A 65,072-nucleotide genomic window follows, 5' to 3' on the forward strand; every position below is an offset into this window, starting at 1 on the left:
CCTTGAATATATAGCAGCTGTGTTGGTGAAGCGTCATGGCGGTCACTTCACGCGGGCACAACTCGATCCGCAATCTCAATGCCACCGTAAGTTTTAATTCCACTTCATCTTTTGACAGGCTAAGTTAAACCCCATATTATTAATGATAGGTTATGGTGTCTTAGGAATGTGTAGGACTACTATATATGCAGGTTTATGCAGAACTATAAAAGTCAGACAGCCCTGCAACATCGATAACTTTACTCTCGCGTATCTTTGAGTAGCAACACATGCACGACGTAGGCGACCGCAGCGGCTAGGTCAATCGCTGTGCTTATTTCTGGTGAAAGTGTCGCACTTTGTACAGATGCAAAAAAAATTATTTGATAAAAATAATATGATATCCTCCAGTCTCTAGTGGGCTGGACACCAGATTATTGTCATATTACTTCCGTAGTAGTAAAAGATTAAAGCAGACACGGCTGGAAATTATATTATTAAATTAATGAATGGGGCAAACAATCTTCAGAAAACAGTCATTAATAAATATCACAATTAAATCAGTTGAATCAAATCCCTTGCTGCATGCACTTGTACGGCTAATTCAGACTTTAAATTTGAATTTATAAATTCCCACGTAATGAATTGTATGATGCATAAACAAACGAGTGGACTAAAGCCATGAACGAGGGCGTTTCCAGTCAACGCACGTTCCATAAAATAGCGTGGACTTTAAAACCCCGCGTATGTATGCGCACAGTCGCACTGGCATTGTGTCTGAACTCGTGAGCTTTGCAATTAATTGAAAGTGTTTCAGCAAGTGAATGACATGTCGTACTTTCCCTCACGGCTGCTGCCCTGCCAATAACACTTTTCGAGGAGTGAAATGCTTTCAAGGGGAACCGAACTCACGTACCTGGAGTCTTCAGAATCGTTTAAAAAATATTTTATATAGTAAAGAAGATTTATGACACCGGACTCGTCCTTCTATGAGATTTAGGATCATAGTAAAAGGTTTATCAAAATTAATGTAGGGTTAAAACTTCGACGTTATTCCGGACTCAAGATGATCAAAGAGCACTGCGTAATCGTTATAAATTAAATGAATGGAAATAACTTGAGGCTAATCATGAAGTTCACGAAAGCTACTTTTAGACACGTAAATAACTCTAAGAACCATGATTGTTAGTATGAAAGTAGCGCCCAGACAAGGAATTCAGTATCCCAAATATGACTCCTATGATTCAGACCCCACACACTTGACAGCAAAAAACACCGCTGTGCATTAGGTCACTCTGCATATGTCTACTGCATACGAACCTATGAGTATTGTCAGGTAGGCTGGAACAGTAAACTCCCAGTAAGGTGGCTCGCCTCTCTAAATGCTTAAGCCTGGGCTCGAGAGTATACAATGAGACTCTTGCGCAAACGAACGAAGGGTGCAAGGAGGTTGGTTGCTTCGCCGCCGTGCTATGCTTCTCCTCGCCCCTTAGCCCTCTCCCTCTTTAGAAAGTACTCGCATCGCAGTTCAGGTTTTTGGCGCTATTTTTTGCCCTTTATGCCCGACATCCATTCACTGGAGAATATGAGCACTAGGCACCTGGATGCGCAAAACGCTTTGTACACTTTTACTATGTTATTATGGGTCACACATTTGCTTAATCACAATGAATTGAACACAATGTTCACGCACAATGAATTAAACACAATGCTCACGCAAAATGAATTAAAATTACTTTAAAGTAAGGTCAAGCACTCGTAAAATGCTTAATATTTACTCATTAGGCAACAAGTATTCTGTTTAGAAAAGCTTTTAAGTGCTCCAAGTGAGTGATAACAGGTCAACTAACCTACGAGACATTATTCGTCAAGAATTGGCAGAATGTCTAGAGGCGACCGGAGAAGAAATTGCAATCGATTAACTAGCGTAAGTTGCAAACCATCACTACTAATTAGTTTCTCTAAAAAAATTTTCTTGCAGTAACTATTCATTTATTTGCAATTTTATCTAAGCAGATCTTTACATAGTTTGAATAGATATAGAGCGTCGGATCAGGAAGTAACCGGACCTCATAGATGACCTCATCGACATCGGGCAGACTTGATTGGTCCACAAAACAGAATACTATCTCTTAATGCAAACTTTTTTTAGATTTGACAGCACTGTTTGAAACTGGAATGAAGTTTCAATTTTTTTAATTCAGTAAGGGTTGTTAGATCTAAAATGTTTCTTTCGAAATTTAGGTACGGTAATCTATAAATGTCATTAGGTCAAGATTTTCTTCTCATTGACGTATCTTTCTTAACATAACATAACATAGTGATGTCGGCTCTGAAGTGTAGGCCTGATGTGGCCTGTCGCCGATTCTTTTCCATTTCGTGCCTTGTTCATAGATCTAAACTCGTGTCATTTGACCGGATCTTTTCATGACTGGCGATAGTTTAAAGAAGCTACTAGACTTCCACCGGGTTCGATAAGGAGCTAGGCATTTCAAATCTGAACATATATTTTTCCATAGCTTTAATCTCGGTGACCACACAACGTTTCCAAACTCTAGACTCGGGCGTACGACGGCAACAAACAACTGCTTCATCGTTTCTGCATCTAGGAACTCGTATGAGCGTCTGATTAGTCCAAGAAGTTTGTTGGACGTGTTAGCTTGCGTTTCAACATGCTTAGAAAATTTGTGAATATCATATCTTAGAAACTTCTCTCAAGTTTCTAAGAAATGCACCGACAAATACTCCAAACCTACCAGTATTTTAGGATACCAATAAAAAATACAACAGCAGCTACTCTCTCTTCAAACCCTTGTCCAGATTTCCCTGGGCATACAATCTAAAGTGAAAATCTTCGTCCCGTTAACTCCTTCCGGCTGTGCAACTTCTTTGAAAAAATGAGACAAATTTCAAGATTAAATAAAACAGATGGAAAACCTATGTAGAAAAAATTTTCCAAAATATCTGCGACCAATGTTGGTTTAACGAAATTATCACGTAATCAACGTTGTTTTACACTGATTCAACGTAATTTGCTTGAAGGATTCATATAACAGTTATGTTTTCTATCGACCCTAGTGCTTTCTGCCGCAGACGCGGCACTCGTGCTGGAGCTCTAACAAGTAGACGAGTGCGCTAGACTCGTCGATTACCAAACCTCTCATTGAATAGAACAATGTCGTTTAATTTAGCAACGAAAATTTTCAATTAAAATGTGATAACTTCGAAATAACGTCTCAATAGAACAAATTTAGGTAGAAATACACAATGAGGTTACAAACATTCATATTGAGTCGGATGGAAATATAAATACTTACCACTCTCCAAATAAAATTGCGTAAATTGAAAATTACAAATTTACATAAAAACATGACAATAAATTGGTTTGATTGCATCGCTGGAATGAAAGAATCTCTAATGAAAATTTCCCACGCTATCCAACACTACACCTATATGATTTTTAACTAATATAGCTTGACACAATACAATGTTCTTGGCACCATTAGATAAATAAACACGATAAAATCATTTTCGTTGTCTTCGGAATTATAAAACTTTCAACTGTCATCAACGCTTTTGTCAAATACCCTAGCAACTAGAAGCACTCATAGCAAACAAAGGCTTCAATTAACTTCCAAAATGGATGGAACGAAAGAAGGAACCTGTACTTGAAAAGGTCACTTCCTGCTCCAAACTCGAGGAAGGAAAAAAACAGCGCCCTCTTGGCCGCCTTTTGCGCTGAAAGTCTTTTGAAAATGAAAGGAGGTTCCAGACTATTGGCCGGCTCGGTCATAACCTCTATTATTAACAGTACGGCGCACAGCTGAACCCAGCCAGACACGATGTCGCAACACTCATTCAAATCGACCACGAGCGCTTCTTTGCTATCTCATTGATTTTGCTATAAACATTACCCAACGGTAGCAATCTATCCCGAATATCTTCCCGAACTGCCCCTATAATTTTGTGCGAAATTGTTTGCTTTCAACGTAGCATATAGCGTTATTGGGAGCTAAGTACTTAATGTAAACAGAAGTTCAAGTAAAGTGAACGCATAACTGCTTAACCATGTTCAATCGCGATAAATTTAACACGTCTAATACAAATTAATATCATCCAAGAAATACAGATGATTTTTATGTTACCACATCGTCGTATAAAAATGACATGTGCAAGTTTTAGAACATAAGACCGTGAACTCGAGAAGCCAATCTATTTCAGGACTCTGGGCCTTATTAGGAGAAACTCTTCTATTGTATTCTGGTCTGATGTGAGGACGTACAGTTGTACACGTTTCTGAGGTAAAGAACGCGGGGAACCTCCCTTCCTTCACTCAATAAGGGGAAGTGACGCTTTTTCTCCAGATAGAAGCCACTGCAATCCCAGATATCGGTTCGAGCTCGCATTCCATAAATAAGCTGCAAATATTACGAGAAAGCAGTTGGTGTTCAGTATCCCGTTTACGCAGTCTGATGTAACGGTGATGCTGAAATTTTCCTTGTGAGCTGGGTTATTCTATCTTGGAAATTCATCGCGACTTAGTGGCATTCATCAATGGGTTTGAATCTTGCCTTCTATGAAATATAGCATTATATTCCCCGTTCTCTTACCAGACTGATTATTACCCGACTATAATAATCAGTCTGATTATTATCCGACTATAATAATCAGTCTGGGAGACGTCAATCAGGACTGAACGAGACGTCAATCAGGCGTCTCGTTCTATTAATTTTAATTAGAGTATACGATTAGATCATCTGTAATTAAGACGGTATATTTACTATAGGTGGTAGATATTGATGGAAAAATACTTTATCGTGAGTCAGCGTCTTGACATCACGTGAGCAAGACCGCACTGTAGGTGGAGGTAGAAGGCTATCAAAGGGCTGGGCACTTCAATAAAATCTCCCATTAGCTACTCGAACGTAACGATGCAACACTCGTTAAAGCAACTCCGACATAACGGTCGTAAAAGCATGTACCTTTTCTGTACCTCTCTGATGACTCTCGTGTATAATCACCTCGTATCAAGATAAATTAGTATAGAGAATATCTTACTTATTACTCAAGCAATTAGTCTACGAATCCCTGTCCTCAGGTTGAACTAATATTATTAGTCAGGTGGCGCTTACTGGCTTAATTTCCAATATCGCCTGTTGTCAATATTAGTAAAGTTATTTAAAAGGTGCCACTTTGGTTTCCAAATATGAAATATTACAGTACATTTATCCAATTATATTCACTAATGTCTTACTATCGAAACCAAACTCAAATTAATAAATTAGTTTACAGATATTGAAAAGACGTACAAAGTTCTACCACCGAGTCACCACTTAAACCGCGTTAGCAGCATATCATGGCGATAGATCAATACGTTTTCATGATCTCGTACTCACCTAATCTTTAGTATCTGCTGGCATTCGATGATAAATGTACTCCCCATCGAAACAAATTTGCATTTGCTGCTGTAGAAGTTCCATGAGTGACAGCACACATGCGTAATAAGAGCAAACGCTGAGAGGCGATGTAGAAGACTATCACATCTTGGAACGGTCACTTAATAATGGCAAGCCTATGTTTTTTTTGTTGAACTTTCGTCTGGCAAGCGGCGTCGTCCTCTAAAATAAATGACGAAATCCCAGGTGAGTACAAATACAGTAATACTAAAATATCTCTGGTCCGTTGTTTTCATCGTTGGTACGCCAATGGTTCAGGATGAAGAGCTAACGACGAATTTAATTGCGAAAACCGAATCACAGCAAATTATTTCGAAGTGACTGAAAAATTGAAAACTTTTGGTCAACCTAAAGTAGAAGGTTGCTTCAAAATCGTGTTAATTTTTCAGCCTTCCATATCGCTGATAATCGATTTAGAGAATGTTTTCTAAATCGTGGTACTAACTTTCAACGCGAAATAAAAATCAAATAAATATTTTTCTACCAGCAATACATCAATAAATTATCTATAGAAATTTATTAATTTCCCAAGTTTGCTGAATTTCGCAAGTTTGGACCAAAATTTTCTGAAACTTCCATTCACACTGATTCAGGTACTACGGCCATTCCACCATTCAATTATAGATAGTTTAATTTTGTTTTTACTAAGCGAAATAATTAGGGAATTTTTTTCTTTATTGGTCCAAATAAGTAAGCCAAGGGAACCGAAATTTGCAGAACAAAACTCCAGAGTTCCTGAACGCGGAACACACCTCTTATTCAAAACAGTTATTTTGCGCTTATCAAAAACTTGGCCTATAGGTTCCTCATTGTAGGAAATGGGACTTATTTATGCAAATACAGACCGACGTAGAGCAATGCAAGCGCCTTCAAAAAACACTCAACCTCTTCATCCTCGTCCAAATTTTTTTAAACGCCATTCAATCGACTGACTTGCAAAACTTCCCGCTTATCATCGAGCAGTTCCCTTCCGACCGCAGAATATCTTACGTGGTGCAGGCGCCAATATGGCAGTCACAATATCCTGATTATCATGGCCCTGAAACTTCCATGTCGTGCGGAAACTTGCGCAAATCTTCTGTGTTGACATCAGTAAAGAAATGAAATTTTTTTGGCAAACAGCTTTGAAAACTTGTGAAAGACACACATGCCAGAAGTTACTCCGTCTTCCCGAGTACAAAAAATGAACATGGCTGAGGAAGCAATTTCTTTTGTCAGTTAAAATGACTGCGGAAAAGCAAAGTGCGCGCAGCGCAGTTACCAAAAAGAAGATATGCAAACAAGTCATCCTTACTCTGAGGGGATGGTGGAGTAAATACACGCCTGATATGCATAACAATGTTCCAAGGCTGACAAACTTGCTTATTTAGACAAAACTGTTGGGTTTTCTGCTTCTTTCGTTTGCTGAAATGCGGCGAGGGAAACGTTATTAAGTTTTGTTCCATCTCATTTTATTTTATTTATTTATTTTGTATGCAATTGGGTTGAAGACATGTAAGGACAAAAGCACCGACCAGCTTGATCTCTATCAAGAATAGCATTTTATTTATTCCTAATAATATCCAAGTTTCGCGAACGTATGAGCGATATTTCAGAAATATTTTTTTCATTTTTTGTAAAATTAAGAACCCGAGTACCTGCAGTGTTCATTTACTATAGAAAGACCCATCAAATAATCATGAATCGGAGTGGGTTTAATATTTTTTCGTAAAACATTCTATCCCCAAAAAAAATTTTGCTAGTGATTTTCCGCTCAGGAATGTACAGGTATTTAGTGAAAATTGTAATTTTATGATGCGTTCAAATCGGTACAAATCAGAATGCAGAATTTAAATGTACCTAAAAATTTCATCCGTTCTAGAATTGAGCCTAGGTCATAAAGGAACAAGCATGAAAATAAATTTGAACCTTACAAGGAAAATAGTGTCACTTACTACGGTTTCGTTTCATCGATACTGTGAGCCGCTTTTTTCAATACAAGGAAAAAACTCCCGCCTCATTTTTTTAGTTTAGGCAAGCCATAACATGACCAACGGTCACGTCACATAATTCACACATATTAGTGTTGCATTATTATCTAATAATCTCGACCATACAACAGCAACTTTCCACCTCAATGGAAAGTTAAACGGCCAAAGTATCCAGGAGTACGTGACTATAGAGAAGTGAGCAGAGGAAAGCTCAAAATGTCTTCCGTACAAGGAAGTCGTCGAGTGGTCAGCGTTTCCGGCTCAATTATTAAGAGGACGTCTTGATGTCTCGCGGGGTGATCATGCTTGCTGGCGACAGACGGGCGCAAGGACGCTGCACTCGCAAAGCGCTGCAAACATTTGGACATTTAACATTTCCGCGTGCAGTTCCCTCTTGTGCATTTGCTTCAAGGCGTCATGTACGCTACTTCCAACAAAAATGATAGCCAGGGAACTTCCGAGTCGGTGCATTTGTTTTCAGAACTATGTATATTTAGAACTTAAAATAACTATATGTCACTTTGACGGTCTATCATTTCATCAACGGTAATGGCACACTGCACCGAAGAATGATGCGAAAATCAAACGGGTTGTGGAATTAAATAATTGTAATTGAATCAAGATATCGCGTTTTAAACAATTTAATTTCACTAGTTAAGGTTGAGCCAAGTAGTTATTATCATAAGGGGGCCGAAGAACTTTGAAAAATGGGTTAAAACGTCCAAAAATATGTGAAATTAAATGAACTATCGTACGAGTATTCAAATGATGTCGTATCGTATTCAAATGAACTATCGTACGAGTAGAAAAATTACCGCTTCTGACGAGTTTTGTCGATGCTCTTGATGATAACGGCTTAAGAACCTCCAGCACTGTTCCTCTCCCTCGACAAAACCATGAACACGGACCTAACTCCGACGAGTTATCCCTGCACGTGAACAGCCCTGTTCTTAAAACAGTGACGTTCAATACCTCAAAGCATAAAACCTGGACAGTAATCGAGAATTGTATATAGGAAAGAGTATATCAGGTCTCTTGAAAACTTAATTGCCGTTCTAAAATTTTTGACCGCTCGATCATTATAATTACAAAAAATTTCACTTTTAGTTCAATGTAATGGCTAATAAATAAAAAATGACTACATGACAACCAATATATATTGACCTTTTAGTGAACTGGATAATCTGTTGTCTATCTCCCTTAGGGGGAACTTCTGACGTCTGTGCTTGAGTGATGAACGATTCTGATTTGAGAGATATTCCTTCATGTTAGTGGTGTTTATTCATGACTTTCGGTGCGAGATAGCGAAATTGTTGAAGCGGTAGTATACTATTTGGCAATCTAACTAACTCATAAAGAATTAAATCTTTCAGAAAAAATTCTTATTCGTCTTGGTTGAGCTGAATTCAAAGCATTGCGGTGTATGATAAAGAATCTTGGGGACTCTTTGAATCGTTCTCCCTAAACTATTTAAATACGATTCAAGGTCGCAAGTGAGTTCAAGTATACCGAGAAACTATAGACGTTGGTAAAAGTATCAGCATTTCTAATTAATAAATTTCCTGCTCTCTTTACAGATATCCATCATCTATTGCCACGCCAGTCATCGTTCCATCACGTACGACCACGAATTCAGGATTTATCAGTCCCACGACTGTCTTGAGACTACGGTTTTCCAACATAGTAGAATAACAGCTTTTTTAATCCGTCCTAACTTTGGAGAGAAATTCGAAACAAACCCAAGACTACTGAACAATGCGGTTAAAGGAACTCATTGTATCAGAAAACGATTGCATGCCAAACTAAACTATTCTCAATTCTAAGCAAACTTCTTGGTTATCGGTTATAGTCATAAACAAAACTAAATATAATAAATATTTTTATGTATTGAAGCATTAATTATAGTGACATTAATTATAGTGAAGAATTGACACCTAACATGCCAGCTATTTTGTTTAATAAGAACGCTATGTGGCATTAAAACAGAATTGCCGACATGAAGCATGTGAGCTCAGCAGGTGTAGTTTGGTAGCGCCTGCAAGTTTCAAATTTCGTACCTGTTGTTGAATCATATGCTCAGAAAGTTTGTTGTTTTTTTTGCAAGTCAGCATTATACTTATACGAAATCAACTTTTTCATATACTTATACTTTCTCTTGTGCCGTGTAAATCATTAGTCTGACAACCAACCTGCATATAAATTAACCAATTGTCCACATGCATTGTAGCATTCATCGCTCATATATCTACCTAGGACTCACAGTACAAAAATAGCGTCCATAAGGACACTGTTCCTGTGGTTTATGAAAAGATGAATTTGGTCCCTAAGATATGTTGACTCTGAACCGTTCTGCAAAACTATTTTTGACATATTCCACAATCGTTGAATGAATCGTCCATTCATTGCCACAAATTCAGTGTTGTAAATGAGTTCGGGTACAACGGGAAAGCAAACAAGTCTACTAACAGTATTTCTAATAATTAAAATCAGTTTCCTATACTCATTATTATGAACTATTATCAGCCGTCACTTTCCACGCTGAAGCGCCACGTGCTTCGATGATAGGTACAACCCTACCGTCCCATTGACAGTAACGGGTTATCAAAACTAATGAATGTTAGAAACTCGATAGTTATCAATACCTTCTTCCTACATTATTAAACCATTTTGAACATAAATCCCTGACTACTGAACACCACAATGAAACTTATTGTATTAAAATGCGATTGCATGGCGAACTAAACTATGCTCACCTTAAGGCGTACAAACTTACAGTCGTCAGTATCAATACTAAATGGAACATACACGTAAATTTAATTGTTTTCTGAAGCATTAATTCTAGTGAATAAGAGGAGAAATTGGCACATGACCTCTTGTACGAGTGTCGTCGCTTGTGTAGCATTTCTTCTATCCCTCGATTGTCACTTAGTCTTACCGGCACGGCGGCACCTTTAAACTATCCTCGTTTCGAAGCATAACTTGCGGGATAGACATCAAGCGGCAAACATTTGGCATTTGTCAGATCTACTTGCCGCAAGTACTGTCCCCGTGTACAGGCACCGTTAATTAGACTCTTTTTGAGTTGCTAACGTTGACTCTTTTCTTGCTGGGTGGTTTTTCTCGCTTCGCTGGGGTGGTTTTTCTCGATTTTCGGTGTCGGTGCAAAGTAGTACCTAGCAGCTGAAGCGCCAGTAAACTATTCTACTTCCCTGTCGGTCACACTTAGTATCCACAGAATCTTTCACGGAGAGGCAAGCCCATAGAATTTACTTCATCGTTGCCGCTTTGAAAAATGTTGAATATAAAGCAATAAATTATCGGGCCTGTAGTAGTAGTAGTAGTAAAAGATTTACTAGCGCTTCAGATAGCAATCTATTTCGCGCCGGAGGTGAGGTCTTCAGCTACGTCAAAGATGTTTGGTCTCTTCCGTCTTCAAGGCTTATAGCCTGATCCATTTTAGGCGCAGGGGCTGGGCGAACTCTTACGCTCGGATATAGCCTCGGTTATCCAGGGCCCAGCGGGTTATGCGCTTGACTAGCGTTGCAAGACGGGCGCCACTCCATCCGCGCGGCGTTTAAACAGCCCCCCGCCTGCCCAGGAGTCCCTCGGCTAACCCTCGCCGTTAGTTACTATTAAAGCTGGCGGGTCGGGTCTAAGTCCCCGCCAGGGTTCGCCAATCCAAGGAAGGGTCATCGCGTGTCCATTTGAGAGCCAGGCCGTTTCCGAAAAGGGCGTTTTGCCATCTCTGTTAGTCTGGACTCTCCACCCGAGCCACCCGGCCATGATTGCATCTGAGGCCGTACAGCCTCGGGTCTCATCGAGACACGCAAGCCCCCCCCCACGACAAGGACGAGATGGCACGGGGGGGTATCGGGCCTGTATTGTCGTTGGCAAAAAATTATGTGATTATATCAAAACCAAGGTAACGCAAATGCAGATTGGGAATTTATAATTTATTTTTTACCTCACAACAAATTTCATAATTTGAAACAAAATATTTGATTTACAGCGCCATTAGTCAAGACTCAAACAACAAAGACTAAAAATAAAGGGTTAATAAAATAGAGGAAATGATGTCGTTTACTACGGTTTCGTTTGGGTCAACCTGTTGAACTGCCATCGAAGTTCTGATCCAGAGAAGATTTATTTAACGCATTTCACAAAAATATAACGAGCAGACGATGTGATTCGACCCAAGATTATAGGAACAGAATCAGTGCCAGTCAGTCAGAATATATTTGCTCTGTATTAGAAGACTTGAGTGTTACTGCAAGATGTATATTCTTTACTAACCTCTCGAATAATAGCTCTGGTTATGGAAGTCTCGCAAGCCTTCTAGTGGTAAGTGCTCGAGTTAACACTCTACCACCTGACATGAGTTACCGGAGCAATATTGTCACAAGCCTACTTGCCAAAAAGGATACGTTTTTAGTGATCGCAACATTACTTGCACTGATGGTCGCCGCCACGTACGACAACTTTAAAATGATCTCTGTCGCGTACAAACGTCTTCAGGTTGCTTCACTCAATAGTTCACGTATAATTTATTTGAAAGTAATGTTCCCGAAGAGTGACATACGTGATACGGCGGTAGAGGGTGAAGGCTGACACAATCTCCAAACAAGAAATAGGGTAAGGTAAAAAAATGTTTCACTTTCAGTGCTAATATCCGCAGATCTACATTGCAATAACCGAAGAAATTTTAACCGTAATATCATAAGGAAAGGAACTCTGAATTGGCCTCCTGTTTATTTCCACTAAGTAACTCTGACCTGCAGATTGAAACTCTATAGCTTAGATTTCTCAGAGTTTGTAAGTCCTACCGCCAATGCCGAAAACCTCGCCAACAGCACTAAAGTTGCCAAGATTCAACAGAAACGATCTATTTCTTACACAAAACTGAACCACCTCTTTCTAGGGCAACCTAAATAGTATTTTACTATTTAGGTTGCGTATTTATTTATTAATATTATTTTATTATCGCGTATACTATTTATTAATAGTATTTTACTATTGATGTGGTGATAAAACCCAACGAATAATTTTTCTGACCAGTATTACACGGTTTTTCGTGACGAACAGCGCGTTACGTGCATCGTGCAGTTTCTGCAGAGTGGCGACGGTGTGGCATTGACGGTAGAGCAGAACTTTGGGTTGGGAGTGGGGGAATTCTTTAACATTCCTGGCTATTTCTCAAGCACGAGGGTTTTGGTTCATATAGAAATGAATTCAGTAATCTGAAGTTGATAAGTCAAAATTTGTTTTGTACTAACATTCCCATTTTGATACAGGAAAACTCTATTGCAAACCAAGTACTTACAAACGCAAACCCATGCACTTAACGGTTTATTTCACCAAAAAATCCAAATACTCTCATTTATATGAATAATTCTCCTCATAACCGATAAAAAAATTTTAAAATTCAATAAAAGTGTAAAAATAAAATGTTGAGATGCAAAAAAAATATAACATGATCAGGAAAATGTACCACATACGGTACATCAGGAAATTTCAAATTAATTATGAAACGTTTCCAAATAATTGATTAGAATATCCTATGCATTAAATAATAATTATTGCTAGGGAAACCATAACATAGAATGCCTCAAAAAAACATTTTCCAGACAAATACAACAATTTCTCTGGAAAAGAAACTAGGTTTGATACTGAGACACTTTACTGGGCATAATAAAAATCTGTAAACATTTTACATTCAAATAGTACGAGTTAGGTAAAACAGCTTCAAGCTCTATGAATGAAAATAAAGAAAGGACTATAATTTTTTAAGCCTTGCAAGAATATTGATGACTTGACTGAGTGAGTGGGAGCACTTCTCGACACTGATTGGGTCAGTGATTTCGGCAAGCTCAGCGCTGAGTGTAGTCATCTTATGTGTGAGAGCTTCTATAGCCCCTTGCACCTCAGGCTGGATGTCAACACCACACATAACCCTGAAAACAAATTTTATAAATCATTTATGTAGACAAATCCATGTGAGCTTATCAATACATATCACCCATTAACATGTATATATATATATATATATATACAGAAGCTGCAAAAAATCACATGGGTATAATAGCAAGCTTATACTATGTAAGTATATATACATGACATGATTGCTAGCAAAATGTGTTAAAGTAATTATGATCTCAACACAAAAGCATATATTAGAAAAAGAATATAATTATCTCTATTTACCTATTTATTGGAACTTAAATATCTCCAGTAAACATAAATACCTATATGAATATAAAATTGAATAAACACGTTTCTTCAGATGCCCAGCCCTCAGTAGGTACTATGAATCAAGACTTGTAAGCTTTCAACCTAACAGGCAGCATTTGTCACTAAACCACAATGTTTTATTTCAAAACTTATTAAAAAAAACAGAGAAGCAACAAACATAAATTTTCTCGAATTTTCAGCACTATAAATTTGGATCATACCATTAAATTCATAAAAGGTATGAATACAGGAGCCATAGGAAATTTACCAAATGAAATCAATACGGTTACAGACTAGTGATATAAACAGAAACTTTTGCTGAAGTTAATGGTCAATAACAAAACATGGCAAAATGATATGCTAAAATATGCAGATATTATTGCTGTATATTTTACATAGCTATATATATATCTACAAAAAAATACAACAAAAATAATAATAATCATTTCCAATTATCATACGTTTGCAACCACTGTAGTCTGGATTTTGCATTACAAAATTCTATAAATAACTGGCAGGCAAACATAGGTCTTTGATTACTTAAGCTAAAGACATTCATAATCAAGTTTTTATATAATTTAGCATAACAGGTGAAGAAAGCTTGAATTGCACTTACAGTCTGTTGGAAGAAATCTTTGGGCATGGATCAACATGTAACTGCTGCTCCACTTTTATCTCATCACAATTATCATCTGAAAATATAAAACACATGGTAGAACCTTCCGTGTTGAATAACTTTAGGGATTGTTTTTTGAGGAGAGGAAAAATAAGAAACATCCCAATTCATTTTATAGGCAGATAAAGAAGCACACTTTGAAGAAACTCTTCAAGATAATCATTGGAGGGCAGGAGTACTACACACAAAAAGTTACATGTATAACATTTCTTCACCCATGCAAAGGAAATAGCTGAAGGTGTCTATAACCTTTCATAGACTTGGGCAATGACAATGAAGGAAATAATATGACAACGCCAGATGCTATAATCTAACATTGATTCTTTATGCAGAAAAATAAAGTTAACATATGCAATAATTTTGAAATGAAGATTAATATAACAATAATCTAGGAAAAAAATTGCATGTACCTAATGAATGTTTATAATAAGATTAGCAAGAATTTGATGCCTCAACTTCAAGTCTCAATTCAGCACATATTAAAACATTGAACATTAAACAAACATTGAACATCACATGCAGAGTAAATTGCTTGAATTACATTTGCAGAAAATGAGCTGTATATCAGCAATTTACCTTCAGTCCCTGGACTAGTATATAACGTAATGCTTTCCAAGTTATTTGGAGAAGCCTTCTGCAGGTTCAGCTTGTGTTTCTGTCCTTTACTGTGCTTGAAGATGTCATCCTTCTTACAGCGCAGCCGCTTGTTGCACACCAGGCACTGAACAAAGTTGCTGCCATCACTTGCTGGTTCCACCCAAGCTGAAATCAGAAGTTGCACTTAATGACACTCATATAGTGGCATAAAAAACTCAATAAAATGCCTAATTCAGTATGCTTTCCAATGATAGCATAATCAATACTAGGTATTTTTTAAAATAATAAGTTCTCACTTACATTGGCTTAGTTCATAATACCAGCAATCACAAATTTCTTCATTTACTTGGAAAAATGCTAGATGTTTTGCTAGATGAGAAATGCTTATATAATGTCAAATCTATAGGCTTTTAACTCAAGTGAACTTGAAGTGTATTATGTGTCAACATTTTAGGCACACTAACATCAAAATCTCTAAGTATATTAACCTATCGTAATTCAAAAATTATGCTGCATTCTATAAAAATGTATTCAGTCACAAAAATAATAGAAGAATAGTGTCAAAACAACGATTACCCTGATGCACATGGCACGGTGATTGAGCTGTATGCATACACATAGGGTTCTGTATGCATACACAGAACCCTAAGGATTAGCACCTGTTGGAACTTAATTGAATTTCTTAATAAAAACAATTCCATAAAAATATGGTAATCATATAATAAAAACCGGAAATTATTTATTCCAGAGCTAATATTTTCAATGCTATAATAAATTATAACAATGGTTTTCTTTCCTTCTAATGTTTCAGAATCAATTACAGCCAAGTTAGCCAACTACTAATATGACAAATTGAGAAATAAAGATCAAAGTTGATATTAATCCCCTTCCCATACCTAATGTTTTAACCTTATAAACACTTTAAAAAAATAAAATACTTTAAAAAAAACTTTTTTAAAAAAACACGTTTTTCTTGTGGACTGAAAAGTAAAAAATTAATTATGGCTTGCCCCAAAAAACGTGTGTCGGGCAGATTTATGATTAAAACGAAAAGAACACAACAAACGAATTTTGGAAATTTGATGGTGCATGTACAGCCCAACCCACGTTTTTTGGGGCGAGCCATAATTTATTTTTTACTTTTCAGTCCACAAGAAAAACGTGTTTTTTTTTAAAGTTTTTTTTTAAAGTATTTTATTTTCTACTTTTTAGTCCACAAGAAAAACGATTAAGATTTGATTAAGTATAACTTGACGTACATATTGATACGCAGCGTTAGCGCCTGCTCGTCTATAACGTGGGCGCCCGCACGCCATAGTGTATATATACTATATATATACTTTACTCAATTAAGCTAATTTAGGTCTCTAATTGCTAGTTTTTATGATTGTATCTGAAATTGTTAGTCGAAAATAGCCTGCATGCCAAATTTCAGATCTCTAGAGCAATCAGAAGTGAGCTAATTTTCGTTGTCAATGTTAACAACAAACAAACAAACAAACAAACGTGAAGCTAAGCTAAGAAAAACATGTTAATGAAGCTATTAATTTTTCATGTATATACATAACAAAAATTCTACATTATCAGCAAATGGATTTGCTTGTTAAGTTGTTGCAGTCTTTCTTAGACATCTTCACAATTAGTGCATATTTTAGTCAATAAACATTATATATACATAGAACCTCTGACTTCAGAAATAAGTTCAAAGTTCCAATGGCAGGGAGGCTCAGTGGTTACAGTTCAGGGCACCATGATTGGCGCAGAGAGGCACAGATTTGATCCCAACTCTATGCTACTGGTCAGAATTGGCAAGGAGGCCAGGTGGTTAAGCACAGCAGAATTGTAGCAGCCAGTTGCAAATTCGAAACTGCAAAATACTGTGAATGTTTTGCAATGTTAAGAATCAGCAATCGGCCTATTGCCTACAAAATAATGAAACCACTATTATTATGACACCGCTGTGGTGGTGCAGTGGTAAGATTATTACAATAGTTTTAATTGGCTTGAGAAAAATTAACAGCATGAAAATTAATTCATAGTTAAACATTTTTTTACCTGGAAAATTAATAACCTAGTGGTTAAGGAAATCAGATACAGCTTGAAAATTTGATAATATTGCACAAATAATATAAATAATAGCGGTTTCAGCGTTATTAGGCCGTAGGCCTGTTGGCTGTTGCCGATTCTTAACATCGCAGAACATTCACAGCTCATTGCGGTCTCGAACTCGCAACTCACTGCTACAATTCTGCTATGCTTAACCACCCGGCCTCCTCGCCGATTCTGACCAGAAACTGGCGCACAGAGCTGGGATCAAACCCGCGTCTCTCTGAGCCAATTTTGATACTCTGAACTGTAACCACTGGGCCACCCTGCCCAGTGGTTACATATTTGCCCACAAGATTTTGGGCAAATTTTGCCAAATATTTAAAATTGGCTTTGGCCACACTAATTTGTTCAATGATAAATAAGATATTAATGCATTTATTAATCATAGTTTTTGAAAGTTTTCAGTTAGAATGGAATAGAATAGAAGCGTCGGCACTGAAGAAATAGGCCCATTGCCTATTTCTATAAAAGTGTTCAATTGTCAACACTCAACACTACAATAGTTTTAAAATGAAATTTTTTTGAAAACTCTGCCCATTTCCATTAGCAGATGATTAGCTAGCCTAGGTATTCCAGTTTCCAGATTGAGATAGGCAAATAGGTAGATGAATCTTGTTTCTAAATTCTAATTGTTTACAAAAATGTACCTACAATCAACTGAATCAAGCAGTGATAACCTAAAGTGATAAAAAAAATATGTCAATTTTGTCTAGGTTCACAAGATTTCAATAGAAACTCAGAATTTTCCAATTTTATAATTATAGAAATGTTTTTCTTTATCCATAATAAATTCATGCTGTATTTTTGTCATTATTACTATTGTATCAATATTCGAATTATTCTACAAAATAATTTGTCAGAGTTAATAATTAAATATCAACTTACGAAAAAGTTTTCTCCAGGATTCTTTAAAGCGCTGTGTCCACGTATAAGTTTTACTTCTCTGCTTGAAATATTGCGTGCTAATTTTTTCGGTTCTTATCGTGTTCATTCTGCTAAATTATGGTACGAAGATAATTGAAGTCCAACAGAAAACTTAAGATAATCGTTTTAAAATCATCAAAATGATATCGTAGCCATCATAAAAATGACTTTATTGACTGCTCATTTGACATAGTTGGTAAAATTTCCTAGGGGCTGAAAATGTTCAACATTAAATGTTAATTCATGTCCGACTTGTATCAGTGGAAAAATCCGCATTTAAAAACCGGAATCGTTTATCAATATAAATGCCTACATATTTTTTCTACTAGTGCAAAAAAAATAATCAAAATATGAAACTGACATCGATTTAAAAAGAAAAAGTGTAATTGCAAAGTCACCACTTCTAATTGGTTTACACAAGCTGAAATAAGCCACCGTCAATACTACAGCCGTATTCTTACAACTTCTGCCATGCACTAAAAAAATGCAATAGTATTATGTACATTCGGGTGTGCGCTTCATTTATCTGTTCTTTTATACGTTTTATTAAAAAAAAAGGGTTCAGCATAATGCAAAGTATAGCATGAATTCTAAAAAAACTAAAATTGCTATCCCGCGAACTTTCGAATGCCGCAATATCGACTTATAGAAATGTCGGCATTGAATAGGCTCATGGCCTGTTGCAGATTCTTGAACTTTTCTTGACTTGATTCACAAGGGATCTGTCCTTTGGAACCCGATGTTTCCATAACTGACGAATGATTGAGATAGCTGCTGGACTTACTGCCTGGTCCGTAATTTGCTAGGCATTTCAAGACTGAACATATGCTCCTGCATAGCATTGTCTAGTCTGTTTTTGAAGGCGTTCATACTCGGAGCGTCAACATTTTTTTGAATGATTTCTAAGATGCCTGGTCCGTAATTTGCTAGGCATTTCAAGACTGAACATATGCTCCTGCATAGCATTGTCTAGTCTGTTTTTGAAGGCGTTCATACTCGGAGCGTCAACTATGCTATCAGGGAGGCTGTTCCACATGTCGGTGACTCGAAGCGAGAAGAAATGTTGTCGCATGGATGTGTTACAACCCAGTTTTTTTTGTCTATAGCCGCGGCCACTGGTGTTGGTTCTTGTTTCAAATTCTAGTAATCATTCTGGGACCTTGTATAAGCCACTAGTATACTTCAACGAGTTCCCCACGCAGACGTCGATAACTGAGGCTTGGAAGCTTCATAATCTTTCCTCATAGGACTTGTATTTCAAGACCGAAACTATCATTGTTGCGCGTCTTTGGAACACCTAAATTTTTTGCCCTTTTCAAGTTTCGGTGACCACGTTTCCTAACTCTAGGTTCGGGCGCACGTCTACAACAGACAACTGCTTCATCGCTTCTGCATCTAGGAACTCGCAAGAGCGTCTGATCAGGCCAAGTCGTTTATTGGTTTCATTAACTTGACCTTCAATATGCTTAGAAAATTTCGTCTCTGTCGATATTAACTCCCAATTTTATGCAAATATTTTTCACGTGAAATGATCATAACGATTGATTGCCTCTCCTTTTACCAGAATACGTCATGAACTCAGAGCTTGGCCGTAGTTTATCCAACGCGTACCATAAATAGAAACTTCAAAATTAGCCAAATTAGAACCCTATCACATTACCATTCAAATGAAGCCAATGGCATAATTGCAAGTAGCATTTGTAAGTTCCACCATCTAAGAGCAGTTTCCCAATGTACAAGAACTTTTTTCGTTTCCGGCTACTAAAGATACTAGCCGGCTACTAAAGATACTAGTCGTTAATGCTCAAGTCTTACATCAAGGTATTGAATTCTTGAAAAAAAAAATCAAACGCTTGGACAATTTTCAAAACACGGCAAAAAAATACACCAATTTATTCTAAACCTTTGCAGGATTCAGACACCACGAACAAAGTGTTGGTGCACGCCGCGTTCGGGCCGCCGAAAGGTCGGCAAGGAGGTTGATTGTCCAGCCCGCCTAACTTGCCCATGCCTGCAATAACAAGATAGTTAAGATCATCAAGAAAAAGATAATGAGCAAGATAAATTACAAGTCAACAGATCAGCGTCGACGAATCATCAATAGATATCAGTCCGCCCGTCGAAATTATCATCAGGCAAATTTTTATCTGCAGGAGTTCGAAAGAAACCAATTCCGCAAAAAAAAAAAACTCTTGGCACATACATATATAGCGAATTTTCCTCGCCTAAATATCATTGCAGTTATGTCTGGAGGGCACAGAAAGCGTCTTGGATGCATAAAAACGAGTAAGTGCATATCAAACCAAACTTATATGTCAAACTTAAACAATTTACCTTAATATTTCAGATCACAATGTGGCCCGCAGTATCATTCCTCGAGCGATCTGCCAAAAAAAATATCCCTGTAAACTCGTTACAGCAGAAACATAAAATTCAGGGAATGAAGTGCGATCAGTCATGGCTATTAGAATATCAGCACGGCAGTCAGCCGGTGGTGCATAAGGTTGTCATCATATGAAGCTCATGAGAATATTCGCGTTATACTATCAATATCACGATTCAAAACCTTCGATATTGCTGGAGATGATGCACCTTTATTTTACTAATGATACTTTATAATTTTGGCAATTACTCAACAGAAGACAATAAACTGGTGTAGATGCGAGCAAAACCGAAAAACGATAACGGTAGAATTAATTTTCACCTGACTTTAGAACTCGGCGCTGATTCCAGAACCTCACCTGTATCCTCAGACGAGAAAAACTTGGTTGCAGGCAGGCATGTACATGGCGAGTTCTGAAATGAAATAACCACATAAGAACAGGAGAAATGCTGTCTACTACCTAAACATTGCAGTTAGGTTCAGTAAAACTATCAACTATTTGAGAGTGTTTCTTCAGCATGGCTGTCAGCCGGTGATGCATGAAAAGGTCATCATTTTAACATTAAAGAAGTCTGGTACTTCTTGTGCAGACAATTTCAGTTGAAATGTCTAGATTGCACCAGGGCATCAACCCGATTATTGTAAGTGTGAATATGTCGGGTCGAAATGGCGGAATTGCCGATTCTATGGAATCGGTAGCCAGTTTGCTCAATCTGTAAAATTAGCATTTCTATACTATAACTCTAACTTCCGATTTTCTCAATCAGCAACGAAAAGCTGATTCGGCAAACTGGTTGCCGATTCCATAGAATCGGCAATTCCGCAATTTCGACACGACATGTATATCTCCAAGCAGGGAAAACAGGTCTTGATAATGTAACGCATAGTTCATTTAACATACTCAAACATCCAACCATTGCTTAGCTCACCTCCGTTACGAGAAGCGGCAACTGTAGCCCAGGGGAGGGTACTCCTCGTTCAATTCCTGTTGATTTAACCAAGAAACCGTGAGAACAGAACTCTAGTTCAATTTCAGAGATACTATTAAAGAGCATCAGGAAGTTGAAAATATAGAATCATTACTGTCATTGTATAGCATGTGTTTTTGTTCATCATCGAAATGTTCGCCAAACATTCAAGTAAAACATAGTAATCCATTACCTGAATGATGTTCCGGTAATGATGACGATTCGACGCACGACACGCGGACTGAGATTTGGATTTTTTTGGTTCCATCCAGACTCCAGTTTGTTGCTTCACGAAAACTCGTGATCTTTCCACGCCATCGCATGAAGCGTCGACCATTACGCGCAGATGCGCCTGCATAATACGAGATTATAACGTCGTTCACAACAAAATATAGCAACAAATTTCAACCCTTCATCAGTTAAATAATAAAGCAAAATCATTATGTGTCATACGAAGCGCGGGTTAAAAATCATCAGTAAAAATGTTTCACTGCAAAAACACTGATCCAAGTCTAATGCGAAAATAAACTCACCAAATTAGTAGGCCGCCAGTAACCGTCAGATGATACCTGTTGTGTACAGAAATGGCAAAAATTAAACGCTTACCTCGGCCATTCTAGATTATATCTACAGGTGATAAGCATATCAGATTTTAGGAGGATTTCATTAGGTTCATGGTATAGCATGTGTAAATAAATTCATCAGATTTTGTCCCTTAGTCCTCAAGGTCATAAATGTACTTTGAAATATGAACATGGCATTTCATCAACAAGATGTAATATTCACTGTGAAGATTACTTTCGCCCAAATCGAGATTTCTCTCTCTAAAAAGAGATCTATAGCAAGATTTGTTAACGGATCAAACAACTAAGCTCAAGTAACAAAGCAAGTAACAGACTCGGCAAAAACAGACCTCACGTAAGCAGGAGCGCCATCTCAACCACACAATTCGAGTGCACCCACGCCCCCAGTGACTCCCGATGGACACGAGCAATGTGGCCTGGAATACAAAGGTAGTGAGTTAGGACAAAATGTTCGCAATGGCACGAATATTTACAGCTAATATACAGCTTTCAGAAGTTGATTTCTCTTCAGGGCACTCTGAGTGGTGCAAGGCAACTAAAATAAATCATCACACAGCATCTATGATTGATCATCAACTGCGCATCAAGAGAAAATAACGACACTCACCATAAAGAGAGTGGAGCTTCATGATGCAGCGAATACAGGAGCTCTTGGTGTGTTCCTGAAATGAAACATAAGAATTCGTGCAGCTTTCACTCACAAAAAACTACACCTATCAGATAATTCTTGGGATATAATCAACCTTTATCATACCAAACGCTAGTTTAGTTATCATAATAAACACACAAAAAGCAACAGCGCAATCACACATTTTATGAAGTTATTTTTAAACTTGAGCTAAGATATTGAGAATCAAGACCGTAATTTTTATGCTATGTAAATACATAGCCATCGATTACGTGAATGCACAACACGATTGCGTAAATGTGATCAAATAATGCGAACTAAAGTTAGTTGGCACGACTTGCGTAATCTAAGAATAGATGTAGAAGATACACGCTCGATACATACCTATAGTAATGACAGGTCTTCAGAATATAAATACAGCAACAAGCAGCCAGCGCTGAAACAAAACAAACAAGTTAAGAACATGCCCTCGGTGCTTCACGATGAAAAAACTCGTGTACTTGTCAGTGAAACAATTTTTTATCAGAGATATCAAACGAAACACGTGGTCATCATCAAATAATCTAAATACTTCCAACTAATATGACATTTAAAAGCAATCAAATAGCCCTTAGAGGCCAATAAATCAGTGTAAAGAATTCAAGATCAACAAGTAACTAGTCTGGACCATATGGTTCACCGATCACCAGGAGCAAGGGGATACCAAAGCAATTAATTCACACCTGCTCGAAGTAGAAGCAGCATCCCAGCCACAACATTCGAGCGCATTGGCGACGAGGATAGGACTACCGAGAGACAAGGAAATGACCTGAAAAAAAAACGTAGAACCTGCATATAAAATCACAAGCAGAGAATAAAAGGATAAGCAATAGAAGGCTATCAGGATTACTCCTCTGAACACTAAGTGATGCATAACATATAAATGATAGGATTAAAATTTACTGCTCATTGAGAAAAAACAACAAAAGAAACTTACTCTCAAGAAAGGAGAACTTCCAGTCCTGATGCAGCTGATTCATCTGAGCACTTTTCTTCCTGAAATAATAAATTTTGATGAGAAAATTTTTCTCGTGACTTGTACTGTTATGAAAGGAAGATAAATCAGATCATATTTTGGGGTATAATCAACCTTTATCATACGAAGCGCAGGTATAGTTTACTCATCATACTAAGCAAAACACATTGAGCACAACTGAACATCTCAGTTTATAAAGCTGTTAACCTAAGCTATATATACACATTATATTGCAGCTCAAGGATGTAATTCTCACACTTAGTGTAATAATCTTGGATTGTGTAAATGCACGATTCGATTGCATTAATGTCATTTACTAATTAGAGCAGAAATTATTACAGACGACATGAGTTATCAAAGAAGAACGGCTCTAAATGGTCAGTAACATACCTTGATTTTGTGATAGCAGGTCCGCATTGCTCGTTCAGACCCAAGCAGTTAAAACTGAAAATGAAACAAGAATTTTCAGGCTATGCGCATAAAGTCTCACGAGAAACCAGACTTCTTTACTTTTCAGTGAACCGAGTTGTTATCAGAGATATCAGTCGAAACACGAAAAATCGTCATTATCCAACATATTGCTCCATATAAGTTCTCATGAAACAATCAAATATACCTTAGACTATTTGTGATATTCAATCATGATCTTCAAGATATTCAACAAATGAAACTAATCGCAGCATTTATTACTACAGTAAGGTGGATATCAAAGTTATTTATTCATACCTCCACGTACAGGAAGCGGCATTCCAGTCACGCAAGTCGAGCGCATCGTACGACGCCCATGGTATTTGCAATGGCAAACATAAAAGTGGCCTGAAATACGGAGGCATAAATTTAGTACAAAATCAAAGCAGCAGAAAGATTAATAGAAATGTTAAGGCAATCAGAAGTTGACTTCTCTTCAGGGCACTCTGAGTGGTGCATAGCAACTATGAATGTCATCATTTTTAATAATTATTTCTAGGTCAAGATTTAGAAAGAAAATTGAGAAACATTCCCACCAACAATCAACAAAAAATTACTCACATGTCCGGTGAATTACACACGTAGCTCAGGTAATGTGCTTCAGGGGGGAATTATCATTACTACCTTGCCAGGATTTTGCAGAGCCCCGCGCCCTGTCACCTTGCTGCAACATTCGGAGTAAATATTAGACATTGAGCATAAAGACTGTTGATCTTAGTGATTACGTTTAATGATCAGTAATGTTCTATTTTATCAGAGATATCAGTCGAAACACGTTATTCATCATATAGTGGAAGCATAGCAAGGAAAGTCAGATCACAACACTCACCTTGAAAATTATTAAGGGCCGTCAGCTCCTCAGGAGATACGATTAGAAAACTCCGATACGAACGAGCTGAAAAGAAAATGTAAATTGAACTTAATGTCATCAAATGATTCTATATTCCGACATGTGTGAATATTACTTATTCACCTTCATAAGTTTCAAAAATCCAAACAATATCACTTTCTGTTTAAAATTTCATGAGGAATTAACCAAATGCATAAAGTGCAGCTGATGCGCTATGAACTCCGAATTTTCATTGGTTTTTAGCCTCTCCAAGTAACAAAATAACTCTAAAGAACAAGAATCTCACACGTAACTTTTTCCAATGTCTGTATAATTATTAGATTTTCACTTCGCATCACTCACCTCGTGGTAGGAGCAACTCGATGCAAACTCAAAAAAATTCTAGATACCTGGGTCATGTAAAAAGTTTTCTTACAAAAGTCATTTCTTCCAGGCAGCAGTTAATAGACTCCTGTAGACAGCTCTGGGTCAAAATAACATCATACCTATTGAGAACATTACGCATCAACAGAAAGCAAATTCTTTGTAACCAATTTAAAGAAACAACTAAGAAATCTATTAGATGTTGAATTTAAAATGAAAATGGTAGGATAATGAAAAATGCGTCAATCCTCAAATTTGTATTTGAGGTTAAGACATTCCTCTGATGAGGAATATCTAACCAAATAGGCCGATGCCCATGTCGTCGTCGGACTCTTCCTCAGGCTCCTCTTCCTTCTTCTTCTCTTCCACTGGGGCTGTAGGTAAACAAAATCTATCAAAATTTCATAAAAATGTTAGTTACAAAAATATCAATACACAAGGAATGTAAACATCGTATACAGTAGAAATCGACAAATTTTTCAATCGTAAATGTAACATGTACGTCAATTGAATGAGGTTTTGTTAAAAAAAAAAGTTCAACGGGCATTAATGACCATGATATATCAATTCAGATAATCACAAAATAATGCACAGCCCTGAAGAGAACTTATTCAAAGAAAGATTACTCTCGCTCACTTTATTATCTGAAAAAAAAAAAAAAAATCACAGGCAACATTTGACAGACCTCCATACCGTTCACTGCAAATCAAGTTATCTCAAAACCTTGCTTCTAAATAAAATCTCCGAGACAACTTTCCGTTGTTGATATTCAACAAGGAAGTACCGGTAGGCACCCACCAGCAGCAGGAGCAGCAGCAGACGCAGCAGGTGCACCGCCACCACCACCTCCTCCGGTACCGACACCAGCACCAATGCTGGTCACGAGGCTCTTGAGATCAAGACCAGCGGTAGCCTTGGCAAACAGGCCAGGCCAGTAAGGCTCGACTGTCACGTTAGCAGCCTTCAGAAGGCTGGCAATCTTTTCACTCTGAAAAATCAAAATGAGAAACGTGAACTTTTTAATGAAACTAGAGAACTTTAGCATTTGCTACACGTAATATAACACAATTTCTCCATAGGTAGCTCTATACATGGATCATTTCCATTCTCGCCTATCTAAGAAAAATTTTATTTTTGAATTACAATCAACTTAAAAAAACAAGGGTCATAAAATGGAAGATAATACAATACACAAAAGAAAATCAATTTTAATTTATAAATAGGCATCAGATAAAACCAAGTCCAGGGTTCAAGACCATTTCCCAAGATAGAAAAACTGAGCTGCTGAAACCAATTCAGTTAACTCAAGACAGGAAAATTCCAAACAGCATGAACAGCCCCAATTTTTTCAATTATCAACAGTGAAGAAAACTATTAAAGTACCATATCTAAATCCCCTCACATAGCCAAGAGTGATAGGTTGGTTCATACAGTCATACCCAAAATGCATTATGAAATGATCACAGCAAAATGAGATTGCAACACTAAGATAGTAAAACAATGTCTCAAAATTTCTTATTTTTATGAATTTTATCCATTCTATTTACAATAATTCAACTACACATTTGATAAAATTTGTATCCATGGTACCAAGTCTAAGTCCTAATTATGAGACTAAGAAACCAAGTCCACATTGCTCTCAATGCCACAATCTATATCATAATTTTAAAGCCCTAGACAAGATGCAGTAGCCACTGAGGGCTGCAAAACTTTCTTTAACATTCATCAGAGATGAATGCAAATTTTACAATGTATCCTATAAATAATCAAGATTTGCTGGTACACTAATTTTACCGGTATACACTCCAATAAATCCATTATATTTTGATTAATTCCTAATAGATATTTGATAAAACTCAGAGCAAGATTTCAGAGGTTCTGAAATTTATTCAGGTATTTGAATGCAATAAATACATTTCAGTTGCTGGAGCTTGTGTTTGGCATCTGCCGCAGAATAAAACTGCCATTCTTTATCCTGGCAGGCACAAATGCCTCCAACTTGTGAAAATGTCACTTTATAAACCCTACTAGATTCAACTGCCACGGAGCCTCAAATACAAAATATCTATACATTTCTTACCAGTCTCAATGCCTCCAAGCCACAAATACAAAATATCCATTTTAGGATAGAATTCTAGGAATATTTGTTCACAAATTCTAGATTGATCCAACCTCACCAGATCTAACATGTCAGCTAAATTTTTGGAATGAAATCCAGCTTCAGATATTTAAATCAAATTTAAATCACCCCCTTTGGCTCCCCAGTGAATTTCTAGTGCCCCACACACATACATATAAAAAGATACACCTCTTTCTTGAAATTTAGTATGCTGCAATTTTTAAAGATAAAGCTTAAACACAAATGTGTATTTCACAAATTGAACCCCAATTAGAAAAACCAATATGTTTTTCAGCTGTTTTAACTGTTTCAGCACTAAAAATTCAAGAAGGCTTGGACAAATTTACGGCCGGACTTGTGGCCGGTCTCGCAGCCGGTCTCACAGCCAATTCAGTGATCAAGGAATATCTCCCAAATTAATGAACGCAGCTCAATGAAAGTTGGAATATGTATTCATCAGAACCCTAACAGTGATGTTTAGCTTGTGAAAATTTTTAAATTTTTACCTCCCGTTGTGAGTTATATTGCGATACAGGCCAAAATTTGCAGTGATCAAAGAATTTCTTCCTAACTACTGAACAGATTTGAACAAAATTTCAAATATACATTTCTAACTAAAAAGTGGCGATTTTATTTTTTGTTAAACTTGTAAAAAAATGTCAACTTTGCCTTTGTTTGCAAGTTTTTTTTCATTTCATTGTCATTCTTGATTTCACACTTCCTTATATTTGGCCCGTATCACTGGGTAATTAGTCGCCAAGAAATTTCTTCTAAACTACTGAACAGATTTCAATGAAACTTTGTATAAAAATAACTAACCTCCCAACGGTGATGTGTAGCTTGTGACAATTTTAATATTTTGCTTTCTTTGCGAGTTATACAGATATAGGAGGAACGGCCAGCTTTTCTGCCAGCCGGTTTAACCAAGAGCTGTTTATGTATGTAACTGTATACGTATAGCCATATAACACGCAAACGAAGGAAAAACAAAAAAATTGTAGCGAAACAAAAACCCGCTCATCAGAGATTGGGGGAGAGGTGAGGGGTTTGAGGGATCAGCTCAGCTACCTAGCAGCTTTTGTTCCATGGTGTCTCTGCCCAAGTCTATGCACATCCAAGTTGTATTCTATCAATATAATTTGTTTACTTTATTTATCACAAGTTGAATAAAATGTTATTTAGTTGAAAGAATGGGTATCAAAGCCTAAGTTAATATTTCTGCATGAATAACTTTACAATAATCACATCCTTGCTTGAACCAGAAAAATGAAATAAATAATATGGAAAAATATTTAAAATTAACGGCACATAATGTTTTATCTTCATTTGCTTTTTTAAAATCATGCTGTAAATAGCAAAGAATTTGCTGGCAGTTGTCAAAGCTCATTGGTGACATGCAATGTTGTGAGGGTCTACTGTGGGCTGGCCCAACACAGGAATGCGCTAGCACGCATTCCTGTTGTACCACGCTGGCCAGACGCAAGATAGTCAGCCCTAGGCAGCGAACTCAAGCAAGCTTGCTCTTGAGTTTGGGCAGTTCTCAACACCCCCCTCAAATAGTGGAAACTTAATTTAATTATAGACTTTGTCATTGAAGATTTTTTATTAGCCTTCACCCCCTTCAGCTTGAGAAAATATATTCAATCTGCATTATAGTACAATATTGCGAAGAGAAAATTAAAAAAATTCACATTTTGATTATACTTTTTATTTGCCTTGTCAAGTGCCATGTTAAATTACAATATGTATCGTCTTTAATTGCCAAGCTCACAATTGGAAATTGGAATTGCCAATGAATAGGTCTGAACAGTGTGGAATTCTAGAGGGATATTAAATTGACCAGTACACATAGAATGTTGGAAGGCAGGACCTGAAAGCTTGGGAAGTCCAGAAACTTTCTACTTTCAGTCCATTATATACATTTCCTATTCCTTTCCAGCTGTGATTGGTTGATGGAATTGTGATTTTAGCCCCCTTTCAGCTTCCCAGCTGTGATTGGTTAATGGAACTGTAATGTTATCTTCTTTCAAGCTGTGATTGGTTGTGCCCATAAGCCCTACCCCCACATAGGGTATATGTACTACAGTACCATTCAACTTAATACTCAAACTTGATCATTACAAACAAAGAGCATGGAAAATTTTCAAAAAATAAATTATATAAAGGAAAAATAAATATATCAATCAAACAAGAGACATCCAAACAATTCCATAACAAATCTAAGGTACTATGCAATTGAAACAGTTTGTCCACTTTTGATCCTCCTATTCATTTATAGTCAGTCATCTGGCAGAGCACTGTATCTTAGGAAAGTTTTCTTTTATAAGTGAACTCCCATTCTTAGAATTCCAGCCTGCATCCCATCATTAAGGGACCGTCTACCCTAAAATTCTAAAATTTTGGTTTTTCCATTTTCTTGACTCATTTTGTAGCTGCTGAAAGGGCGCGTCTAACGCAGTTTACCGCATGTCTGTGCATGCTATAGTTTTTGTGCAAGACAATTTTAAAAATATATAAAATGAACATTTTTCAACAACATGTACAAAGATTTATTTTAATTCAATCTGAATATATTGATCATTACTCTCATTAATTACAAAGTGTTTGCACTCATTTGAAAGCTACAAATGAGACGCGTTCAACAAAGCTACTACCATGGATGTACATGCAATAGTTTTTGCATAATGCAGTTGTTAAGTTATGTAAAATGTATATTTTATTTATATATTTATATATAAAAAGTCCCATTTATAGATTATTCACGTTAAATTGGACATAAATAGGTCTGAAGACTCATGCTGGTACCCTGAATGTAAATAATTGGCAATGGGAAAGCTTGGGCTACAATATCAAGACATTTTTGGGCATATTCTTCTGTTTTCAATGAATTTTACTTTATTTGGCTCCCCTGAACAATTTTGAAATCCAAAAAACACCATCTTAAAAAGTTTATAACTCCAACACTTTCTAAGCTATGGCAATGAGAGACATACCATTTGATTCATAAAAACTATACCTAGCAACTCTAGAAGCCTTTTTTTTAATTTGTGCATGGTTGGACTTGTATGTGGGGGGTAAAAATATGAAAAAATGGGAAAAAATGTGAATAAAAAAATTAGGAAAATGAAAAATTGGGGCTCTACAGTCACTAGATGTTGTTACCAATCGAATGATATGTGTTCCGACATTGTAGCATGTGATTTGCAAAAGTTATACTTTTTCAGAGTACCCCCTTTATTGCCGTTTTCTATTAATTTCACATTTTCTTTCATTTTTTCAAAAATTTACACAAACAAGAAGGTCTTAGATTTCTGTTTTACATATGTGTACCAAGTTTCAAAATGATCCATCTGAGTGCTCAAAATTGTCCTGGTTCTTATTGCAAACCAAGACAAAGCTTACTGTCTCGTCTCAAATGGAAAAAAAAGTTCCAAATGCAGAAGTCTACCAAACAACTGAAGAAACCTACTGACTAATGACTGGCATGTGGATGCCTGACAACCAAGATGACCCTTGAGTTAATTTTACAACAACTCTTGTGCTACACTATGAAACCTGACCTAGCAGGGTAGTGGCCCTAGCCCTAACTTCTTCACATAAATCTGATAAACATTTTTCACAAATAATTTCCTAGCTTGGATGTTATTCCATATTCAATAACTATCCAGAATGTTAATATTTTTTATATACAGGAATATAAAAAAATGTAAATACTATGTATGCGTAAATTGAACTGAAAATTTCTGCCCATAAAACAGCAGAAACGTCTGAGGGGAAATTCTGAATCTTCCGAGTTCTGCCTCAGTTGAACTGAATCAATTCATTGCACAAACAAATTAATCCTGAACTTGTATGAAATAACTTGAAAGTTCCATGAACTTCCCTGCTTGCATACTGAATAAAACATAATAACTTTAAATATAAACTTCACATCTTTTCATTTGTCTATGCAATCAGCAGCACCAAAAAGTTCAATGTCAAAGGTTACATTACAAAGTCAAATACATCAATATTGATTGGGCTTTTGCCAATAACAATAATAAGCTCTTGACTTCAGAATGTCTAAATGTAGGCATGCGCACAAACTATGCTCAAAATTAAACATGGCAGACAGCTATTTTGAACATCAGTGCATGTAAGGTATTCAATTTTGAAAGCCCTGCTCCAATGTTAGCTTAATTTAATTGACTCACATTTGGAAACAAATTTAAGAAAACTATGACTACACCATCTTGTTTTCTGCAAAATGTCTATAAATTACTTGCTTAGCTGGGATGTGTAAGGAGTAACATTTGTGCTGAAAATAAACCTTGATATTGTATTATACATTAATGAAAGATAATTTTAAATCAAGATTACAGTTTTTAGAGCATGCTCTCAAAATTTCAGGGCTCTGCAGCTATTCTGAGAGTGATTTCTACCATTCTGGAATTGCATTGTAGTACTGCAGTTCATGTTCAGTTCACTTCTATCATTGTTTCCCCAACATTTTTTCATCATTTTCCCATCATTTAAACATAATTTTTACACCATTTACTAGACTCCTGCGTCTCGAAATAATTTTCTTGAAATGAACCGGGACAGACGAAACGAGACGAGAAAATTCCGGGAAAAAAATAACGGGACAGAGGGTAAAATTTGTCCCGGAATAAATGTATGAACCGAGACAAGACTTCTGTCCTGGACTTCAAAACTTGTGTCCCGGTAAATTATGAACCAGGACGAGACAGATTTGAAACAAGACATAACGAGACGAAATTTGTCTTAATTATTTTCTAATCATTTCAAAAACATGGGTTGAAGAATGGCAAGTTAGCTCTTTATTGCTAATAGGGCCATAGACAGTTACCAGTTAAATTGAGTTAATTGCAGATTTAGCAAAATTTGTCTGACTACCTGACATGACAGTTAATTAGTGGTCCGACAAACACCGCAAACCTGTCGATGTATGCATGGCTGAGTATTGAGTAAAAAATGTTACTCTTAAGTCTTAACTAAAGCTTCGATGGCACTTATGGGAACCATACGAGAACGAGTCGAGTTTATTACGCGTTCGGAACGAGTTTAGGCGCCATGGAGCGCATAGGGAGTAGGGACGCAGTGTCTAGATTAGTCAGCCAATTAGCAGACAGTGGAGTGGAGTCCTGGTAAGACATTCCTAACAAAACTAAAGCTAGTTTTAGATTATCTCTGCCTTTAGTAAAATTTTGCGCTATGCCTCCAGGAAATCTTCACAATTGCGCAATTTCCTGAATTGTTATCAGACACTTGGGCATATTTAACGTTATTTAGAAAGGATACACATAGATATTTCGAGTTCTTTATTGAAGATCAAACTATTATATTTTTTCCAACTTAAATTTTGTTGTATTTTAAAATGTTGTTGATATTTCTTTCCAAACTTTTTGTTGACGGAGATTGCTTAAGGCAAGATCGATGAATCTGATTCTGTGATTGAGCTGGAGGCAAATCAAAGTCTGTCCAGTCAGCCGATGTCACCACTCACCAGCTACAGCTAGTATGGCCTCCTCCAAACCATCATAGAACACAATTTTTGAAAAAAAGTGTTTTTCCATTTTTATTTCCCTGTCAAGATTAAGTACCATATTAAACCACAACATCTATTCATAGCAAAAATCATATAAAGTGCCGAGCTCCAATCAGAATAGTAAAAGGATACGTCTCAAGTTATTATATAAATGCAGAGGTCGGCAGTAGCGCGCTACTAGCGGCCGCTACATTTTCAGTAGCGGTAGCGGCGCCACATTTTAGCAATTGTAGCGGTAGCGGAAGCGCCCGCTACATATCAAAGTAGCAATACGAGGTTTTGCTGCTACAGCGCTACCGCTACTTTTATAAATAAAGCCTTTAAATTTTACTCAATAGTATTTAATATTATTTAAAAACCAGCATGAAATACATACATAATATGAATTACAGAATAAAACTGTACGAAAGATTTCAGTGTAGTGTTGTCAACCTCAGCCTGTTACTAGTGTCAACATGTTAGTTGTTACCAGAGGTGGCCGGGCAGTAGCGCGCTCCATGTAGCGGCGCTACATTTCAGCAATTGTAGCGGTAGCTGTAGCGGCCGCGACATTTAGAGCATGAAGCGGTAGCGGCCGCTACATTTCAAAGTAGTGCTGCCCAGCTCTATATAAATGTATGATGGTAAGCCAATGTTTACACCACATCAATAATTGATTCATCTCGTTATGTCTTGTTAAAATGGCTATAAACTCCGGGAAATTTTAAGGTACCTATTTTAACCGGGATGTCTCGTCTCATCTCGGTATCGTCCCGGAATTCCTACGGAGGGCTGAAAATTGTCCCGATTTTTATTGCGAACCGGGACAGAGCCTGTTGTCTCGTCTCGACGGTCTCGTATTAAAAAAATACCAAACGCAGGAGTCTACCATTTACCCATCATTATTCCAACATTTACCCATCATTATTTCATCATTTTCTCCATAATTTTCCCATCATTTCCCCCATCAGTGACATCACTTTCACATCATTTAACCATAATTTTTGCACCATTTACCCATCATTATTCCAACCTTTGCCCATCATTTTCTCCATCATTTATTCACAATTTTCCCATCATTTCCTCCATCACTTTCCCAGCATTTTCTCATCATTTGCCATCATTTTCTTATTACCTATTTTCATATCTCCCCATCATTTCATCAGAATTTTCTCATAACTTTCCAGTCACTACCCAGAGTACCCATCATTTATCTATCATATCATTCATTATTCTTTCATTCATTCATTAATCATTTATTTATGTATTTGTCATTTATTTATAATTTTTGTATTCTTTCTCCATCACTTATTATTGAGTGGACTTGACTCTGTTCACTTCTCCCTTTCTAGTTAATTCAGGCCTATACCATTCATATCTATCAGTCACTCGGTCAGATGGTCTGACGGTCAGGCATGGTCCTGTCCGCATGGAATATATCTACTTGGCAAGCCGCGACTATTTTTCGAGCCATGATTTTATGGATTTGCCAGCCGTAATTCCATTTCTTTGAGCCTTGATTCCATTTCACCAAGCCGTGAATTCCATATCTTGGCCATGAAAAGCCATTTACGAGACGCGAATTTATTTACAAAGTCCATGCACATGTTACCCCAAATCTCTAATTTTACCCTAAATGGCCTAAAAGACTTCAACAGCAACAATAAAATTTTCCTTCACTGTAAGTTGAGCACGTGATAATACAGTCTGACCGCTTTGACATGACCGCAACTATGCGTGATCTTCAACAAAACGTTTAGTTGATTTGTTTACACTTTACATTACGATGTTTATGTTTTTTCTGCAGGATATTTTGGCGGGAACGGTAGAGCAATGCAGATTGTGCAAGTTCAAAATATTATGAAATGACATGGTTGCAAAGTGCAAACCGCAATTTTTCAATCAAACAAAAATTTATGACATTCGAGCCGCGAGATTTCATGCCTACTGAAATTATATATTAGAGCCGCGATATTTCAGACAAAAATAGGACTTTTCCAGCCCTGCTGATGGTCACACCCACTTTTCTCACCCTCCTGCAGTCAAAATCTCAATTGAAATGTTTTGTTTCAGTTAGGTAGGCTAGGTACCTAGTATGGATAGCTTACAACAAGAGCTTTCTAATCATACTAAAAACTTTAAAATTGGCTCATAGGAAACCTAGAAATAGTTTTCCCAAAAAAAAGGCAGAAATTGGTCCATTATGGAGACATAGCCTAATTCAATAAAGGAAAATTTTTATAGCTTTTCACTTTTACTTGTATAACACTCATTTATACGATATTTTTTTCAAATTTTCTCTTTTCAACTATATAATTTTCATTAAGATCAGAGGAAAACAATTTTTGTGCAATGTGCGCATACCTACCAGCTAGGTAAATGTCCCAAATTTCCCACTTAACAAGAACAATGAATCTGATCAATAAATATGGGGTACCTAGCATACACTAGTCTAAAAAAATATTTACTATATTTACATTTATATAAATATATTTTTATTTTCCTATATTTTTTCATTTTCTGGCTGTCTAATAGCAAAACTTTTCCGTGTGATCCAACATAGCCACTAATCACGGTGACTAAAGACTACCTAGCCTAAGCAATAAGCAGCAGTCACCTGGAGTAGCGTAGATAGCCTACTGACATTAAATCGCATGGTCAGGCATGCCCGCATGGCCTCGGCAGTTTGCACGCAATCAAATTGCTTTTAAAATTAAAATACACTATGTATGATACCTAAATGGCAGAGAGTATATTACAGAGGACTGAATCCTTGGGCTGAAATGAGTCATCGCATGTAAGAGATCGTCGCTTAGAGTTAGGTACAAGGATTAAAACTGACATCATATAATACTCAATATAAAACAGTATAGTGAACCTTAATAACCAAGAAATACTCACCGTAATAGGGACGTCATCGTCCATCAAGATGAGAGCAGCGTAGGTGCAAGCTAATTCGTCTTTAGAAGCCATTTCGGTTGGTGTTCAGCCGATTCTTGAACTACGTTTAACCTATGAAGGGAGAACAAGAATGGAGGCTTTCGATGAAAATGCGGCAGATTCTGAAGAGTGCGATGTTGCCACAAATAGTTCAACAATTTCCGGATAAAATATATTAATATTTTTAGAGAAAATTTGTAATCGAACTTGTTGTGAGAGAATTTAAAGAAACCCAAATATTTTTTAACTTTCACAAGAATGATTTACTATGTAAATGATGTAGTGAGCTGGTACTGTGGCACCTGATTAATTAGTATAGAATAGAAGTGTTGGCACTGAAGAAATAGGCCCATGGCCTGTTGCCTATTCATGTACTTTTTGTGACTTGATTCCACAAGGGATCCGGCCTTTTAAACCCTATCTTTCCATTACTGACGATTGATTGAGATAGCTGCTGGACATTGCAAGGCATGCATGACTAACTTTTAACGTCTAGGACAAATTTGTCCGAGACTTTAACTTTTATATGAAACTCAGTTATTAAAATTTTGAGCAATTATCTATCATAACAACCTAGTGCCTTAGGTGAGCAAAATTCACAAAGAAGGCAATGGGACGTTTTTAATCAGTATTTTTGTGTTTAATTTTGTAGTAATATTGGACAGGTACGGTGAGAAAATTATACAGTGCCGAATTATCTCAACTCATAAATTTCGAGTATTCACCACATCGACACGTTTGACCCAAAATTTTCCACGTTGGGATTGATATGTGGTGAGTGGTGACCCTGGAAAAACAGATTTAAACATTGTCATACTCATACACATAAAAATTGTTATGTGACAATCATCATTGCTTACATTGTATTTCATTAGTTCTCACAAGTACCATAACACATCAGAGTCACCACATCGACACCTGTGGATCAAATTTTTGGGATGAGTTTCCATAGCAGGTTTTCAATGCATACGTTAGGCAAATCAGAAACGACCAGGGGCCATACTTTCAAAACTCGCTAAGTGAACGTAAGTACTTACGCTCTATTTGCTTGTCTATGATTGGTGAAATTTACTTGGAAGGCAGTCAATGATTGGCTGATGAACTTACGATCTCTTAACTTTTTTTTAAAGTATTGGCCCAGGACCAAAATTATTATATTATCGACATGATGATTATGGTAGTATCGACAGAATTTATTTAGAGAGCAGGAGACCCGACTTGGTCGGCCGGGCTCATGGTCGGAGCTGTCGGTGGATGATCTAGCAAAACTCTACGACATCGAATTGACATCTTTACTCGACGACCTCATTCCTGCACGAACTGTTCGTGTCCCCCAGCGAGCCTCCGACCCGTGGTTTGACGACGAATGTCGCGCCTCGAAGCGTGGTGTTCGGCTGCTCCAGCGGGCTGTCCATCGCGCGAGCAGACNTAGAGCCTTTGAATCTTAGGCCTAGCTGTCATCTAATCTATCATGCATATTACTGGTTTGGTATAGATGTTGTTTGTTCTAGCATAGACGTCATCAGTCTTGGCACATGTCCTCTGTTTTAGCATAGACGTCATCTGTTTTTATCCTTTCGGGTCTTTTTAAGCCGCTTGTAACGTGCCCTCGAAGTTCGATGTGAACGAGACGCCACGACAATCTCTTCGTGGAATGAATGAATGAATGAATGAGCGCTGAAGTTTTAGTATATTTTCCATGCATAATTTCGGCAAATAAAACCGATCTTAATCCAATTAACAACGTTATGCTATTTGATAAAATGAAAACTTAGACAAAGATCGCAGGAGTGCACTGAGAATAAATAGCTTCGTTGTTGATTAGGTCAAGGTCGGTTTCGATTTGGCAAAATGCGTGGAAAAACTGCTATGAAAATTCGTCCTAACAATTCGGCCCGAAAGTGTTGAAGTGGTTCAGAGTTCTTGCATGGCAAGGAATGCAATCAAGCATGGCATCAGCCTTGTCATTGCTAGTAGTTATGTCTCAAGTTACCAAGTCCACACATACCACGAAGGTTGATCATGGACGAGCTAATGATATTACTTAAAGCCCGATTTGAAATCCAGTAAAAAAGAATCTTTTACTTCATCAGTAAACCGAGGAAGGGAACGACTTCGGATCACTAATAGTCATAATCGCCGAGCCAATTGCAAATAATTTTTTGACTATTCCCGTTTTTCGATGCTGTTTGAATTTTTCCACATTTCATACCAGGTAACTTGCTTCAGGGAATTCATAAGAAAATAAAAATATATGAATTTTTACTCAATTGAATTGTATATCCTTCTCAGGAACCTAAAGACGATTATACGAAACAGGTTCCAATATGTTTTAATTTATACAGACTTAGACATCACGTCGAACTGATCTCGATTTCATTATCTAATAATATTTACTTGAGCCAGTGCACACATTATTAACTGGTCTCCAGTCAATAATAATCATAATGAAGTCATTACAGAGGACCAAGCGCATCATGACAAAAAGTATGAAGGAACATCGCAATAATCGTTCGACGCTAAAATTCTCAAATGAGAGAACCAAAAACAGTAAAAAAATTCAGTGCGCGTGAAATGAAGTTGCGAATAATCATTAAGAATGTACTGGAATAAGCATATATCATTTCAACAAATTAATATTGATCAAAGAAACAGGAAAAGCTCAACCCCTGATATGGAAGGCTTGACATATACAGAAGACGTCATTGCATTGTCACGTGTAACGCCACAAAAATTCCTGCAAACAATTTAAAGAGCACATGACATATTTAAGAATAAGAGCACTCTCACGCCAGTAACACTCTCACTCCAGTCACTCTCACTCCAGTTACACTCTCACTCCAGTCACTCTCACTCCAGTCACTCTCACTCCAGACACTCTCACTCCAGACACTCTCACTCCAGACACTCTCACTCCTGTCTCTTATACACATCTAGATGTGTATAAGAGACAGCATTGTATTTCANCCAATCACTCTCACTCCAGTTACACTCTCACTCCAGTCACTCTCACTCCAGTCACTCCCACTCCAATCACTCTCACTCCAGTCACTCTCACTCCAGTTACACTCTCACTCCAGTCACTCTCACTCCAGTCACTCCCACTCCAGTCACTCTCACTCCAGTCACTCTCACTCCAGTTACACTTTCAATCCAGAGTATTCTAATAAAATGATGTATTTCCTTTCGATAAAATTCCACCAAGTCGAAGCGAGTTAAACTTACTCTGGAATTAAGGAAAAATTTCACTTCAATTCAAATTAGATAAACACTTTCTGGCGACTAGTTTATATCGAACAGTGAACCGTTGGCAAAATTAAGAAACTTTTCCAAGCTTGCGTCAGAAAATGTCAAGGCCCCGTTATAATTTTTTCCCCTTCAAATGAATTAAGTTTGATTCAAGGTGAACACATTATTGAGATTCTCGTTAAATGTATTATTAAAATAGTAGCATTTTTAGTTCTCTAGGAATCGTGTGCAAAAATCGACCACATGACAACAGGTCTTGAACTTAATGCTCCATTGACAGTCAATCAGATTCTAAGGAGAAATCCGTTTACCCTGTAACTCAAAGGAATATAACATAGGTACTATATATTGCTAAATAAATGGAATCTAAACAATTGAGAGTGTTTTCAGTTAACACTAAAAGGTTTGCAAGCCATAACATAAAAAACGCATGAGAGCAATGGAAGAAAGTACGGGACTGAAGCATTCATAACAAATAACGTAAATGAGCAGTCAGACTACTAAGAGAATAATACCACACTAAATAAAGGAGAAAAAATTTGTATGAATCTCGGCCCACGCCTGCGAAGGCTTCAGGCATTCGAGGATGGCTTGACAGCAGAAGCAGGATTAGCCCAACTACACGACAAACGTTTTACTGAAAAAACCCTCAAATTTCAAATCAATTTCAAATTTTAGAAACGCCAGGCCATATTCATATTAGAAACACTAAGTTTCACTCTAGAATTGGTGTCCAAGGCAACAAGTATTAGTTATTTTATATAATTTTAAATCTAAACTACTGGAAAATTTTTGAAGCAGACTTAAGGATTGCATGAGGCTCGGTGGAATAATTTTGCCTACAACGGTACGAGATGTACTCTCATACCAGCCAACGTTACACCGAGTATGGATATTTTGTGCGTTGCCAGCGACACTTATGACGTATGTTCGATTTGTCACAAGCCTTATAAATCATAGAAAGTACATAGAAAAGCAAAGAACTTCGATCATACGTGAACAGAGAAAAAGACAATCTGTGCTCGTTTAAAAACAAATCGAGATATTTTACTTCGTCCCGTGGAACGATCATTAACAAATATTAAATTATTGATAAACACAACCAGGCACAGGCAGGGATAACGTAAGCAACATGAACATGTAATAATTGAAACAAGATCTTCAAACGTAACGAGGAGTTAGGCACATAATTCAACGAGAAGCAGAACAGGGAGCTAAGGGTAATTTTTTATATCGGGCGATTTCTGAAAATTATTTAGTTCAATTTCCTAAGAAAGGAAAATTACAATGCAATATTTAATTACACCTTGTAAGATTTTGCATTGAAATCAATGAAATCAAGAGTTTTGCACTAAACTTGGTCGCAATAAATCAAAAATGCAAAGAAATCAGAAATCAGTCTGCGCATACACGGAAGAACTCAGCGTGCAAAATAGTTATCTTATACTTGAACTTCAAAGAACACAGAAGTGCAAGGCAACTTTGAGCTTCCACAAAGAGCAGCTCAAAGAAGCACTACGGTTTCTCCCACGACGTGTGGGAATACGAGCCTTAACAAGAACAAAGAGAAAACAAATGAGACTCATAATCAAGACATTATAAAGGACTCGTGTCCATTCCGTGAACAATGTACATAGAATATATTACCCTGAACAGGAATGCTAGACTAATTGCACTCACAGCGATAAAAATCCATCAAAATGCGTGTATCGTCCACGCGCTAGCTTCAAATTATCTTAATTAATAGAGGCGATCACAGTTTGAATGCCTCACCAAATATATAAGAATGCAGGAATTAAGGGCCAGCATGACGCTTGTAGGTCAGCGGCAGTAGCTACACTGCCACAAAGATTACGCAGTAACCTCAGATAAAAAACGTCAAAATCTACATTCATAAACACGATAAAAAAACCTTGACCAAAATGATGGGAACTGGCAATTGAGAATTAATTATTTCACAATGTTTTACTACGTTATACAAGTGGGCAACATGTTAGGTTTTCTTAAAAGAAGACATCATTAATGAAGTAATATTTATCAAGCTGTATATTCCGGCTAAAAATTCATATTACAACACCCGTGGTATCATTTCAAGAGCGATCGCAGGAAGGCTGAAAGAAATCCAGTCCAGAAATTCGAAGGCACTAAACACAACCTATAATGAGAAAACACAATACAATGACAATGAACAGAAAGAAATAATAAAAATAAATTTCAGAATAAATATTTTTAATTCAACAATATCATATGAAACAGAAAGAACTTTGGGTGTAATCGCTATATTTTCGAATTTTTTCTCAATTGCAATTCAGGCTCGGTAGGGAGGGCGGGAAAATCGGCGTCCACATCAGTTTCGAGGTCGAAGGAGGCGAGGCTGTAGGAATGAGCGAGGCCGTGACTACCAGAACCAAAGAGGCCGTCGGTGATGTCACTGAAGTTGTAATTTGAAGAAGACTTGCGCATCGAAACAAGACTCGACTTTGCGGGCGAAGAAACACTCGAAGAGGACTGAGGTAAATCAGACGTGGAAGAAGCTATGGAGAGGTTAGAGTTCGAGCCGCGCACTATCAAGGGCTTGAAGTACTCCGAGTAGAGCAAAGGAGGTACGAAGTCGTCCGAGACGTTGGTGTTATTATTGGGCTTGGAGGAGGAGGAGGTTAGTGGATGCTGGGGGTGACGAAGGTTCGCCAGGTCGTAGGGGTCGGTGGGGTGGTAAGGTGACGCAGGAGTGTTACGAGCGTCCAGCGTGACACGCGTAACGTCTCCGACGATCGCCGCAGCCACTGAATATGCCTGCTCGAGGCGCGTCTGGAATGAAGGTGGTCAAGTCAGTCTCGGGCCAGTCAGCAGTTATACGCATTCAAGAGAGGATAGCATGGCCTCTTGACAAAATAACTTTCAAGATATAATAACCACGAGTGGTATAACAGCCGCAATAAATTAACTGTTAAGCTTATCAAAAATACTTTACATGCAACATGAACTTGTCAATGACTTCGCTGACTGACGGTTATTAATGCTTCTGAAAATCATGTCTGTTCAGCTGATAACGACAAATCTATAACGTTAATATCCCTTTAAATAATTCTCAAGAAACACTAGGAGATAAATACAGGCCATGTGTAATAAATACGACGCTTCACTGCTACACAATCTAACTTACATGATGATTTATAATTAGTAATGATTCTTTATTCTTCTTTCATTTATTATGATGAAACAATGTAATGGTAAATCTACGATACACGACGAGCATCTTGTCAATGTAATACCGATTCACCTCAACTAAATCCCTTCATTTTAATTGATAAATTTCGCCACTTTAGTGCCACATACGGAAAATGGAAATGAAAAAAAAACAATAAAAGATCGATAATATCAGGAAGTTATTAACCCTCTACCGCCGTAAGTCACTCTCCGAGAACATAACATACAACTTAAATTATACGTAAACTATTGAGTGTAGCAACCTGGGGACGATTGTACGCAGCAGAGAATATTTTAAAGTTGTCGTACGTGGCGGCAACCATCAGTGCAAGTCATTTGGAGCTCACTAGAACGTATCCTTTTTGGGAAGTAGGCTTGTGACAATATTGCTCCGGTTACTCATGTTAGGCGGTAGAGGGTTAAACCCCAAAAGGAACATGATAATAAAACTTCCATAGTGCCATGGAGTTATAAAAGCAACAGGCTGTTGGTAGCAGCATTTACCTTATGATCGTCTCTGTTGGCGGAACATGATAATAAAAACTCCATAATGCCATGGAGTTATAAAAGCAATAGGCTATTGGTAGCAGTAGAGTTACCTTATGATCGTCTCTGTTGGCGGAACATGATAATAAAACCTCCATACTGCCATGGAGTTATAAAATCAACAGGCTATTGGTAGCAGTAGTTACCTTATGACCGTCTCTGTTGGCGGAACATGATAATAAAACCTCCATAATGCCATGGAGTTATAGAAGCAATAGGCTATTGCTTTACCTTATGTATTTACCTATGATCATTTACCTTATTAACCAGAGTATTTACCTTATGATCGTCTCTGTTGGCGAGTCTACGCAGCGTCCTGGCGAGCTTGGAGTGGTCGTTGCTGGCGACGTTCAGCTCCTCTACCTGCAGCAGCGACTCGAAGCGTCCCAGCGCATTAATGGATCCGCAGCTCAGCCCTCTGCACCCATCAACAAATACATGACATAACTTTACATTTTAAATGAAATGTAGGACAGTGAAATAAAGAGCAATTCAATTGCAAGGAGTGAAAAGAAATAATTGAAATGCACTATAACTTAAATTACATGGGATAATTGAAGAGTGATTCAAAGAATGGAACAGAGCTTTCCATCAACTTTGTTACATAAAATCCGATTCCATAAAACACAGGAAAATGTCTTGCATGCTCCTTAACAATGTTTTTAATAGCATCTCCCAAGATACCTGTAGTGGTTAAAATAATAAATTCTTCATCGGAAGCAATATCCCAACAACAGTATAAGAGGGAAGATAAGATAAATGTCATAACAAAACGTAACAGTCAAACAAGCAAAATGAGCGGCAGGTTCAACAAACCCCGTAATATTCATAAGATAAATGTCATATCAAAACGTAACAGTAAAACAACAAGCAAAATGAGCCGCAGGTTCAACAAACCCCGTAATATTCATAAGATAAATGTCATATCAAAGCGTAACAGTCAAACAAGCAAAATGAGCCGCAGGTTCAACAAACCCCGTAATATTCGGCCGCCGCCACAGAGAGTCGGGATCAGAGATGAGCCTGGCGTCTATGCGCATGTCGCTCGTAGCGGCGGGCAGCGCGGGAGTCTTGCCAGAGCTGCGGCCTGTCACGGGAATAGAGGATATTAAGAAAATACTTAGATTTAGATGATAATAATAGATGATATTCAGAAAATACTCAGTTTCAGACAATATTCAGATGATGATAATAATAGATGATATTCAGAAAATACTCAGATTTAGATGATAATAATAGATGATATTCAGAAAATACTCAGATTCAGGCAATATTCAGATGATAATAATAGATGATATTCAGAAAATGATGCTCAGAAAATAACAGATTTGTTAGACGGGAAATTGGGACAATGAAATAAGTTATTTAGGTTCTAGCACAATAAGCAGGATAGAGATTTGTATTCAAGTATCAATTTAACCAGCTTATGTCAAACAGAAGCTATCAGCTTATGTTTCAATGTCTATGGCATCATTGGATTCTTTGCTATGGTGCAAAATAGGCGGGAAATTTGCTTACTATTAAGAATTAGACGCAGAACGAGAGCTTGAAGAATAACACCAATCACTCATGAATATAACTAATTATTTCTGAGTAATAGTGTAGTGGTTTAAATAGAAAAAATCGGGTCAAAATTAATTCATGGAATATCATTGACAGCACAAATATTGAAGTAAAACTCTCAGGCTTGATAGGCTTGATAGATAAATCAATTGTCTGGGAGAATAAATTAGATTGCTACTGAATAATTTAAAATGAAGACATAAAATACAGTTGAGGCCACTAGTCGGACCGANACTGTTCAGAGTCAGCAATGTCACTAACTTATGCATGTAATGAACAGTGATAATATCTCAATAGTTTCAAGATCTACAATGCTTCAGTAGATCTAACACATGTATTGTTCAGAGGCAGAATTGTCAGCAATTTATGCATGTAATGAACAGTGATAATATCTCAATAGCTTTAGTTTCTATAATGCTTCTGTAGCTCTTAATAGCGATGTTCCACGCATCGCATGGAGCAGCAGAATAAATGTATCAAGGATCTAGTTTGCTACGAGCATTTGCCCCCCAGGTGCATGATAGCCAGCTGATAGACATTCTGTTATCTTATCTCCAATAACAAATCAAATACATAAGTGAATGCGACCAGGGAAAATTTATAAATTTGTCAGCTGACATGCAGTCAAACGAGCTTGCATTAACAACTGCTTCCAATCAAATGGAATAAGAGATATCCAGCATTTAATATGAACCTAAAAACATAGAAGAAATTATTTTTCTTGAGACACGGTGGAAAATTTTTGAGATGAAATAAAATTATGTGAATTATTATCGTAGGAAGATTTTTGTCCAGCGATATATATAGTGTGTAGGGGTATGTTTGACACTAAGTGACCAAAGTACGAAGTACATTACATGAAACAAATAATTACAAATAAAATCTTAAGTTATCATTTGGGAAAATTTTGTTTTTGGTATACTACACGACTAACCCAGCGGTATGCTCGACACTGACTGACCAAAGTACGAAGTACATTACATGAAACAAATAATTACAAATAAAATCTGAAGTTATCATTAGAGAAAATTTTGTCTTTAAGAATACTACACGACTAACCCAGCGGTATGCTTGACACTAGCAAGAAGGTCAGAGATGTAGCCATCATAGAGAGTGGAGCTGAGGTAGTCAGGTAAGAAGCACGTCTGTAGGACGTAAAGGACAATCCGCACCGCGACGTCAAAGCAGTCCGCGTCCGGACCTTGTTCCTGGCAGATATTGCTCTCTACAAAGCATCGGAGCTCGTCACTGAACCCAAGTTTTTGTGATGCTTGCAGGGAGAAATATTTGTCGTAAATAACCATGGCATCTTCCTGGTTCTGTACTGACAATGATTCGTTTCGTGGGGTCTTCGAAGTATCATGGGAACAGTTGTCCAATGTTGTATCAGTTGGAGATGATGGTGCACTGGCAGACTGCAGTTGTTCTCTAAAATTAGAGGCCATCATCCAAAACTCAAGCAAAGGCCGGCCTCCTTTCTGGTCGAGGAACTGGAAGAAGAAAAGCATGGTTATTTGGAATATATCATCTTATTAGTACAATGAAATGTAAATGAACCAGAATAAATGAGTTTAGTCTCGATGAAGTTTTAACCACGAATAATGTCCAACCAGATGAGACTCATCTTCAGCAAAAAAAAATGCATTAAAGTACCTACTTATCGAAGTTGAAAAACTTATGGCTTAGAGCAGAAAAAAGGTCAGTATGCAAATACAAAAATAATTGTATTGCCTTGAAATAGCCTGATAAAGAAACGATTTAAAAAATGTTGAATAATAATTGAAGCACAGCAAAGCGGGAGTGATTTTTCATGTACACAAGCAATTAAAATTCTGATCTATTTAAAAGTTACTTTCACCTGAATCAATTGACAGGTTTATCTCACCTGGCTCAATTTAAAAGTTACTTTCACCTGGATCAATTGACAGGTTTATCTCACCTCAACAAAGTACGGGAAGGCAGCTTGGGAAAATAACATGTCTGGTAGAGTTGGACTGGAATACGAGAGGAGGTCAAGCTGATGCCGTAGATGGTAATTGCTTGACAAGAAACCTGCAACCTCACTGAAAGAAATGAGAGATGTTATCAACTAAACTATTATATATACACAACAAATATATTAATTAGTACAGAGATTTACTAAGCCTGGAAATATTTTCATTCAAATCTTCACAAACGCTTAGTTTCACTCAAGTTGTCAAAATTGCTTGAGGAAGTAACAATCAACTTAAATATGTACTAGGGAGTTTCTGTACAAGAAACACTAATAAATAATCAAAACAACAGAATTTGTAATTGACAACTCACCCTTCCAAAAGCATGTAAGCCTCGTCCTGAGCTTCTTTGAAGCAGTAAGGATCAAAGTTTATATGCATTTTACCAATTTTCTCTCGAGCTTTGGCTTTGCTTTTGTCACTGATAGGACATTTATAGTCTGAGTCAACGGCAATATAGCGTTCAAATATCCTCCAAACTTCTTTGAATAGGTGCTGAAGAATCTCATTTGAGAAACCTTCCTCGTTTCTGTTAAAGTTGCATGGCTCTACTGAAGAATCTTTTACGCCGGGGACTGCTTTACTTTCATTGTTATTAATGCCATTGGTAAGACTGCTCCTGTGGTTTGAGACATCTTTAGTGTTAGGATCTATAATGAATTCTCCAAAACTCTCGAGAGGGTTGAGTTTTTCAAAATTTGAGTTGTTATCATTACTACTAAGTTTAATAATATGTCTATCGGAATCACTAAATTCACACTGATTGGAAGAATAATTATCCACTAATTGAGTATCACAGGAATTAGAATTTGAACTATAAAAGTTAGCATTAGAAATATTAGACACAGAACCCTCCAGTTCTTTTTTCTCATGGACAAAATGATTTGTATAGTCACTGGCTTTTCCCACAATTCCATCCATAGAATCTCCAGAGCCGTTACAGTCAGGTCTGTCATCAAGAATTTTCTTTGTTTCATCGCAGGTTTTGTCAGTAGAAGAGCAAGACAATATTTTATTTCCATCATTGCTTTGAATGTTATTTGAGCCAACATCTGAACATTTCTCTTGGCAGCCAGTTTTTTGTTCAGCCAGAATTTCCAGTCCACATTGCTGAAGATTGTGCACATCAATCCAGAAGGCAGCCAGTACTTGAGACTCACTGCCTTCCAGATATGATAGAAAATAACGTCTTGTCTTGAGATTGTCCAATATTTGTTGAAGCGTCGTGACAAAATTAGGCTGAGCCTTCAGAGGATCACTAACATCTGGACCTGCCCATAAAAGTGATTATGATGAACTGAAGCAGAATAAATACAATCTAATGTGTATAATCTTATTAAAATTACAGCAAAAAAATTTTTCCCATTTTATTATATACCTATGAACAAAACTCCAAGAGGAAAAATGACTCTAAAGTTTTTAATGAACAGAGCCGATTTATTATAACCTATCTACTATAAATTTATACCAAAAACTGACTGTACCAGGCATTAAAACATCAAACTTGGGCTAGAGAAATACCAAGAAATTTCTACATGCAAGAAGTCCTGTGCTGCTAAATTAATCAGTAGCTTTAAACCTGTAGTACTTTTAACCATGAGTAGCTGTACACTGTAACTCATGTAGTAAACTAGTAAACTTTTGAAATCCATCTAATTTCAAATGGAAACTTGTATCAATCATTATCACATACTTGGCATTTTTCAATATACCGTAGCATACATTTTATGTGAATCATTTTTATCTCTATTGATATAAACTAAAAAAGGACTCAAATTATCATTCTATAAATCAATGTCAATGATCAAATAACTAAATTAAACTTAAAATAAATTAAATTTTCATGTGCTAAAGTGATGTGCAGACAGGAAGAGTTGTGGCTTACTGAGCTTAGGAAAAAAAAGTCGCTCAACTGCAGGAGAGACAAAACTATGCGAGTGTTGTGGCGAAATTATCTCTCTGGCAGAAACTTTAGAAGGCAGTGATGTTTGTATGACGCCCTCTCCACCTGGTCTTGGAGCATGATGGCCTGCCTTGTGGTTATTGCCATCACCTGAGAAAACAAATTGAGCTATAAAATATTTACTGAACCAAAAATTTGCTCAGTTAAATTTTTCAATGAATCTAGGAAGAAGAAATATTTAGTGGAATTGAATATTATATACCAAATAAATATTATATATGTACCAAACAAATTCATAACTTTCCAAAAAAAATAAATATTGCATAATATTAACAATAAATGTGTGATAAATTTACATACAAAAAAAATAGACCACTCAATATTGGTCAGAGCAAATTAGAGCAAGAGTGGCTTAGGCTTATGTTTATGTTTATGATTGGTGACAAATTAAAAAACATTTTTGTTGAAGATTAGCCACAAATATAAGATTGGTTCATATTACTTTGAAGTGTAAACATCAAATGATGATCATATTGAGGTCAAAGTTGTAAGTGAAGGAAGCTATTGACAAATGAAACTCAAAACATAGAAGATTTTAGTTGCAGCTGGGTATCTAAAAACGGAGATGTGTTCAGATATTAAATAGGTTATGATGATTCCTGCCATCAGGAAGCAATTAATAAATTTTAAGACCATTCTGTTACTCCACGAGGTAAAAAATCTTTCATATCTGAAAACATTTCATGATGTGTGCTGTTTTTAAAGATTTTGCAGATTTACCATCAAGCAAAATTAAATATTTACACATATCACTGAAATTTAACCATGCAAAAGTCACATATTTTAGAGAATTTTGCAATCTTGCAGCTGAATTGTATTAATGATTATATGGGAGATAATTCAGGTAGCAACAAGCAGGCAGTCCCAAAAATGGCAGGGAAGTTGTGGCTATGAAAGCAGATATACTCCATTGCCAAATTCTGCATAATGGCACTTTTGGCTTTGTCAATGATTTCCAAAAATCCCCCACAAAATGATCTTTTGCCGCCAATTGTTTGAAAAATTCCACCCAATGTACTAGATTGGCCTGTTCTCACTGTCCTGTTCATATAATTTATAATATAATTAATAATAATTTTTGTAATGTGCTAAAAAAAATTTACCCTATCCATCCTGAATCCTCAAAATGTATCAAGATTGACTAAAGAAAGTTTGAGGAATTAAGGCCCTGAGAGACGAATTTGAAATAGTGGGCTTAAGTTGACAAAAATTGCAGGTGAAAACGACTGTATTGTGGATGATTTTCAAACATTGCAGGTAAAAATCAAGGGTGCATCCATGTTACTTCAGAGGATAGAACTGCGAAATAATGTGCCTGTGCAAAAAATAGGGATATTTTAAAGCCAAGTTAGTAAAAAAAAACTGTTTGAATTGCACCAGCCTGCATATATTCAATATTTGCGCTTTACTACTTACATTGTCATTTCCATAACTTAACTAACATTTAGTTCAACCATGATTACTCCTGCACAGTCCATTTATACAAATTTCAGAAAATTTCTCTCATCTCCAATAAATTCAGCATTTAATCCATTTATTACTTTTGCTACAATATAAAAATCATGTGATATCAAGAATTACTTCAGCTGGTACATGCATTTTATTTTCCTTTTCATCATCATTGGTAGTACTTATATCATACTACCAATATATTAAATAAATTATACAAATTAGATAAATAAAATAGTTGATGAATTTGTCTTACCTACCGGTCATCATTGCTAAACTGCAAAAAAAAAAATATTGTTTGAAACACAATTTGGGTTTCTTGATACAATAAATTATTAGTAAATTCTAACTATTCTAATTTAGTACTATGTAATTAGGGCATGGAAAACTTGATACTTGAAATACATTATTCATCAGCAACATGAAGCCAGTTATTACATAGGGCCAATTTATTAATTATTAAACCCAAATATTTACATTATAAATGTATGTTTTTCTATTTGGTAAATGTAATAATGTTTTCAGGCTGGGTAAGGCATAGCAAAATTCTGCAAGATCCATCAGCCAAGCAGTGTCTTCAAGAAGCTTGAACTGATGGTGCTCAGCAAATTTTTGCTCTGCAGTAAAACATTTTGAAAACATAAGAGGTAGTAATAAGAATTAACAAACAAGCATTCAAATGGGGTAGTAAGGTAGTATAATTTTGAGCATTTGTTGTTAATAACTTCTTACCATGAAACATTTCATAAATGAGTTTGGGCTCATTTTAAAGGTCTTTGTGAGGGCTATTGTGTGGCTTCTTCAAAAAATTCCATTTGCTATTTGTAAGGCGCTAGACACAAAATAAAAGGCTCCTGAATTAATCTGGAAATGGGGTAAAAAGGGACACTTGAAATAAAACTCAATTTTAAACATTTGAAGCATGCAGAGTGTACTCATCTATTATACAAACAGTACTCTGAAGTTATCCTCTTCCTTTGTAGATGATGTAAATGTAGAATAAATGTAATTTTCTCTGATTTGTGCTTGTTTTTCCATTATTGATACATTACCATATCCATACATTACTGTATTATTGATGTGATATTACCATATCCATGGGCATGCTATTGAGCATTGACAATGACCTTGTGTATTGCAAGTTTCATATCAGCAGCCGTATAGCATTTCTTCTGTAACTGTAAGCTTACAGGACTAGGCTTGTAATTTCAAACCATTTTAAGGGGAGATATATCAGTTGTAGCTTTCAAACATAGGCATTGGTTGTAGCTTTCAAACAAGTGCAAATACTTTGTAATTAACAAGAATAATGATCTACAAATACCAGTTAAATGAAAATTTGTAAATTTTATTATAAAATGGTCATTTCATAAAAGTTCAAAACAGCCTTATGCAAAGATTATTGTATGTACATCAATTATATTAGCTTTGCTGAACGCCTCTTGTTTGGAGCTTTCAAATGGGTGCAACCACTTTGCTATTAGCATGAATAATGATCTATGTACACAGATTTAATTTGAATACATCTTTGTACATATTTTTGAAAATGTTCATTTTTACATTTTTTAAATTGCTCTACTCAAAAACTAGAGCACGCACATACATGCAGTTTGCTGCATTAGACACGCCTTTTCAGCAGCTACAAATGAGCCAATAAAACGGAAAAGCCAAAATTTTTCATTTTTGACCAAGACCTGGTTCAAGTGAAAAAAAAACTGAAAATAACATACCTGAAACCAAAAGGAATATTTTAGTGACAACCATAATATTATTTGGAGAAATGAGTCATAGTTTAAGTAAATTACTTTTCATGCAATGTTGCCAGTGCACAATTGTATCTATGAAATTCTATGCACAATTTCTGAGGACCGATGATGCACTAATTTTTTGACGACTACAATTTTTCCACTGTGCAAGGTAAATCAAAGTTTTGTTGTAAATCAATTTTTTTTTGTTAATTGGGGCCTTTGCTAACTGAGGTTCTACTGTAAATGCATTTTTAGGGGTGTCCCTTATTACCCCATCAGGCAGAAATAGCTGCTATTTTGTTTTGGATTGAGGTATGAAAATTCTGTCAGTAAAGTTTAAAAGCCTACACCTGTCTGCAACTTTTTTCCCAGCAAAATTTTTTAATACGCCAAATATTTTTTTTTACTACAGCCCTTAGCAGAATGACTTTTTCAAAATACCACTTTTCAATATTTTTTCATGGATTTTTTAGAGCCAGCAAATGTATGATTTCTCAACTTCCTTCATGCTATACAGATAGGAAGAATGTTGAAGTTTATGCCATTACCATCAAACGGGGTAATAAATCAATAATAACAAATAAATAAATAATTAACTTGGCAAGGTAAATCGGGACAGTTGTCCCACATTTTGTAGAAATGTTGTAGCAGCTAAACTAATCAAAATATTGCAAAACTAAAAATAGTGGTGTAAAGTTCAACATTTTTACTATCTATATAGCATAAAGCAAGCTAAGAAATCATTCATTTACTATCTCTAAAAAATCCCTGAAAAAAGTGTCAAAGGTGCTATTTTGGGAATGTACCTATGTCAAAGTCTGTAGAAAAAAAATTTTTGCCATATCAAAAAATTTTACTTACATAAAAGTTGCACACAGGTGTTGGCACAAAAATGTTATTGACAGAATTTGCATATCTCATTCCGAAAAAATTGCCGCCATTTCTGCAAGGCAGGTTAATAAGGGACACCCCCCTGGTAATAAGGGACACACTCAGAAACGCATTTACAGTAGAACCACGATTATCAAAGGCTCCAGTTATCAAAAATCAATTACCAACAAAAAATTTTGATTATATTCACCTCGCTCAGTGGAAAAAATTCCACTTAACAAAAAATTACTGCATCATCAGTCATCACAAAATTGTGCAGAGAATGTCACAGATAGAATTGTGCACTGGGCAACATATTATGAAAAGCAATTAACCTAAACTATGATTTATTTCTCCAAAAAACATGATGGTTTTCACTAGAATTTTTCTTTGTTTCAGGTGCGTTTTTATGATATTTTTTTGTTATAGTGAATTCACTTGACCCATTTAAAATGGTGTGAAATTACAAGCCATCCTGTAAGCTTACAGATGCAGAAAAGTGCTATATGGCTGCTGATATGAAGCTTGCAGTAGACAAGGCCATTGTAAATGCTCAATGGCATGTTCATGGACAAGGTAATATGATCACATCAATAATAATAACTATGATTTATTTCTCCAAAAAACATGATGGTTTTCACTAGAATTTTTTTTTCTGTTTCAGGGGCGTTTTTATGATATTTTTTTGTTATAGTGAATTCACTTGACCCAAATAAAATGGTGTGAAATTACAAGCCATCCTGTAAGCTTACACATGCAGAAAAGTGCTATATGGCTGCTGATATGAAACTTGCAGTAGACAAGGCCATTGTAAATGCTCAATGGCATGTTCATGGACAAGGTAATATCACATCAATAATACGGTAATGTATGGATATGGCATTATCACATCAATTGTTAATAGCACATGCTTGCAAGATGCTCACCCTATCATGGGTCATGCAAGACTCCTTTCCCCAACAGCATTGCCGCCAACTTGCGTCACGTTACAGCCAGCCCATGCCACGTAGGCTACCGGGGCTTCCTGAACCAATTAGCACGCAGCACAAAGCCATCTCACGACCAAACAAGTGTGACGTCATAACCATTCGGCAACACCAGCAGACCAATCAGATATTAACATCAATAAAGGAAAACAAGTAAAAATTACAGAAAATGCCATTTATTCTACATCTACATCATCTACAAAGGAAGAGAGGACTTTAGAGTACTGTTAGTAATAGATGAGGACACTATGCATGCTTCAAACATTTTAAAATTAAGTTTTATTTCAAGTGTCCTGGATTACCCCCTTCCCAGGGGTAATTCAGGACACTTTTATTTTGTGTCTGGCACCTTGTGAATAACATATGGAATTTTTTTTAAATGCCATACAATAGCCTTTGCAAAGAACTATTAAATAAGCCCAAGAAATGTTACATGGAAAGAAGTTATTAACAAAAAATACTAAAAACCATCCCTTATTACCCGTTTGATGGTATTTTTAGTTTTCCATTATTTCAATTAGTTCTGTTGCTTTAACATTTTATGATTTACCCTGCCCATCTCTTACGGCTTACTACTCTGTTTGATGGTAATTAATTTTATTAATTATTAAATTAGCCCTAAAGAATTACTGGCGCTGTGTTAAATCATTATTAAAAAAATGAAAATGTTATATCATTATTAAAGCATTTGGGCCCTACATAAAAACAGTTAATTTAATAATAACCATGGAATCACTATAACTATTTGAGAATATTATATTTTATTAGTGATGTTACTTTCCTTTAGAACAATGTTTTTGTGTAATTCTTAGTACACTGAATTAAAGTAACCTACATGAATTACTTTAATGCATTTACATTGGACAACCATGCTTAGCTAAAGCCAAATTCAATAAGTGCTCAGTTTCATGTTTTTATAGTTTTTTTTTTAATTTGAAGTTCAATCAGCCACTGTGAACTGACAATTTGAACAGTAATGCCTGCTCCCCCATAAAAATATTCATATCATTGTCCCAACCATTGCAGTTCTTTTAGCATTAATTTTGTTTTATGATGTTGGTTCAATATAGAATAATCATAAAATTATACTGATTCATTAGCAGGATGCCTTAGCATTGTTGTTAAAATAATATTTGTTGTTAAGAATCTGCTAGAAAATTAAACAAAATTAGTAACTATTTGTTATATATGATAAAATCAGTATATGATAAAATACTGATTTATGGTGCAGTATAACATTCATTTGATTGTAGTTCTGTTTCATTTAGGAAGAAAACTAAGCGTAGCTATCTCAATTACCAGGTCAGGAAAAGTCCTATTTCTTTCTGAAATATCCTGGCTCTAATTTCATTTAATTTCAGTAGGTATGAAATCTTGCAGCTCTAATGTCATGTATTTTTGCTTGATTGAAAAAATCACGGTTTGAAACTTTGCAAACATGTTGATTCCAAAAATTTTCTTCCGCAATGATGGCGCAATACGCATTACTTCAATGTTCCTTCCAAAATATCCTGCTAAACATAATAAAAACAAGTCAACATAAAACGTTTCCCTTCACATAGTTGCGGTCATATCAGAGCAGTAAGACTGTACTATCATGTATTCAGTTGCCACTAAACTTGACTTAAGTGAAGCCAAATGTAAGTTTTGCTGTTTGACTGTTTTATGGTAAAATTTGCGATTTGAGGTAACATGTGCACAGACTTTGTAAATATGTTTGCGGCTCGTTAATGGCTTTTCATGGCCGAGATTATATGGCGAGATATAGAATTCACAGCTCAAAGAATTGGAATCACAGCTGGCAAATACATGAAACCATGGCTCAAAAAAATTCAGTGGCAGCTTGCCAAGTAGATATATTCCATGCTGTCAATTACTAGGCATAGAAAATAACACTAGCTTATACTTTATAGAGATTCTGCATTAGGATGCAATATGTTAAGGTGTTTAAAAAAGCATATATGTAATAAATGAAAAGTTATTTTCTCATTTTTTATGGAACAAGCCATGGGTGTAAAATTGGCCTGATTCACTGGCATTTTGGTCCTATTCTCAGGCAGCTTCAGTTCAAATTCCTATTTTGAATCTAGGATGAGAGAGAGAATACGAATTCACTAATAATTTTAATATAAAATATTGGAATAAAAAATTGAGTTATGATGTTCATTTTATCATATATCATGATGAAAGTAAAGCATAACTGCATAAATAGCTAAATTACAATATTTAATTAGAAATCATGCTATAATTCTGAATAATACTTACGAAACTTCTTCCAAATTAACGCCATGATTATGATAGATTAGGTATGAGTATGACCGTATGCGGTATGACTCAACTAATCAATTTTCCGTCATTCTAATTTCTAACTAAGGCACAACCGCACAACTTTCAACAGCAAAAGACGTTGTATTTATAAAGCTACGACGAAACATAGTTAGACTTAATAGCATTTGTGATCACGTCTTTATCCTACGAACACTCCATCGTGTAGACTACCATACTACGAAATTTCGGTGGTCGCGGGTTGTAGGTGAAGAAGAAGTCGCACGTTGACCGCTTGTAACACCTGGACTCAGCAATAGTTATTTAGTTGAAGTCTTCATCATGTTTCTCTCAATTTCATTTCCTTCTTTGCTGGCATGAGCTCTCCTTGTTATCAACAATTCTCTTGTTTAGGGCAAATCACAGAACTGGTGCAGCCATGACACACACACACACACTTGTTAAAGTAAACAGAGAGATTTTGAGCACGTCTTAATTCGTCAACGGCTGAATGCACTCTCCTCCTTTCCGAATGTCACTTCGTTTTATATTTCCTACAATACCCAATACTTCAAAATAATAAATGATTCACAGAATTATATTCAATGGAACACTTTTTTTTATGTAAAGCTTTAAAAATACGTATTCGTATAAGGTATAATGCCAGAGCGATCAACTTCATGAGCGTCTTGTCCCTGAAGACCGCACAGTATGAATGAACGCCTATAGGAGGCGGAACTCCTACGAAATTTCACCAGATGACCAGGGATATCAACAATAACAAGTGGTTATCAGCAATAGCCACAGTAGATTATAGATACATTGAACGAGGTCTGAATCCTTTAGAGACATTCTTAAACATGTATGAGCTGAAACAGGTATCCTAGAACCAAATATAAACCACAGAGTTTTTTATTTCAAATAAATAAAAAATGTCTATTTTTTATTTTTTTCATTTAGCCTGTCACACTATTACGATTAATAATATAGTTGTGAATATTCCAGCATTTGAATCAAATGAAAAGGATCAACTGTTTAATTTTAGTAATTTGCTCCACGACTGACTCCAAGACCAACATGAGCAAATAACCTCACAACAATTGATTTTTTGGGTGCATTCTACTATACGACCTCTTTGCATCTTGCCAACCCATAGGATTAAATTCTTCTTTTTATATGAATGAATATTACATGAATGTTCTTTACCATCATTCGGTTGCAATCCATCAGTGTTCCCTCTGTAACATCGATGAATATGTCGGATTCTCTGCACAGTTCTGGTTGATCCTCGTAATCAATTGAAAATTCAGGGGCCAAAAAGCGCATACTTGCCTTACCAAAAGCCATTGAGATCACAAGATGCATAAATCCGCAATTTGATTGCAACAAACGCCACACTGGCAAGTTTAATCTAGTATGAGGACAATCAACTTTGTAACTTTTATGATCTACCCTAATTTATCTGTGAACTAATTTTGGCTTTGCGGATTTTGCGCCCATTTCATAGGAGTAATACGGCCAGTAATATGGCTTACTTGTGCGTACTATTTGAAATGATATTACTACGTAACAGTAGCAGTGAGTGCACCGCTACAGTAGCAGCAGTGAGAGCACCGCTACAGTAGCAGCAGTGCGTGCACGGCTACAGTAGCAGCAGTGAGTGCACCGCTACAGTAGCAGCAGTGAGAGCACCGCTACAGTAGCAGCAGTGAGAGCACGGCTACAGTAGCAGCAGTGAGAGCACCGCTACAGTAGCAGCAGTGAGTGCACGGCTACAGTAGCAGCAGTGAGGGCAAGGCTACAGTAGCAGCAGTGAGTGCACGACTACAGTAGCAGCAGTGAGTGCACCGCTACAGTAGCAGCAGTGAGAGCACGGCTACAGTAGCAGTAGTGAGTGCACCGCTACAGTAGCAGCAGTGAGAGCAAGGCTACAGTAGCAGCAGAGAGTGCACGACTACAGTAGCAGCAGTGAGTACACCGCTACAGTAGCAGCAGTGAGTACACAGCTACAGTAGCAGCAGTGAGTACACCGCTACAGTAGCAGCAGTGAGTACACCGCTACAGTAGCAGCAGTGAGTACACAGCTACAGTAGCAGCAGTGAGAGCACCGCTACAGTAGCAGCAGTGAGAGCACGGCTACAGTAGCAGCAGTGAGAACCCGGCCACAGTGGCAGCAGTGAGAGCACCGCTACAGTAGCAACAGTGAGTACACCGCTACTGTAGCAGCAGTGAGTGCACCGCTACAATAGCAGCAGTGAGTGCACAGCTACAGTAGCAACAGTGAGTACACCGCTACTGTAGCAGCAGTGAGTGCACCGCTACAATAGCAGCAGTGAGTGCACAGCTACAGTAGCAGCAGTGAGTGCACCGCTACAGTAGCAGCAGTGAGTGCACGACTACAGTAGCAGTGACTGCCCGGTGCAGCAGTATATAATGTCATGGCTTTCATTCCAGCCGCAACTTGCGTGCCGCTCGGTTGTGCAGTGCCTTTCTGTGTCGGAAAACGTTTGCTATAAACAAACTTTGATATAACTCACATTTTTTTCTGAAATTGAATTATTTCTCTTGACAGCTTTACTTCTTTTCCGGCTACTCACACTTTTTTGAGGATTGGGAAGTTCTGCAAAAAGTTCTCACTACATGTCAATCATGAAATTTTTTTAATCTTTGATTTTCAACCGAATATTTCCTGTTAAAACACTATACTAACAGTTTTATTGAACTCTATACAACTGTTAGACTTAATAATATTTTAGAGGCCAATTTCTAAAATCAAGTGCGAACTTTATTTTCTTAATACTTATGTATAATACACTGGAATACGAATTATATTGAGACAGACAACTTTGTAATGAACTGTGGTTAAATAAAAGTCGTTAATCAAATTCAGCTGGAATTAGCATGTCCCGCTTACCATCCTGTGCGTACGTGTGTTAGCCAATATATTATAATATTATTTTATATTCTAATATACAATATAATATTAACGATATTAACAATGTATACGCGCAGAGACAAGCATGGTCAGAGCAGGTATACTTGCTGCCAGCTGACACGCAGAGACAAGCATGGTCAGAGCAGGTATACTTGCTGTCAGCTGACACGCAGAGACAAGCATGGTCAGAGCAGGTATACTTGCTGATACCTATAGGTGAACTAACTATTAACCTACCTATATGTAAACAAACTATTTACGTACCTCTAGGCGAACTAACTATTAACCTACCGGCCACCTATAGGCGAACTAACTATTAACCTACCGATAGGTGAACTAACTATTAACCTACCTATAGGCGAACTAACTACTTACGTACCCATATGCGAAATATATATTAACCTACCTATATGTGAGCTAACTATTTACTTACATGTTATTTGACTTATAGCTTAGACCAGCATTGCCTGGAATGGATAATCTCTGAGATTTAATTTGAGATTTTAGAACTACGTGGATTTTATTAACGAGAATCCCATTGATAATTCCATACTAAAGCTGTGACGCAATCAATTTTATTCAATTAACTGAGCCAGTCACGCACAGAGAAACTGGATTAGCGCCGATGGTCAGCGGATGCGGAAGTCACAACGATACGAATGACATAAAACGGAGCTCTGAAAAACGTGCGGGATGAAGATATTTATGAATGTTGATTCATTAGCCTATTGAGGCTATACAATATAGTGGTGAGGACGGAGCTCATTGCTTGACCGTATGTGGCATATTCATGCGGTTTTTATGGAGCATGCGTGAAATGAATAATCTCTGATATTTAATTTGAGATTTGAGAACTACGTGGATCCTATTCTCGAGAATCCCGTTGATAATCCCATATATACCAAAGCTGTGACTCAATCAATTTTATTCAATTAACTGAGCCGGTTATTAATTAACTGGTTCACCTCTCATAAAAAGCGTCGTTTTTACAAAGTGCCGCCAATTGTAACTAATGCGTGTCATGCAGGTGATCATTTCCGAGTGAAATACAGTCGAAGCTGCAAAAATTTATGAGTGATATCGCAACAAGCGCATTTCATTCTCGGAAGGAGCAATTCACTCGAAGGGTCGCGACGGTAAATTGAAAATTCATAGAGAAGCGCCGGTAATAAGTCTACTTATAACAAATGACAATCGAGAGAAAGAAGTTACCAAGAAACATCATCTGTTATTGTGATCTTTGAACAAAATTTTTTGGACCCAAAATACAAGTTTATATAGTAGGAAAGTCGCCGCGCCAGATAATTTTTGCAATGATCGTCTCTAAGTGCGAGTATAATTGTAAAAAAGGTTCGAAACTTATTTTTGCTCGTCTACGTTCAAACTCGATTAATTTATAAACGTGTGCATATGTATGGAGCGAAGTGAAAAAAGTTCAAATTACCTTTAATAAACACGTCTGCTGTTGCTTTACAAGCCCAGAAGCAGGTTTCTTAAACACGTCTGCTGTTAGCCTGTTACTGACACTCATGCCGCTTTACAAAAAACACTTCGCATACTGCGTCACTACAATATGGCCCTCTAATGTCTTAATTATGCACCAAGTTGCCGTTTGGATCTTTGATGGCTTTCGCGGTTGAATGAGTTTCAGGGCGATAAACCTATGGTTTATGCAGGGCCTGAAGCAATAGCTCTGATATTTATATGTCATCTTTTTGTACGGAAATTATTTAAGTGCAAAACTGGCGACCGACAACATGCGAGTGGAGAGGGTTTGTACCTACAGGGAAAGAGACAAAAAACTCGTCAGAGAGCAGAAGCGAGAAGGAAAGCATGCAGTTGAAACGGTGAAAGTAACGTAAGCTAATAGTCTTAGATAAAATCGATAATTTAAAAACAAATGTATTGCATTGAATGCATGATGGATTTTTAGATTGAATCATATGATAGTGAGCACACACTTTATTATATCAGACTAACAGCATACCTGAAGCTACGGTCCGATGTCAATGTTTGCTCAAATGTTTACGTCTTCGCCCATGTGTCAACAAATGACGAGACCGAATCCCGGCATCTGAGCGAAGAAAGTTTCGCCTTTGTATGAATGCGTATAGTCGCCAGATGGCGTTCGGTGAAGCGTTTGCTCTTATTGAACTCTTTTGATAGCCATGCTGTTCTGCTGCAGCAATGCTTGGGAAGAAAGTTTTGCTTATGAGGACTGCAGTCGTGCCTGGAAATTTCCGATCACTGTTATTGTGATGCATGATGAACTTTTAGATTGAATTTGGTATTGTGAGTCTCTGAAGGACTCCACTCCAGCCGTGCGCTGGATGAATTTGCAAAACCAACCGAAAACGATAGTTGAGGATGAATTTGTCGTTTAAAAAGATACATATCATATCTTCTGCGATAATTACATTATGACGTAAATTATGTCTGTCGCTATTTAAGTATGTACTCGCTTCAGCAAACGGTCCCTTTTACATCAGAAGATTTTTTTTATGTCCCATCTCATACATACAACTGTTGGTAAAACGAAAAAAAAATTAATCAATTCTCATTCTCAAACATTCATAGTACAGTCATTCCTCATATTGCAACGTATTTTACAATGAAATTTAACTTAAATTTAGGTTATAACGCAGAAGGAAGTATCTTGCTTCAGCGGTCTTGAATCGCTTCAGGCTTCAAGAGATGCTAATTCTCCTCATTACAAGTCATGTCCGGGGCGAACGGGCGCGCTTTGTCACGCCTGTCGTTAACAAAAATATCCGCAAGCGTACGCCGAGGATGACACGGCGGTATGCTCAAGTGGCATGCGTCCACTTTCACTTGATAGAGCTCCTCTGAAGTGTATAGTGCGACGCTCCGCGTTGTGTCATGTGGCTTATGAATGGTCTCGTAATAGACCATATGGTGCCAAAAACTAGACCCAAGGATGGCCGACCCATTCGCGGCCACCTTACCGCTTCACGCAAGCGGTAGTTGTGGATATGTTATGTGAACATGCAGGCTGGTGCGTGTGTCAGGTATAGCTGAGACCGTCGGTAGTTAGTGGTTAAACTACATAATTTGCGTACAAATTACCGTTCTGAAACAAGTGTAACGTTGTACAGGTCTAATAATCATTGCGAAAAGCGGAAACTCGCAGCTTACTTACAATTAAAGCTGGCAACATTCATGTTGCTCGACTTCCCGTGCATAGATGTTAAAATTTTACAGCTATATTACACGTTCAAAATATAGGATGATTTCGTAACCGAGGAATCGCAGCAAATTCTTGGTGAAATGTTTAATTATGAACTGTTGCGTTTAGAATTGTACGGCACAACGGTAATGTGTCGCGGCCTGTATATGTGTTGCCAAGTACTAAGCGCTTAGGAATATAGGTTGGTAGTTGCGAACGTGAAACCTATTGATGTTGTTTGCGGTGATACGTAAAAAATTGTGAACCACGATAAAACCGACTAAATTTGTAACAGTTATACATAGATCCGATTTTATTTGTTGACACATCACAAATATATTCAGTCCAGAAACACAAATTAAAACAAAGCTTGAATGATCCGATGCTCGTGCGACATTTCTATACGTAAAAAAATACGAATTGGATGAATTTGCTACGGTCCGTTCGGTTTGCTGTAATTCCTCGGTTACTAAATCACCGAGGAACTAATCGCCGTAATAAAATGTAGGATGTTAAATGGTCATGCCCGGAAATCTGTACTCATCAACCATTTTAGCTAGATTGGTGATAACAGTTAATTGCTGATGCCGAGATACCAGCTAACTGCATTTGAAACTTGAATTTGAAAAAAAATTATACCGAGGTTGAAATTGTGGCACCTAGAATTAAACTTAAAACACAAAATTATTATTACTATTATTAAAATAATTTATTATTATTACATACAAAAATTATTTCGTGGTTTAAGCTCCTTGCGTGCATGACATAATGACATAATGCGCATTATGATCAACGAAAAAAAGTTTATTTATGCATCATTATGATGAATAATTAAGAATTTTACTTTCATGTTCCAGATCTGTGAATCACATCACGGAATCAGTGCCCTGAAGTACTCAGTCAGTGACCGTAAAAACTTAAATTCTTGACAGTCATGTACTTTAAATGAGAGTTGATGACTTGCAGATTAGAAGGACGTATCATAAATTGAAATTTCACTCTGGATGGCTTTTTTTAATTTTAATGTCGTTTGCGAGTAATAATCGTGAATTTTAACGACATACGTAACACAGCGAAAATTTCTGAACCAATCTGAGTTTAAGAGATCGGAGGGGTATGTTTAAAACAAAACTTATCATGCACAATAGCTCATTCTACGTCTTTCATATATGAATTGCGGTATCATTTTACACCATAAAAAATTTCTAATACGTATATCCATTTATGTCGAAATCCATAGATTTTTCAGTCAGGTCATCTTTCACTTGGTCTAGATCACATTTTTCATTTTCAATTTAGTTATATATAGTATTTGGCTCAGCACACACCCGTATGTTCGGGATCGGTCGAAAGTTCCAGCTAGCATTCACGTAGGTCGATGCCGGCCTTCGTTTTCCTGCACTAACTTTACAAGCCACGGAGGCTGTTAAACGATTGCCAACGAATTGTGCATGGAATACCGGCTCAAGGGGAATAAATCTACTTGTGTAGGACCCTAAATTAACATGTATGACGATATGTTAAAAATTGCACTCCTATACATTAAAAAGTATTAAGTAGTATGACGCTCATATTTAAATGACGCTTAGGAGTATGACGCTTAGCCACACTGCGCTCCATGAGCGGACGTAGCGCTGATGCGCCCTTTTTTGGCACCAAATTACGTCGGAATGACCCATGCAAGAGCAATATATTAAAATAGATTGTTCATAAGTAATAATAATTAATATTAATTTATTATTATTAATAATATATAATATATATTATATATAATATGTAATTATATATTCATAATATGACATTTTTATTATTAATATTAATAATGCATCACTATTAAGACAAAGTTTCACTTTATTCCTATAAGTGCACAATCAGTTTTAGAGCTTCGTCGCCTCCAAACCTTTAGTTCTGCTGCCTTACGCAGTGAGAAAAACATTTTATATGTTCAGTAAACAACGAAAGCATCGCATTTCTGGCATCAGCATGCGGTGCAGCGAGTCATATTGTGTAAATAATGACAAAATTTCTGCACCCAAAACGGACTGTAAGGACTATTTCTAACAAAATAGCGGGTTTTCCATAATGTAGTGTCAATATCGAAGGTTACCTCGAAGGTGGTAGTGTGTGAGACGGGTTAGTTAACCTCCTGCCTATATTCAGATGTGTGTTCCGTATGTTAATTTCAATCTATCATTCATCTGTGCTGTAAATAAACTGTGTATTTGAATAAATGCTTGTGGGAACAAGTCTTCATTAAAACTCCGACGAAAACTCTTGTTAAACTGACTTAGTGAGGAACCCGATCAACCCTATCAAAATTTAGAGTCGCCCCAGCTTCTGGTAATACAAATCAGAAGCTGCCGCGTCCGTAAATTTGCACTGTAGAGTTATCACACGGACACACACCATTACCGGGCCAAAATGGGTCAACCTGACTCACACAAGGGAAGAAAGTGCATTACTACTTGGGCAAAATCTCTGAACAGTCTCCAATATTTCTTCGCAGTCCCTGTGCATTGCATGAAACCTTCTTTTCTGTTGATGCAACCTAATTTATTTCATCAATATTAAGAGCCCTTACTCTGCATTTGAAATACCAAAAAATAATTCTATCGAAATCATAATGGTATCACCACGTATATATTGTTCTATTGAGAACCCTGAACGCTGTACAAAATTGATTCGTAATTTACTGATTACTGAACGAAATTATTTGCGAATATATTATTAATTCTACGGTATGATTACCGGTTTTATGAATTTTGCAGGATTTTTTTTTTTTAGAGTAAAAAATATTGAATCCCAGCACCGAAGATGATGCACGATGTACTGCAAAGACATAGCGTGTGCAGAGGAGATTTAGGTGTGCGAAATTATCGTGTTACCCGCAATAACACAAGCAATAGTGATTTTAAATGAACTAAAATGCACGCAAACTGGAAAGTAATTTACTTTTAGCGTGCAGGAAGCGTATCGGGGGAATAGTTGTGAGCGGTGTATTTATGATTGTGCATCGCTATATAAACCTGCATGCGCTATAAGGGAGTGACTCGTGAATGATGTATAATGTTAGTAATAGCGTGTAATTTCATATACTTTCATTACATACATTAAGTACAACTTTTTCATTAAAATTGGGATCTGTCTGAGCATGGATATTGAGCCACGTACGATTTTGGGAAGGTAAGACTATGCATGTGGTTCTGATATCTATTGCATCGCGTTGCATATTATTGATCTAAGTGTAGTTAAATTTAAATTTTCGTCTATTAATTCAATTATAATTATTATAATTGTCCAGGCACGGATTTTACGATAAAGTTTAA

General features: G+C 36.8%; 3 protein-coding genes and 1 long non-coding RNA gene across 4 annotated transcripts; all 4 read right to left on the bottom strand.

Annotated features, from left to right (window-relative positions):
- Nucleotides 1–13,064: 13,064 nt before the first annotated feature.
- Nucleotides 13,065–18,263, bottom strand: LOC108665042. Its single transcript, XM_018151761.2, has 4 exons — nt 17,901–18,263; nt 14,886–15,071; nt 14,250–14,325; nt 13,065–13,356 (listed from the first exon to the last, which is right to left on the bottom strand). Exons 1-4 carry the CDS (start codon nt 18,004–18,006, stop codon nt 13,179–13,181), a joined length of 546 nt encoding a protein of 181 aa, XP_018007250.1. The 5' UTR covers nt 18,007–18,263; the 3' UTR covers nt 13,065–13,178.
- Nucleotides 18,264–19,797: 1,534 nt separating this feature from the next.
- Nucleotides 19,798–24,780, bottom strand: LOC108665036. The gene is made up of 14 exons (XR_001930410.2): nt 24,547–24,780; nt 24,244–24,333; nt 23,908–23,961; nt 23,479–23,537; nt 23,225–23,310; nt 22,887–22,938; nt 22,482–22,536; nt 22,204–22,290; nt 21,824–21,859; nt 21,484–21,642; nt 21,252–21,307; nt 20,681–20,735; nt 20,274–20,323; nt 19,798–19,950 (listed from the first exon to the last, which is right to left on the bottom strand). It is a non-coding gene; the product is annotated as an uncharacterized LOC108665036 (long non-coding RNA).
- Nucleotides 24,781–25,440: 660 nt separating this feature from the next.
- Nucleotides 25,441–35,912, bottom strand: LOC108665035 (60S acidic ribosomal protein P1). Its single transcript, XM_018151755.2, has 3 exons — nt 35,746–35,912; nt 25,997–26,186; nt 25,441–25,572 (listed from the first exon to the last, which is right to left on the bottom strand). Exons 1-3 carry the CDS (start codon nt 35,815–35,817, stop codon nt 25,493–25,495), a joined length of 342 nt encoding a protein of 113 aa, XP_018007244.1. The 5' UTR covers nt 35,818–35,912; the 3' UTR covers nt 25,441–25,492.
- Nucleotides 35,913–40,866: 4,954 nt separating this feature from the next.
- On the bottom strand, nt 40,867–55,889 carry LOC108664988 (A-kinase anchor protein 10, mitochondrial). Its single transcript, XM_047883546.1, has 9 exons — nt 55,625–55,889; nt 48,229–48,396; nt 46,657–47,614; nt 46,289–46,412; nt 45,409–45,839; nt 45,284–45,305; nt 43,762–43,946; nt 43,066–43,204; nt 40,867–41,841 (listed from the first exon to the last, which is right to left on the bottom strand). Exons 1-9 carry the CDS (start codon nt 55,647–55,649, stop codon nt 41,311–41,313), a joined length of 2,583 nt encoding a protein of 860 aa, XP_047739502.1. The 5' UTR covers nt 55,650–55,889; the 3' UTR covers nt 40,867–41,310.
- Nucleotides 55,890–65,072: the final 9,183 nt, after the last annotated feature.

The sequence above is a fragment of the Hyalella azteca genome, unplaced genomic scaffold (assembly GCF_000764305.2).
Source record: "Hyalella azteca isolate HAZT.00-mixed unplaced genomic scaffold, Hazt_2.0.2 contig13225, whole genome shotgun sequence".
In the NCBI taxonomy this organism is placed as follows: Eukaryota; Metazoa; Arthropoda; class Malacostraca; order Amphipoda; family Hyalellidae; genus Hyalella; species Hyalella azteca.

What these genes read in the sequence shown, in the direction of transcription:
- LOC108664988 (XM_047883546.1), bottom strand. Translation starts at nt 55,649, where the DNA reads ATGGCGTTAATTTGGAAGAAGTTTC. An exon ending in AGTGTCGAGCATACCGCTGG is followed by an intron (nt 43,947 to 45,283) that starts GTTAGTCGTGTA and finishes TCTGAAACTGAG; the next exon opens with TATTTTCTGAATATCATCTA. An exon ending in CCAACAGAGACGATCATAAG is followed by an intron (nt 41,842 to 43,065) that starts GTAAATACTCTG and finishes CCTTCATTCCAG; the next exon opens with ACGCGCCTCGAGCAGGCATA.
- LOC108665035 (XM_018151755.2), bottom strand. Translation starts at nt 35,817, where the DNA reads ATGGCTTCTAAAGACGAATTAGCTTGCACCTACGCTGCTCTCATCTTG. An exon ending in ACGATGACGTCCCTATTACG is followed by an intron (nt 26,187 to 35,745) that starts GTGAGTATTTCT and finishes TTGATTTTTCAG; the next exon opens with AGTGAAAAGATTGCCAGCCT. An exon ending in TGCTGCTGCTCCTGCTGCTG is followed by an intron (nt 25,573 to 25,996) that starts GTGGGTGCCTAC and finishes GTTTACCTACAG; the next exon opens with CCCCAGTGGAAGAGAAGAAG.
- LOC108665042 (XM_018151761.2), bottom strand. Translation starts at nt 18,006, where the DNA reads ATGAACACGATAAGAACCGAAAAAATTAGCACGCAATATTTCAAGCAG. An exon ending in ATCCTGGAGAAAACTTTTTC is followed by an intron (nt 15,072 to 17,900) that starts GTAAGTTGATAT and finishes TTCTGATTTCAG; the next exon opens with CTTGGGTGGAACCAGCAAGT. An exon ending in AAGATTTCTTCCAACAGACT is followed by an intron (nt 13,357 to 14,249) that starts GTAAGTGCAATT and finishes ATTTGTTTTCAG; the next exon opens with GGTTATGTGTGGTGTTGACA.